General features: G+C 42.8%; 3 protein-coding genes across 7 annotated transcripts in view; 2 read left to right on the forward strand and 1 right to left on the reverse strand.

The window, feature by feature from the left end:
* Positions 1-6,394: 6,394 nt before the first annotated feature.
* acap1 (ArfGAP with coiled-coil, ankyrin repeat and PH domains 1) lies at positions 6,395-29,572 on the reverse strand. Its single transcript, XM_029753874.1, has 23 exons — positions 28,848-29,572; positions 25,171-25,228; positions 24,488-24,607; positions 23,770-23,823; positions 23,531-23,589; positions 23,205-23,388; positions 22,440-22,484; positions 22,167-22,262; positions 18,416-18,490; positions 17,094-17,206; positions 14,965-15,016; positions 14,738-14,838; positions 14,497-14,608; positions 13,095-13,297; positions 12,910-12,979; positions 12,346-12,440; positions 10,994-11,190; positions 10,311-10,361; positions 9,969-10,153; positions 9,742-9,851; positions 9,564-9,674; positions 9,398-9,459; positions 6,395-7,199 (listed from the first exon to the last, which is right to left on the reverse strand). The coding sequence occupies exons 1-23, from the start codon at positions 28,898-28,900 to the stop codon at positions 7,102-7,104; spliced, it is 2,304 nt and encodes a 767-aa protein (XP_029609734.1). The 5' UTR covers positions 28,901-29,572; the 3' UTR covers positions 6,395-7,101.
* A 9,851-nt stretch (positions 29,573-39,423) lies between these two features.
* Positions 39,424-48,700, forward strand: LOC115194271 (arf-GAP domain and FG repeat-containing protein 2). Of its 4 annotated transcripts, none has more exons than XM_029753878.1 (14): positions 39,424-39,442; positions 41,134-41,227; positions 42,293-42,408; positions 42,667-42,814; positions 43,225-43,357; positions 43,591-43,695; positions 43,852-43,884; positions 44,659-44,901; positions 45,659-45,731; positions 46,862-46,905; positions 47,040-47,132; positions 47,566-47,685; positions 48,238-48,308; positions 48,568-48,700. In XM_029753878.1, exons 2-14 carry the CDS (start codon positions 41,174-41,176, stop codon positions 48,613-48,615), a joined length of 1,281 nt encoding a protein of 426 aa, XP_029609738.1. In that variant the 5' UTR covers positions 39,424-39,442; positions 41,134-41,173; the 3' UTR covers positions 48,616-48,700. The 4 variants fall into 4 exon arrangements, with proteins under 4 accessions (XP_029609738.1, XP_029609735.1, XP_029609737.1 ...); XM_029753875.1 differs by lacking the exon at positions 39,424-39,442 and adding an exon at positions 39,621-40,273; XM_029753877.1 differs by lacking the exon at positions 39,424-39,442 and adding an exon at positions 39,622-39,906.
* Positions 48,701-53,970: 5,270 nt separating this feature from the next.
* LOC115194272 (insulin receptor substrate 1-B) overlaps positions 53,971-72,089 on the forward strand; it is a 56,549-nt gene continuing 38,430 nt past the window's right edge. Inside the window, exon 1 of one of the 2 annotated variants that reach the window (XM_029753879.1) lies at positions 53,971-54,697. In XM_029753879.1, the coding sequence (XP_029609739.1) occupies positions 54,349-54,697 (349 nt within the window). In that variant the 5' untranslated portion in view covers positions 53,971-54,348. The remainder of the gene's footprint in view (positions 54,698-72,089) is intronic. The other variant, XM_029753880.1, reaches the window with a different exon arrangement.

The raw sequence follows: 72,089 nt of genomic DNA on the forward strand, positions 1-72,089 counted from the left end.
ACTGTGAAATCTTCATCCCTAACTACAACGTTTTCAGACAAGATAGAACGACCAAAGGGGGCGGTGTTGCAATCTACTGCAGCGATAGCTTGCAGAGTTCTGTCCTGCTATCCAGGTCTGTACCCAAACAATTTGAACTTCTACTTTTAAAAATCCACCTCTCCAAAAACAAGTCTCTCACCATTGCCGCCTGCTATAGACCCCCCTCGGCCCCTAGCTGTGCTCTGGACACCATATGTGAACTGATTGCCCCCCATCTATCTTCAGAGCTCGTGCTACTAGGCGACCTAAACTGGGACATGTTTAACACCCCAGCCATTCTACAATCCAAGCTTGATGCCCTCAATCTCACACAAATTATTAATGAACCCACCAGGTACAACCCCAAAGCCGCAAACACTGGCACCCTCATAGATATCATCCTAACCAATGTGCCCTCTAATTACACCTCTGCTGTTTTCAACCAAGATCTCAGCGATCACTGCCTCATTGCCTGCACCCGTAATGGGTCAGCGGTCAAACGACCTCCACTCATCACTGTCAAACGCTCCCTGAAACATTTCAACGAGCAAGCCTTTCTAATCGACCTGTCCCTGGTATCCTGGAAGGATATTGACCTCATCCCGTCAGTAGAGGATGCCTGGTAATTTTTTTTAAATGCCTTCCTCTCCATCTTAAATAAGCATGCCCCTTTCAAGAAATTTAGAACCAGGAACAGATATAGCCCTTGGTTCTCCCCAGACCTGACTGCCCTTAACCAACACAAAAATATCCTGTGGCGTTCTGCATTAGCATCGAACTGCCCCCGCGATATGCAACTTTTTAGGGAAGTTAGAAACCAATACACACAGGCAGTTAGAAACGCCAAGGCTAGCTTTTTCAAACAGAAATTTGCTTCGTGCAACTCCAACTCTAAAAAGTTCTGGGACATTGTAAAGTCCATGGAGAATAAGAACACCTCCTCCCAACTGCCCACTGCACTGAGGATAGGAAACTCTGTCACCACCGATAAGCCCACTATAATTGAGAATTTCAATAAGCATTTTTCTACGGCTGGCCATGCTTTCCACCTAACTACCCCTACTGCATTCAACAGCACTGCACCCCCCACAGCTACTCGCCCAAGCCTCCCCCATTTCTCCTTCTCCCAAATCCATTCAGCTGATGTTCTGAAAGAGCTGCAAAATCTGGACCCCTACAAATCAGCTGGGCTTGACAATCTGGACCCTTTCTTTCTAAAATTATCTGCCGAAATTATTGCAACCCCTATTACTAGCCTGTTCAACCTCTCTTTCGTGTCGTCTGAGATTCCCATAGATTGGAAAGCAGCTGCTGTCATCCCCCTCTTCAAAGGAGGTGACACTCTTGACCCAAATTGCTACAGACCTATATCCATCCTACCCTGCCTTTCTAAGGTCTTCGAAAGCCAAGTCAACAAACAGATTACCGACTATTTCGAATCCCACCGCACCCTCTCCGCTATGCAATCTGGTTTCAGAGCTGGTCATGGGTGCACCTCAGCCACGCTCAAGATCCTAAACGACATCGTAACCGCCATCGATAAGAAACAATACTGTGCTGCCGTATTCATTGACCTGGCCAAAGCTTTTGACTCTGTTAATCACCACATCCTCTTTGGCAGACTTAGTAGCCTTGGTTTCTCAAACGATTGCGTCGCCTGGTTCACCAACTACTTCTCTGACAGAGTTCAGTGTGTCAAATCGGAGGGCCTACTGTCTGGACCTCTGGCAGTCTCTATGGGGGTACCACAGGGTTCAATTCTTGGGCCAACTCTTTTCTCTGTATACATAAATGATGTCGCTCTTGCTGCTGGTGAATCTCTGATCCACCTCTACGCAGACGACACCATTCTGTATACTTCTGGCCCTTCTTTGGACACTGTGTTAACAACCCTCCAGACGAGCTTCAATGCCATTCAACTCTCCTTCCGTGGTCTCCAACTGCTCCTAAACACAAGTAAAACTAAATGCATGCTCTTCAACCGATCGCTGCCTGCACCTGCCCACCCATCCAGCATAACTTCTCTGGACGGTTCTAACTTAGAATTTGTGGACAACTACAAATACCTAGGTGTCTGGTTAGACTGTAAACTCTCCTTCCAGACTCACATCAATCATCTCCAATCCAAAGTGAAATCTAGAATTGGCTTCCTATTTCGCAACAAAGCATCCTTCACTCATGCTGCCAAACATACCCTCGTAAAACTGACCATCCTACCAATCCTCGACTTCGGCGATGTCATTTACAAAATAGCCTCCAATACCTTACTCAACAAGCTGGATGCAGTCTATCACAGTGCCATCCGTTTTGTCACCAAAGCCCCATATACAACCCACCACTGCGACCTGTATGCTCTCGTTGGCTGGCCTTCACTTCATAATCGTCGCCAAACACATTGGCTCCAGGTCATCTACAAGACCCTGCTAGGTAAAGTCCCCCCTTATCTCCGCTCACTGGTCACCATAGCAGCACCCACCTGTAGCACGCGCTCCAGCAGGTATATCTCTCTGGTCACCCCCAAAGCCAATTCCTCCTTTGGCCGCCTCTCCTTCCAGTTCTCTGCTGCCAATGATTGGAACGAATTACAAAAATCTCTGAAACTGGAAACACTTATCTCCCTCACTAGCTTTAAGCACCAGCTGTCAGAGCAGCTCACAGATCACTGCACCTGTACATAGCCCATCTATAATTTAACCCAAACAACTACCTCTTCCCCTACTGTATTTATTTATTTTATTTATTTTGCTCCTTTGCATCATATTATTTATATTTTAACTTTTAACTTTCTTCAAACTACAAATCTACCATTCCAGTGTTTTTCTTGCCATACTTTATTTACTTTGCCACCATGGCATTTTTTTGCCTTCACCTCCCTTATCTCACATCATTTGCTCACATTGTATATAGTCTTTTTTTTTTTCTACTGCATCATTGATTGTATGTTGTTTTACTCCATGTGTAACTCTGTGTTTTTGTATGTTGTCGAACTGCTTTGCTTTATCTTGGCCAGGTCGCAATTGTAAATGAGAACTTGTTCTCAACTTGCCTACCTGGTTAAATAAAGGTGAAATAAAAAAAATAAAAAACATGTACAGTACACTCGTCCATCACATGTACAGCTGATTCTCAAGATCTTGCACACTAATGAGATGCTACTGAGCCCACACCACTACACTGTCTGAGCCAAGGACTACATGCTTTCTGGTAAGTTTTGATTTCAATACTGGGTGGGGTAAATATATTTTATGTCATACATCATCTTTTTGTTAACTAGCTAAAACCCACATGGTAGCAAAAACTAACTAGCATTAAAAACTAACTAGCACTAAATAGTAGTCTACATCAAAGTGTGTTTACATCATTTCTAACTTGTTAACAATCTCTGCTAGTTTTTGCTACCATGTGGGTTTTAGCTTGCTTGAGCCTGCTAACTGAGTGTTAATTCACCTGTTTCCATACATGTTTCATTTTCAAGCATTTATCTTACAAAGGAATTGTTTAATCTAACTGCCTAACTATTTATCTGTACATGGAATTGTATTTGTTGTTTTTGTACACATTTAAAAAATATATAGTGCCCGTGGCATTTTCCTATCTGATGTGTGGATACATTTCACTGCAGCTAATGTAAAAGGAAAAGCTGTGTAGATTTGCAAATACTGTGCCAAATCATATGTGAATAATGCAACAAAGATGCAAAATCATCTGGCCAAGTGCATAAAGTTCCCTCAGTGCTCACAACAAGCAACAAAACTCCCTCTACTTCTATTCGAGGTGAAAATGATGAATCAGACACCTCATTGATCGCAACAGCTCATGGTCCTCCTGGAATCAAAGTTTTTTTTGACTCAACGCAGGAACGTAGTCAGAAAAATGCTGATGAATGTCTTGCTTGAGCTGTGTATGCAACTGGTTCACCTCTGATGCTCACAGGCAATGTGTAATGGAAGAGATTTCTGAATGTTCTTCGCCCCATATACACCACTCCAACCAGACATGCTTTATCTACTCATTTGCTGGATGCAGAGTTCAACAGAGTTCAAGCAAATCATAGAGAAAGCAGACTGTATTGCGATCATCTCGGATGGGTGGTCAAATGTTACATGGGCAAGGAATAATTAACTACATCTCCACCCCTCAACCAGTATTCTACAAGAGCACAGACACAAGGGACAACATACACACCGGTCTCTACATTGCAGATGAGCTGAAGGCAGTCATCAATGACCTTGGACCACAGAAGGTATTTGCACTGGAGACAGAATGTTGCGAACATGAAGGCTGCTTGGTCTAAAGTGGAGGAGTCCTACCCTCATGTCACACCCATTGGCTGTGCTGCTCATGCATTGAATCTGCTCCTCAAGGACACCATGGCACTGAAAACAATGGATACACTCTACAAGAGAGCCAAGGAAATAGTTAGGTATGTGAAGGGTCATCAAGTTATAGCAGCAATCTACCTCACCAAGCAAAGTGAGAAGAATAAGAGCACCACATTGAAGCTGCCCAGCAACACCCATTGGGGTGGTGTTGTCATCATGTTTGACAGTCTCCTGGAGGGGAAGGACTCTCCAAGAAATGGCCATATCACAGTCTGCCGATATGGACAGCCTCATCAAGAGGATCCTCCTGGATGATGTATTTTGGGAGCGAGTGGTAAGCAGCCTGAATCCTATAGCAGTAGCCATTGCACGGATTGAAGGAGACAATGCCATCCTGTCTGATGTTCAGACTCTGCTTGCAGATGTAAGAGAAGAAATCCCTACTGCCCTGTCCACTTCACTGCTGCTCCAAGCAGAGGAAACTGCCGTTCTGAAATACATCAAAAAGTGTGAAGACTTCTGCCTGAAGCCCATACTCACCGCAGCGTACATGTTGAACCACAAGTATGCTGGCAAGAACATCCTGTCTGGTGCAGAGATCAACAAGGCCTATGGTGTCATCACTACTGTCTCGCCACCTTGGCCTGGATGAGGGCAAGGTTCTTGGTAGTCTGGCGACGTACACTTCCAAGCAAGGGCTTTGGGCTGGAGATGCAATATGGCAGTCGTGCCAACATATCTCATCAGCCACCTGGTGGAAGGGACTTTGTGGATCTGAGGCTCTTTCCCCTGTTGCCTCCATCATCCTCCAAATCCCACCAACATCAGCCGCCTCAGAGCGCAACTCGTCCTTGTTTTGGAACACACACATCAAAGCACACAACAGGCTGACAAATACAAGGGTTGAAAAATGTGTGGCCATCCGGGGAAATTTGAGGCTTTTTGAGCCTGACAATGAGCCATCCTCAACAAGGTTGGAAAGTGACAGTGAAGATGAGGCCTCCGTCTGATGTTCAAGAGGTGGACATTGAGGAGGTCCAGGGAGAAGACATGGAAGCCTGAGAGGAAGACAACCAAAGCTTTAGTTTCTAGACTATCATTTTACAGATGTATGTTGAAAACATTTTTAGGAGATGCGATGGATCATTGGGGATCATTCAATATTCCCTTTCTTTTGTTGTTCAGTGAAATCATCCCATGTGAAGAGTCGTTTTTAATTAAAGTTGAATTGATAACTACATTTTATTTTTCTGTTGGAAGGATTTAATCATTTGTAATTATGTCTACTTATGATAAGGTAAAAGGTTTGTTTGTCTTCTTATATGGTAAATATTTCCAATGCAAAAAACATCTACATTTAAATGGTATTAATATTAATTCCCATATTTTCCCATTAATTCCCACGGGAAAGTTTCCACTTCTGAATATTCCCCAAAATGTGCAACCCTAGTTCAGACTATGGCAATGGGGTTAGTAGAGCAAAATTAAGTGTTTTTTTCCCAGGCGTAATGCAAGGCACGAGGTAACAACAGGCATGTTTGGTAAATGGATAAGGATCCCAGTGTTAGTTTGTACTCTCTACAGTATTGCTCCGCGGCTGCTGTCTCAGTAATGCTTCATAGACAGTTGACATTGGTGACTTGCCAATAGGTCAAAGGTAGACCTGTTGACATTCCGCAAGTCACCTAATATATTCTCTTCGGCCATTTTGAAAGAGAACTGTTTCAGGTAAGGCAAGCAGGACTATGTGCCTACAGGTTCCTCTTCTTCAATCAACAGTACCCACCTACCCAGTAGGCGTATGTGTATGGCACATCTACATTGGTGTTATTTTAGGAATATTCTGTTTTTTTATGCTGATTTAATAAAAAGTGTTTATTTTCTCCTCAATATTGTTAACTGTTGTTCAGAGGTTACTGCAATGACATGGTGTTGCCACCTAGTGGACATAGATGGTCAATAGCCCTGTGGTTAGGAACCATATGGTCGAGAAGACCAATAATCCAACTATTGGCACCAATGCGTGTCTGGATGAGGGATGAATCATTGAATTGAACACAATACATTTTAATGATATATGAGTGGTTGCTACACATTTCTGGAGGATGCAGTGAATTAAGTGTTTTACTGCTTGATAATTGAGTATATTAAATGAACTCTGGTATTTTAATCGTCCGTACGAAATACAGCTCTGGTACCTCAGGCAGCCAATACAAAAAAAAAAAATATTAACACAAAGACAATACATCACATCAGAAATGAAGTACAAGAGCATATACAACAATTTGACCCTTTGTGTGCTCATTTTGTTTTGTCACATTGAGCCTTCTCAATGTTCTGTACAATCAAAAACCATACAAATCAACAACAAAGGCAACTTTTTTTGTTCTAGTTTTGGGAAACCTAGTTGTAGCCGAGTCAACAAGACGAGATTAGGACGGATGGCCCCAAAGGCTACAGGAAAGCAAATGAAATTATGAAATCAATCCTATAAAATGGGAAGTTTTTACTGTGTTAGCTGTCATTATTAGGCTGTACATCTTGTTCTCTCTCCTACAGCCACTTAGCCTGAGTGTTTGCCTCTGGCAGCCAAACACAAAGACATTACTGTTGGGACTGGAGGCTCTACTAGGAGTAATGACCAGCTGAGCTACGACCTAACGCAGAGCAGGTGGCCAGCGTGTGTGTGTGTGTGTGTGTGTAAGACAAGGAAAACAGCATAACAACAGTATGTAAAAGAAACAGCAGTTGGGGTAGGTCAAGTCTTAAAATCTGTGCTGCGCCGTTTGAGCTTCTCTGGGTTGTTAGAGGCCATGTGAGAGAAGTCCCTGAAGATGTCCTGGTACGTTTCATCACCTGAGGAAAACAAGACATGACAAGAACATTAAGGAAGAGAGTGACTTTTTTTTTTACGTTCATAAAAATGGCTGTACATTTCTGTCCTCATACACCCCCTTTTCTCTCCCTCAAATGTATCCACATTACTACTACAAGCAGACACGCACGCACACGCCGTTTACCTGTGGCACTGTTAAGCAGGGGCATCAGGGGACACACTGTGCAAGCAGTGCAGAACAGGCGGTCGCCTCATTGGACAAACACAAAAGGCTCACACGACAACAATGAAAAAGCAGTGCACATCAGAGACTGACAGACAAGTTGAGCATCTCAGAGCACATGACATGGGAATCACAGCACTAGTCCTCCAGAGCCAGACAGATTATTTGAGTTGGGATATTTCAAACCAGGAAATAGGCCTATTTGAAATGGTGAAATATTGTGTCAATACTGGAGTAAATAACGTTGACTTGGCTGACAGTTTGGCCATGGGGGAATGGATGGTACACTTTCTTTCTCATACAACACAGCACAGTAAGGTTGAAGCTCTCCACCTTGAGTCCACCGTTCCCTTTCCAGCCCAAATCTGTTGCACCGGCTAGGCCCACTGGCTAGGCCCACTGGCTAGGCCCACCGGCTAGGCCCACCGGCTAGGCCCACTGGCTAGGCCCACCGGCTAGGCCCACCGGCTAGGGTTTAGACCAGTGGTTCCCAAATGTTTAAGCATTGTTCATTGTGGATTGTCCTAATAGCAGCCTAAGACCGGCGACAACACAACCCACTAGTGGACCAGGAGCCGTGTGGAAAACACTCAACTTCAAAATGGACAGAGTGGCTCATTCCTTTCTACACAGCTTCATGTTCTCAGTAACATTGGTGTTATGGTCGAGCAAAAGCAATGCTAAACAGTGGGCAGCGTGTATACACATTGAAACAGGTTGAACACAACAATAACCGCTTAGGTGCGACAAAAGAGGAACTGGTTTGAAAAGGTTCAAATAAGCCTGGGGATAGGGCAAACATAATGGGAAAACCCTCAAGTGAAAAAAAACATTTGGTGCTGGACTGAACTTATGACAATGACAAACAGCAGACTACATTAGACTACGCAAGGTGCATAAAATGTACATGGAGAGACATACATCAACTGCACCCAAACAATCTGATTCCTGCTTCTTTCAGGCAGCATACTGTGTAATCATACAATACATGCATACATAGGACCACATAGAGCTGTACACTGTAATACATATAAGTATAAATCAGTGGAGGCTGGTGAGAGAAGCTAGAGGAGGACGGGCTCATTGTAATGGCTGGAATGGAATTTTGGAACGGTATCAAACATACGTAAACTCCGTTCCACTGATTCCATTCCAGCCATTACAATGAGCCCGTCCTCCTATAGCTCCTCTCACCAGCCTCCACTGGTATAAATAGATGTTAAACATGGCCATTGCTCAGTGTTATCATACGGTGATCTACATAGAGCCAACATGGGCTGTAAAGTGCAGGACGGCTGACCGTGCGTTCATTCACTGTACATCGAAGTGCAACGTGGACATGCATGTCATTACACAAACACTCTTTAAAACATCCTCTTCTTCTACAGTATGTCCTCTCTTTTCCCTGTAGTATTATATATCCAAAATGGCCACCTCTTCCCACAGAAAGACTACAGTATAGAAGCTGCTTGTTCATACATTTACCCTGTATTCTAGTTATCCTTCTAGTCAAACTTCATTTACTCTACTCCCTCTACTGGAGGTACAGCAAATCGTCCATAGCCAGTAACAATTCTCCGTTTCAAGAACCGTCCCCATATACGTTCCCCTAACCTCTTTGTCAAAATTGTATTCCGAGAATGTTCTTTCTGAAAACACTCTTAGAAGGGCCTAGCAACGATTCCAGAAAATCTATCAAAACATATCATGCTCGACTGTAAACGTTCTAACAATGTTTCAGAGAACTGTCTCGTCCCAATTTATTGGGGGTTCTGGGAACATGTCTAGTTAGCCGAGTAGCCTATGCACCTCAGCAGTACCCCTTTTCCTCCCTCGGTTCTCTCCATCAATTACGATGCAAGGCCCCCTCTCTCTACTCATTCTGCCCTCCCCCCAGTGCCCATCCACTCAGTTGGTTCTTCAAGGCCTGAAGTCCCTTCCTGGTTTGGCCTATCCCACTCCCTGTCCCGCCCACTCCCTGTCCCATTGAGTGACCTGGTTGGCCAAAGGCTCCGTCCATCTCCCGCATCTCCTTGTTCATCTTGGCGATTCGCAGCCTGTTATGGGGATAGTAGAAGGATGGTGAGGAAATTCTGCTGTATCAATCAATCAATCAATCAATCGTTCTAGTGTCAACAAATCAACTAATACTTATACTCACAGGGTGACGATGTCAGCGTTGGCGGTCTCCACGGCAATGGTGATGGGGTCTTTCTGGGTGTGGTCTCTGGCGTTGTAGTCCGCCCCTCTCTTCAGGAACAGACACACCAGCCTGGGAGATAGAGACGAGGTTAGTGTGTGCGTGTGTGTGTGTGTGTGTGTACACGTGTCTGTCCTACCCAGTGTGTCCCAGTATAGTGGCATGGTGTAGGGGTCCTCTCCCGTTGCTGTCTGCTGTGTTGACATTGGCCCCGTTCTGTAGCAGGAACTCACACGCTGCCAGCGAGTTCTGGAGAGACAGGGGCCAGAGTGGAGGTAAGAATTCACACAAACCAGCGTCTCTCTCTTCTGAACGTAGACACACACCCACTCACGTCCTCGCCACAGTGATCTCTCACTCACTCACCGCGGTGACGGCTTGTATGAGTGGGGTGCTGGACTCCTCGGCTGTGTTGACCCAGTTGACGTCGGCTCCGTGGGCCAGGGCGTCGGCCATGACAGGGAAATGCTGCAGCGCTGCAGACCGATATAACAACGCCCCGGGATGAAGACCAGACAGGTCCTCCTCTTCATCATCATCATCTTCACCATCTGTGTATGGAGGGATGACGAGGGGGTTTAATGTGCTGTTTAGTTTGTTTTGGTGTGTGTGAAAAAAAGTATGAAAATGTATGCACTCACTAGTGTAAGTCGCTCTGGATAAGAGCATCTGCTAAATGACTCAAATGTAAATGTGTGTGTGTGTCACCTTTGTGAATGCCGGTGTTGTTCTTTTGAAAAATATCACTCTGGTTGAGCCCTGAGGGGAAGAGACAGAGAGAGAGAGACAGAGACAGAGACAGAGACAGAGACAGAGACAGAGAGAGAGAGAGAGAGAGGAGACAGAGAGAGAAGAGACAGAGAGAGAAGAGACAGAGAAGAGACAGAGAGAGAAGAGACAGAGAAGAGACAGAGAGAGAAGAGACAGAGAGAGAAGAGACAGAGAAGAGAGACAGAGAGGGATAGAGGAGACAGAGAGATATTCAGCATAGCAGCAGGCCACCATATTACAGGTTTGTGCTGATTATAACAATAGACACAGGGTGTGTACCACAGCTTACTGCTTAGTCACCAAGGTCACAGATGATTTCTGTGTGTATGTAGGTACTAGCGTGCATGCAGCCAGGTTGAACAATGTGGAAATATTTCATTCACTCCTAACCCACAGCACATGCACTGTTTACATTCCTGACCTGTACACACAGGTGTACGGTTTTAGGACTTCAAAAACTTCAACACCTACCAGTCCATCAGTAGACTGTCGACAGAAACATATCTGTACACCATGATTTGCATACCTGATCTGCTAAAAGAACTCTGTTGGCCAGCCCGGTACAGCTCGGCTCGGCCCTATAGTGTAAATCAGACAAGCGTGTATGTCCCGTCCAGTACCTGGGAGTCGTGGCAGGGTGGCCCGGTTGGGTTTGGGTTTGAGTGGTGGTCGTGAGCCGGCTGGCCTCTCCTGGGTGTTTGCTCTGGTCCTCCGGGCGCTGGAGCGCCGCAGTGGAATGTTACGGCCCGTCTCCGGGAGCTTCTGGATAAACTTCTTCTCCACAAACTTAGAACGAATCCACGACTCCTTATCACCCCTGAGAGAGACAGAGACAGAGAGAAAGAGAAAGAGAGAAAGAGAGAGAGCGGGAGAGAGAGAGAGAAAGAGAGAGCGAGAGAGAGAGAGCGGGAGAGAAAGAGAAAAAGAGAGCAAGAGAAAAAAAGAGAAAAAAAGAGAAAAAAAGAGAGAGAATATGAAAGAGAAAAATTCTGTAAAAAAGTGTCATGACCTTCTGCTTAAAAGCATTTTTATTTATAGGAAAAAAAAATTGAATCAAAATGCACTTCATACACAGTAATGCACATTCTAAAACCACATTCTAAAATTTCACACAGCAGGTAAATTCAGTTCAATTCAAACTTGACAAACCAGGCCTCACTGTACTACTATTTGACAACACACTTGACTGCATGCATACTACTGTACATCCTGAACACACACACAGACAAAACCATGCAACTGCACAGCACATTTCCGGGGGACAGTTTAGTTTACAACACAAACCACAGCCGTCGTCGTCGTGTACCTGTGTAACTTCCTGTCTGGGGTGCAGCAAAGGAGAGGAAAAGAGGAAGCTAGATCATTTAACCGATGAAAGCGTTTGAATAAAGATTTGAGCAGAACTAATATCGTCAAATTGAGTAAAGAAAAAAGGTTAGCCTGCATTTAGCTGTATGTATAGTGCAATACGAAAAAAAGTTACAATCTCCCTGTAGTTTCAAATTATGACACCAGAGGGGGATGAAGAGTGATGTTCTTATACCAGGTGCTTGTACCAGTCAAAAGTTTGGACACCTACTCATTCCGGGGTCTAACTTAATTTTTTACATTGTAGAATAACAGTGAAGACATCAACACTATGAAATAGCACATATGGAATCATGTAGTAACCAAAAAAGTGTTAAACAAATCAAAATATATTTTATATTTGAGATTCTTCAAAGTCTCAACCCTTTGCCATGATGACAGCTTTGCCCACTCAAAACGTTTGACTGATACTGTATATAACTACTCTATATACAATAGAATCATGTCCGTTCTGTATTTATATCTGAACGTTCTGTTCCACTATACTTAATAAACATTTAAATCAAACTGTAACACTGGGAAATCTGTAATGTCTGGGTGAGAGTTAACGTGTCATTGAAGGGTGACGACTCAGGACCCGAGGAACGAAGACGAGAGTTCATACCTTGGACTGGACGGGTGGGGTTTCTTGATGGTGATCTCATCAATCCGCGCCTCGTAGATCCTGTTGATGGCTGTGTTTCCCAACTCACACATCAACTACATCAGAAAGAGACAGAGAGAGACAGAGAGACAGAGAGACAGAGAGGGCACAATTACTTACTTTAAAAAGGTGCAATACGCAGAAATGTCCTGGTTGCAAAAATGTGAATAGTTCGCCTAATTACAGTTTATGTGACAAAACAAGCACGTGTAGTGACTCATTCATTGTACCATCTGTTTGAAGCTGTTGTATAAAACTGAAAGTAAAAGACGCAAAAATGAAACTTAAGACTGGGAAGCATAGAAATAGCGCACATAGAACATATCTACTGCTTCTTAGACTTGCTTTCAATGAGAATGACATATCTATTACTCACCTTTCTATGTGCTTTTGGTCAGGTCGCCAAAAAAGTGCATATTGCAGCTTTAAGAATTGTCTTTACATTGTATGAAAAAAAAGCTATGAATTAAGATAATATTTTCTTCAAGAAAGCCATATCTGCTTAGAGCATGTACATAGTCTTACCCTGACCAGCTCTGGTTCCCAGGAGTCCAGGGTGAGGGAGCGTACTTTAGAGAAGTGGACACCCAGACTCCTGTCAGAAGGACACCGAGAAGAAGGGAGTTATGTTAAATATTAATGTGTGTGTGTGTGTGTGTGTGTGTGTGTGTGTGTGTGTGTGTGTGTGTGTGTGTGTGTGTGTATCCTACCTGTGTATCCCAGAACAGACGATACAGAGGGTGATCCCCAGGTTGATAGAGGCCCAGTCCGGACCAGGCTCTCCACAGTCGCAGCACTGCCTGTTCCCCGGGATGGCCTGGACCTGATCCAGAGCCTCGCGGCCCCCCGTCTTCTCCTGATCCCCAAACACCCCTCCTCCTGGGCTGCCCGACACGGAGCTGCAACGCTCCCTCTGTGTGTGTGTGTGTGTGTGTGTGTGTGTGTGTGTGTGTGTGTGTGTGTGTGTGTGAGAGAGACAGAGAGAGAGTGGGGGAGAACGAGACAGAGCGAAAGAGAGAGAGTGGGGGAGAACGAGAGAGAGAGAAAGAGAGAGAGTGGGGGAGAACGAGAGAGAGAGAGAAAGAGAGAGAGTGGGGGAGAACGAGAGAGAGAGAGAGAGTGGGGGAGAACGAGAGAGAGCGAAAGAGAGAGAGTGGGGGAGAACGAGAGAGAGCGAAAGAGAGAGAGTGGGGGAGAACGAGAGAGAGCGAAAGAGAGAGAGAGGGGGAGAACAAGAGAGCGAAAGAGAGAGAGAGTGAGGGAGAATGAGACAGCGAAAGAGAGAGAGAGTGGGTGAGAACGAGACAGAGAGAGTGGGGGAGAACGAGACAGAGCAAAAGAGAGAGAGAGAGTGGGGGAGAACGAGAGAGAGAGAGAGTGGGGGAGAACGAGACACAGAGAAAGAGAGAGAACGAGACAGAGAGACAGAGAGACAGAGAGACAGAGAGACAGAGAGACAGAGAGACAGAGAGACAGAGAGACAGAGAGAGATAAGCACAAACATATGGAATGAGTGTTGATCACTGCACTTTCTTTAGACAATGAGTTACAACTCTGCTTCTGAAAATACAAGTGTCGTGTGTTGGGGAAGCTAAATAATCTACCAAGCTACCAATTACTTCACACTGGAACAAGTTAAGCTCCACTATAGCTACACTAAGAGTATAGTTTACTTAACTAAAGTTACTTTGGAAAAATAGTTCAATGCATCCAAACTACTTCGTGAAAATGATCACATGTAAATCTGAAATGTCATAGACTACAAATTGCAAGAAGAGATCCCTTTGCGGTCATATGTTAACCGAATGTGTAATTTAGCCTATTAAACACACAAAAAATGTGTTTAAATGACAATTAGGCAGGGCTGCTGCCAAATATTTTATTTAGCAATAAAAGTAGTTCCAGTCGTTAGCTACACCGCTACATAGGAAAAAAGTGATTAACTACTGAAACCACTACCTAGATTTAAATTTAGTTCAACTACAACCAAGCTACTGCAAAATGTAGTTACATTACTAGTTGAACTACATGTAGTTACATTACTAGTTGAACTACATGTAGTTACATTACTCCCCAACACAGAGTGAATAAATAAGGTGTGTGTGTTCTCACTGGGCTGTGTGGGTCTTCTCTGCGTTCCTGGAAGGCTGAGGCAATGCTGTTCTGGACAGCACTGATCCAGCCCTGCTGCTGACGCTCTGAGTCCGCCTGCAACAGACAGCTCCTACACACACACACACACACACACACACACACACACGATTACTATGTAAATACCACACGCCCAAAACTAACATCAATGGCAACATCAGCACACACAGACAAACTGCATGTACACAGACAGTACACTCACTTGGACGGTGAGACCACCTCAAAGCAGAATCGTCTCTCGTTGTCAGCGCAGACCTTCACTGTGCACAGACGCAGGTCCTCCATCACCACGGTGGGCTGCTCCTGAGAGAGGGAATAGGACACGGTCAGCCTATGAAAGTGTGTGTGTGTTTTTTGTTCTCTTTGTGTCTGCATGGATTGCTATTAAAAATGCATTGAAAAGTAAAGCAGGGGCTTTCAGAAATTCACCTTGAATTTCTTCTGGTAGACCAGTTGATTTTTCTGGATAGAGAACCAGCGCCTACAGCCGTCAGACAGGAGATCAAAAGGAGATGACAATGAATAATGCAATCACCTTCCTAGGCTGAACCATTAAAAACCTCTCTGGGCACAAACTACTACAGCTTAAGAGGGCCAAATAATGGGTGGAAAGAAAAAGCTGTGAAATATAAAGAAGAAAAGAAAGACACACAGAGAGAGCGAGAGAGAGAGACAGACAGACACACAGAGAGAGAGCGAGACAGAGACACAGAGAGAGACACACAGAGAGAGAGAGACAGAGAGACACACAGAGAGAGAGAGACAGAGAGACACAGAGAGAGAGAGACAGAGAGACACACAGAGAGAAACAGAGAGACAGACATTAAGCCCCACCCTCTTCAACGTATATAGAACAGTCTGCAGCATCTGAAGTCAAATGTCTACTGTTTGCTGATGATCTGGTGCTTCTGTCACCAACCAAGGAGGGCCTACAGCAGCACCTAGATCTTCTGCACAGATTCTGCCAGACCTGGGCCCTGACAGTAAATCTCAGTAAGACAAAAATAATGGTGTTCCAAAAAAGGTCCAGTCGCCAGGACCACAAATACAAATTCCATCTAGACACCGTTGCCATAGAGAACACAAAAAACAATATACCTTGGCCTAAACATCAGTGCCACAGGTAACTTCCACAAAGCTGTGAATGAGCTGAGAGACAAGGCAAGAAGGGCCTTCTACGCCATCAAAAGGAACATAAAATTCAACATACCAATTAGGATCTGGCTAAAAATACTTGAATCAGTTATAGAACCCATTGCCCTTTACGGTTGTGAGGTCTGGGGTCCGCTCACCAACCAAGAATTCACAAAATGGGACAAACACCAAATTGACTCTACATGCAGCATTCTGCAAAAATATCCTCTGTGTACAACGTAAAACACTAAATAATGCATGAGGAGCAGAATTAGTCCAATACCCACTAATTATCAAAATCCAGAAAAGAGACATTAAATTCTACAACCACCTAAAAGGAAGTGATTCTCAAACCTTCCATAACAAAGCCATCCCCTACAGAGAGATGAACCTGGAGAAGAGTCCCCTAAGCAAGCTGGCCCTGGGGCTCTGTTCACAAACACAAACAGACCCCACAGAGCTCCAGGAGAGCAACACAATTAGACCCAACCAAATCATGAGAAAACAAAAAGAGAATTACTTGACACATTGGAAAGAATTAACAAAAAAAACAGAGCAACATAGAATGCTATTTGGCCCTAAACAGAGAGTACACAGTGGCAGAATACCTGACTACTGTGACTGACCCAAACTTAAGAAAAGCTTTGACCATGTACAGACTCAGTGAACATAGCCTTGCTATTGAGAAAAGCCGCTGTAGGCAGAACTGACTCTCAAGAGAAGACAGGCAATGTGCACACTGCCCACAAAATGAGGTGGAAACTGAGCAGCACTTCCTAACCTCCTACCAAATGTATGACCATATTAGAGACACTTATTTCCCTCAGATTACACAGATCCACAAAGGTAAAATACCACAATGTGCCATCGCAGCTGTAAGATTTGTGACCTTTTGCCACAAGAAAAGGTCAACCAGTGAAGAACAAACACCATTGTAAATACAACCCATATTTATGTTTATTTATTTTCCCTTTTGTACTTGAACTACTTGCATATCGTTACAACACTGTATAAAGACATAATGACATTTGAAATGTCTTTATTCTTTTGGAACTTCTGTGAGTCTAATGTTCACAGTACATTTTTATTGTTTATTATCTACTTCACTTACTTTGGCAATGTAAACATGTTTCCCATGCAAATAATGCCCTTGAATTGAATTGAGAGAGCGAGAAAGAGAGAGAGAGAGAGTCTGCGTTCAAAACACGAGATCAAATCATGACCATGAGGTCAGTGATCTTCAGGTTGGAAAGTCAGAGCTCTAGAAAGAGGCCCGAGTCCCCGAATTGGAATTCCAAGTCCGACTTCCCAGCTGTTTTGAACGTGGCAAGTGAGTGATGGAGAGAAAGAGAGAGAGAACAACATACAGCACAGAAACAGAGAAAGAGAGAGGGAAAGAGAAATCGAAAGGTAAAGTAACATACCTGCTCCAGGTCTTGAAGGCATTGCTAGCTCTCTTATACAAGTAGCCTTCCATGGCGATACCGTTGGGTGCATCAGCACAGAAATCCATTAAGGAGTTATCATACGAGACATCCTACCAACACAACATAAACACAATACAAACATATACATGACTGTAGGGAAGGGATGTTAGTATCAGGACGTATAATTTTAATGCAGTGATACCAGTTGATCCCCAAGCTATGTTTGAAAGAAAATGATGTCATAAGGTCTTCCTGTCTACAGTGCATTCGGAAAGTATTCAGACCCCTTGATTTTTTCCACATTTTGTTACATTACAGCTTTATTCTAAAAATGATTACATTTTTTTCCCCTCAATCTACACACAATTCCCCGTAATGACTAAGTGAAAACAGGTTGTAAGAAATGTTTTATTTACATAAGTATTCACACCCTTTGCTATGAGACTCGAAATTAAGCTCAGGTGCATCCTGTTTCCATTGATCATCCTTGAGATGCTTCTACAACTTGGAGTCCAAATGTTGCAAATTCAATTGATTGGACATGATTTGGAAAGGCACACACCTGTCTATATAAAGGTCCCACAGTTGGCAGTGCATGTCAGAGAAAAGCCAAGCCATGCGCTCGAAGGAATTGTCTGTAGAGCGCTGAGACAGGATTATGTTGAGGCACAGATCTGGGGAAGGGTACCAAAACAATTATGCAGCATTGAAGGTCCCCAAGAACACAGGGGCCTCCATTATTCTTAAATGTAAGAAGTTTGGAACCACCAAGACTCTTCCTAGAGCTGGCCACCCGGTCAAACTGAGCAATCGGGAGAAGGGCCTTGGTCAGGGAGGTGACCAAGAACCTGATGGTCACTCTGACAGAGCTCCAGAGTTCTTCTGTGGAAATGGGAGAACATTCCAGAAGGACAACCATCTCTGCAGCACTCCACCAATCAGGCCTTTATGGTAGAGTGGCCAGATGGAAGCCACATGACAGGCCGCTTGGAGTTTGCCAAAAGTACTGAGTAAAGGGTCTAAATACTTAACTAAACGTCATGTATTTCCATTAAAAAAAAATATCTGAAAAACGGTTTTTGTTTTGTCATGATGGGGGTATTGTGTGTTGCTTGATGAGGGGAAAAAATGATTTAATACATTTTAGAATAAGGCTGTAACGTAACAAAATGTGGAAAAAGTCAAGGGGTCTGAATACTTCCCGAATGCACTGTATATCCTCAGAGGATGGAGAGCTAGCGTAATCACATGGAAGCCTTCCTGGTGGTCTGTGATTAGCTTCTTTCTTTACTGTAGTGTTTGGTTCCAGCCGTGTTTACCTTTTTCTTAATGGCAGCGTGTCTCTGTTCCATGTCTCTCTTCTCCCTGGCGGAATTCAACACTAGTTGAGTGTGCTGTGTGTGTGTGAGAGAGAGAGAGAAAAAGTCAGGCACAATCAATTTGATTTAAAACCCAAAAAAAATCCAATAGGGCCAGTATCGAGATACTCGTTAGTGTTTTGTTTCTTCGCCACGATACTTCAGGAAAAAACAGCCCTAACGTTGGAAACAAGCATCATTATGTCGTCATCCAGAGTCACATTTATTTATTTTCCAAGACATAGCAACCAAAATGTTTACATACAACAGGTTTCTAAAAGACCAAAGAGTTGTCTACTTTGAGTTCTCGTTTTAGCCATTGAAACAAATATTGCGATACTGGTATGACCACAGCCCTAGAATCCAATATCTCAAATGATGCACATTATCCTAAATAACACACAGCAGTTCAGCATGATAGGTCCGTTCAGTCAGGCCACTAAATAAAAGACAAGAGAATAATGTACACAGTATACTGGACAGTATGTTTGTGGATATAGAGTTGTAAAGATTAATGTAGAAACTGTTGAGGAAAATCAGGCGAGGAAATAAATGGCTTCAGGCTTGTACAGCGCTCAGGTGGAGGTCAGGGAGTCCTTCACTCCAGACTTCCTCCTCTGGGGGAAAACAGGAAGGAGGAAGTGCTGAACCTCTCCCAACTTCTGGCCGATGGATCGAGGAAAACTCTCCAGCAGCTTCGTATAGCCGTTTTACTTTCGCTCTCTCTCCCCTCTTTCTCAGAACGATTTCAGATGATCCAGCAGTCTTTAAGCAACTTCGCTCTCATTCTTTCTCTCTCATTCTGCCTCGCAATCCTTCACCATTTCCGGTAACAGCTAAAATCAGTCTTTGTGGCTTTAAAATGGTCCTGTGAAAGGTGACTTGCTTTCCGGTTTCAAGCTGCTCTCGGATGTGCAGACTAATTAACGCACCGGCTAGTTGTAGTCTACTGTTGACTGCAGTCCTAGAGCTCCTTGTATGACAGCACGTCCAATTATGCTACAGTGGCCATCCAAGCGTAGCACTAACATTACTGTATGACTAGATGAAAACATGCAAGTACATGGACACACACACACACACATTCGCTCACACAGGTGCACACACACACTTTCTAAGTCATGTGAAATACTTCCTGTTGATGGTGCCCACACTGTTTCCTGTCACGATGAGAGGGACTTCACCTTGTGACTTCCTCGTCCCTCCTGGTGACATTGTTAGGACTCGTGTACCAATTCATCCATGGAATCAACTGCTAGAATAAACCTTCCATCTAAGACAGGGGTTCCCAACCTAGGGGTCACGCCCCCACATATTGGGTGTGCCAACGTTGTGTGGGGGTGCAGCACCTTCCTTGATTTTTTTTGTACAATTCATGATTGTTTATACTGATCTAAAACTACGCATAAATCTGCGATGATTTAGGATAGAAACAAGCGGAAGAGGAAGACGCGATATCTTTGGTTTGTCTCTATGACATTCAGAAGCTGAGCTTCGACCTTCAAAAGTAGAGGAGTCAAAGAAATTGGATTTTGCTTGGGAAGTCACCTTGTACAATGTGGGACTCTGTCGCAATCAACTGATCTATTAACTTTCTGTAAAAGAGAATATGTATAATTAAATTGAAAAACAGAAATCAGATATTTGGTAGCAGAATACCATTTGAGGAAATCAGGCCTAGCCTTTATTTTCCTTATCCATTAAATAGCCTATGGAAAATAGCAGGAAATCTGCTTCAAAACAAACTAATTCCTAGGTCCCTCAAATTAAATTAAATCAAGCTGGTGGTGTTTTTATTAGAGGCTATCTCAATAAACAAGAATACAATTAAAAAAAAGGGGAGGGGGTTGCGGGTTGCCATTTCTCTAATGTAAAAAAAGAGAGCCCTGGGGGGAAAAGGAACGCTGATCTAAGAGAAGAAGTTGTCCCCCTCCTCTTCCACTCACTTTCATTAATCTATTTTACTTCACTCTCTCTGATCGCTAATGTCAACATCTGAACAACATACACTACCATTCAAAAGCTTGGGGTCACTTAGAAATGTCCTTGTTTTTGAAAGAAAATAACATTTGTTGTCCATTAAAATAACATCAGATTGATCAGCAATACATCGTAGACATTGTTAATGTTGTAAATGACTATTGTAGCTGGAAACGGCAGATTTTTTGGGGAAAATCTACATGGGCGTACAGAGGCCCATTATCAGCAACCATCACTCCTGTGTTCCAATGGCACGTTGTGTTAGCTAATCCAAGTTCATCATTTTAAAAGGCTAATTGATCATTAGAAAACCCTTTTGCAATTATGTTAGCACAGCTGAAAACTGTTGTCTGATTAAAGAAGCAATACAACTGGCCTTCTTTAGACTAGTTGAGTATCTGGAGCATCAGCATTTGTGGGTTTGATTACAGGCTCAAAATGGCCAGAAACAAAGGCATTTCTTCTGAAACTCGTCAGTCTATTATTGTTCTGAGAAATGAAGGCTATTCCATGCGAGAAATTGCCAAGAAACTGAAGATCTCGTACAACGCTGTGTACTACTCCCTTCACAGAACAGCGCAAATTGTCTCTAACCAAAATAGAAAGAGTGGGAGGCCCTGGTGCACAACTGAGCAAGAGGACAAGTAAATTAGTGTCTCTAGTTTGAGAAACAGACGCCTCACAAGTCCTCAACTGGCAGCTTCATTAAATAGTACCCGCAAAACACCAGTCTCAATGTCAACAGTGAAGAGGTGACTCCGGAATGCTGGCCTTCTAGGCAGAGTTGCAAAGTAAAAGCCATATCTCAGACTGGCCAATAAAAAGAAAAGATGGGCAAAAGAACACAGACACTGGACAGAGGAAGATTGGAAAAAAGTGTTATGGTCTGACAAATCTAAGTTTGAGGTGTTCGGATCACAAAGCATGGTGGAGGCAATGTGATGGTCTGGGGGTGCTTTGGTGGTGGTAAAGTGGGAGATTTGTACAGGGTAAAAGGGATCTTGAAGAAGGAAGGCTATCAATCCATTTTGCAACGCCATGCATTACCCTGTGGACAGCGCTTAATTGGAGCCAATTGCCTCCTACAACAGGACAATGACCCAAAGCACAGCTCCAAACTATGCAAGAACTATTTAGGGAAGAAGCAGTCAGCTGGTATTCTGTCTATAATGGAGTGGCCAGCACAGTCACCGGATCTCAACCCTATTGAGCTGTTGTGGGAGCAGCTTGACCGTAAGAAGTGTCCATCAAGCCAATCCAACTTGTGGGAGGTGCTTCAGGAAGCATGGGGTGAAATCTCTTCAGATTATTAACTAGAATGCCTGGCTGTAATTGCTGCAAATGGAGGATTCTTTGATGAAAGCAAAGTTTGCAATAATAATTGTGTCCTTCAATTAAAAATCATTATTTATAACCTTGTCAACATCTTGACTATATTTTCTACTCATTTTGCAACTCATTTCATGTATGTTTTCATGGAAAACAAGGACGTTTCTAAGTGACCCCAAACTTTTGAACGGTAGTGTACTTGAACAGATCGCTTCCTTCTTCATGAATTTGGTTCATCCCACACACTTCTCCCTTTCCCTTTCATTCCTGTCCTTGAGCTGTTCTTGTCTATTGATGTTCTGTGTTATGTCATGTTTCATGTGGACCCCAGGAAGAGTAGCTGCTGCTTTTGCAACATCTAATGGGGATCCTAAAAAAAAAATCCCCCACTTGTCCTTGTTACCTCTTCACTCAGGGTGCGTCGATAGTTGGCCAGCTCAGAGAGGGACTGGTGACCTTGTTGGAAGAACTGGGACTGGGCCTCCATCATAGACACCATCTGACAGAAACCCAGAATAAAACATCATCGTACACTCAGACTAAACAATACATGCAGCCACAAAGACAAGTCAACAACTGCTCAAGTAAACAAATCATTCAACACCCACATGTGGACTCAACCATGCGACACTTGAAATATTTCCGACGATAAACGTTCCCACGCAATGAAACTCACCGCCATCAGGATGTCTGTCTTCTTCTTGGCCTCGATGACATTGATCTTGGAAAGAGGACGAGTGAGTGAACAAGAGAGGACAGAACATGTGTGTTGGTATGACTGCAGCTAGTACTAACCACTGGGTATTAATAGTTACCAGCCTGCTACAGGGAAATCCTTAGGCAATGCTGTTAGCATTCTCCACAGCAAAACACATGTCACTAAGCAGAGGTGCTGTTAGCATTCCCCACAGCAAAACACATGTCACTAAGCAGAGGTGATGTTAGCATTCCCCACAGCAAAACACATGTCACTAAGCAGAGGTGCTGTTAGCATTCCCCACAGCAAAACACATGTCACTAAGCAGAGGTGCTGTTAGCATTCCCCACAGCAAAACACATGTCACTAAGCAGGGGTGCTGTTGCATATTTCATCAATGCCATTTGTTAGAAACATGTCCTGGTCCCCCTGACAAATCTCTTGTGTAAAAGTTCTCTCTGGTATTTGGTTTGAGGCATTGCATGTCATCAAACAGAAAGCAAGCAGTGTAATGAACAAGATTCCAACATGAGCTGGAGACTACAACTGATAGTTTCAACACTAGTCGTCTGTAACTCAATTCCAGGCAAACCACTTCAAACCAAACTCAAACCAGGCCCAATGTGTGTGAGAGCGTGCATGCGAGTGTGTAAGTGAATATTTCGTCTGTAGCATCCTTAACGTCAATTAACCAAGTTTGGTCCTTCCCCAAAATACACTCTCATCCAGCTTTGATGACCTCACCTGCAGTACGTAGTCGAGGGCCCCGGAACGGAAGGTCTTGCGGGCGTTGAGGAGGGCATGGCTGGCTTCCTCCACCTCGTGCTGCTTCCCCCGGGGGGCCTGAGCGTTCCTGCCCAACGCCGCCTCCAGACTCTCACTGCCCCGCTCAAACTCCTTACGCACATCCTTGAACCGACGCACGTCCCTGGGAGAAGGGGAGGGGGAGAGAGGGATGAATGAACGTGGCCCATAAAGATGTGGCTGGGACTGGGGGATACTGTGGCAGCAGTCTATGGTAGGGGTTTGAAACAATACTACAATTATGAAGGAGTGCCAGACTCACTCACTCTTTCACAAAACTCTGCAGTTTCAACTTCACCGACTTCTGTGTGGTCTCAATCACTTCCTAGGACAAAAAGAGAGTGAGAGAGATAGAGGGAAAAAAGGGGGGGTGGGGTAGATGGAGAGAGAGAGAGAGAAGGAGAGGAAGAAAGAGAGAGATACTCAGATACCTGACATTTAAAAGTGGTTGCTACAGTAACTAATGTTGTTGGCAAGCGATGCACAGTAGAGGAGTCCAACTCACCCCCTGAGCTTCCAGAATCACTTCCAGCTTCTGGGAGAATTTCTCCAAACACTCCTATGAGAAAAGAACACGGAATGATTTTTAACTTATTTATCAATGGTTGAATACAATACAACTTGCACTTACATTTGAGTCATTTAGCAGATGTTCAATTAGGGTTAAGTGCCTTAAAGGCACATTGGCAGATTTTTCACCTAGTCGGCTCGGGGATTCCAACCAGCAACCTTTTGGTTACCGGCCTAATGCGCTTAACCGGCAGGCTACCTGCCACCCTTCCCTTCATAAGAATGTACTATGATAAAGACATAATTATAAACTGGGTGGTTAGAACCCTGAATGCTGATTGGCTGACTGCTGTGGTATATCAGACCGTATACCACGGGTATAACAAAACATTTATTTTTACTGCTCTAATTACGTTGGAAACCAGTTTATAATAGAAATCAGGCACAAGGGGGTGTGGTATATGGCCAATATACCACAGCTGAGGGTTGTATCCAGGCACAACGCGATGCGTCGTGCCTAAGAACAGCACTTAGCCGTGGTATATTGGCCATATACCACACCCCCTCGTGCCTTATTGCTTAAGCATATAACACTAACCATAACTTAACACAACACTATTAAGAAATAATAGCCCTATATACAAATCGGCCCCTCCTACACTGATCCCAAATCAGTGGTTCGAGTGTAGTTCCCAGCATCTCTATAGACTCACCCCCATCATGTTGTCCCCAGAACAGTGGTGGCCCAGCTCTTTGAGCCCTGTGACAAAGCTCTTGCTGGTCTGACAGTAGGCCCTGCCAGCCTCCAGCATGGAGTGACACTGCTTCACCAGCTACACAATAACACAATGTGTCAGGATTCAACACAACACAATTCCACGTTGCAAAAGACGTCAGAACACACTACAACGCATACAGCATGACACAACATTTCACTATGACATGGGGTAACACGACATGAGATCACCGACAAATATGATCACTGTCCAGAAGCACAATAGGTTGAGACTCACAGGAATCGGAACATTGATGACCAGAGTACGCATCTGAAAATGTTACGCGCGCCAATCCCTTCAGGGAATTAGGAAGATCAAGCGATTGTACTTTCAATGTGTGGTCAGTTACTTTATCTCTGGTAACAATAGGGTGGGGAAGCAGTACTGGAGTTAGTTCCCTTCAACTCAGGTGAATCACCATGTCTATCACAGTTCATAGTCACTACTAAGAGGAAGAAACTGACCCTGTCCAACTACTTCCTCCACGGCATGGATGGCCGGGGTATGTTTATAGAAAGAGTGGTTAGATACTGGGAGCATAACGGAAAAGTGGGGAGGTTTGAAGAGAACTTTGTGTGTGTGTGTGTGTGTGTGTGTGTGTGTGTGAGAGACTCTCTCACCTTTTCTAATCGCGTCTCCAATTCACTGACATCTCCTTCCACCACTTCAATGTCAGCCCTGGATGAAACACAGACACACGTCGCCACATTACTCATTTACATTTTAGTCATTTAGCAGACGCTCTTATCCAGAGCGACTTACAGTAGTGAATGCATACATTTCATACATTCTTTTTTTTTTCTCCATACTGGTCCCCCGTGGGAATCGAACCCACAACCCTGGCGTTGCAAACACCATGCTCTACCAACTGAGCCACCCGGGACTTTACTCGGCACATTAAGCCACACCACCACAGACAGAGGGTCTTGACCAACGCATCCACACCATCCTGGTCTGAATCTTGAGCTGCTTGCACAGTGCTATCCGATCTACAGTAGAAATGTCTGTGGCTGTGATATCGGACATCATGAGAGTTCAATCACCAACAGTACACATGATGCTTCCACATGATATCTGGTACGGTTTATAAAAATGGGCCTGTCAGAAGGGCAGTGGAAGGAGATTGTGACTGTCTGTGAGTCAGTATCTCCTCTGTTCTTTCTCACATCGACGACCCAACAGTGTGGTTTCCGCTGCCTTCCACCCAAGACACTGAGAAAGCACAAAGACAAAAAGAGAGAGAGACAAAAAAAGAGAGAGAGAGACAAAAAAAAGAGAGAGAGAGAGAGAGAGAAGGAGCACAGCAGATGGAGAGAGAGAGTGAAAGAGAGAGATAGTGACAGGGAGAGCTGAGAGAGAGCACAGACTCAGTGAGCATAGCCTTGCTATTGAGAAAGACCGCCGAAGGCACACCTGGCTCTGAAGAGAAGACAGGCTATGTGCACACTGCCCACAAAATCAGGTGGAAACTGAGCTGCACTTCCTAACTTCCTGCCAAATGTATGACCATATTAGAGACACATATTTCCCTCAGATTATACAGACCCACAAAGAATTCGAAAACAAATCCAATTTTGATAAACTGTCATTCATATACATACATATGTATTTGGTTAAATACCACAGTGTGCCATCAGAGCAGCAAGATTTGTGACCTGTTGCCACAAGAAAAGGGCAACCAGTGTAGAACAAACACCATTGTAAATCCAACCGATATTTATGTTTATTTATTTTCCCTTTTGTACACTACTACAACACTGTATATATACATAATATGACATTTGAAATGTCTTTATTCTTTTGGAACTGTAATGTTTACTGTTAATATTTTATTGTTTATTTCACTTTTGTTTATTATCCATTTCACTTGCTTTGGCAACGTAAACATATGTTTCCCATGCCAATAAAAAACCCTAAATTGAATTGAGAGCCATGAGAGAGAGAGAGAGAGAGAGAGAGAGAGAGAGAGAGAGAGAGAGAGAGAGAGAGAGAGAGAGAGATAGGAGAGGAGAGAGACAGAGAGAGACAGAGAGAGACAGAGAGAGACAGAGAGAGAGACAGAGAGAGACAGAGAGAGACAGAGAGAGAGAGCCATGAGAGAGAGAGAGAGAGAGAGCGAGGAGTGAGGGAGAGAGAGAGCGAGGAGTGAGGGAGAGAGAGACAGAGAGACAGAGAGCGTGTGTTTGTCTGCTGGTAGTGTAGTAGAGACAGTGGCTGCAGTTTATTTAGCTCAGTACGGTTGACATTGAAATGGGACTAGCATGACAGGGGCACCAATACAAGACTGACAAAGGTTTGGTGGGGGGACAAAAGACAGTAAATAAGAAAAAATAACACTTTGAATAAGGGCAAAGATAGAATTGATGAGGACGGAACAAAGCCTGTGTCATTAGACACACATCATATTCATTAACCTCTGAAAGAGTGTGTGTGTGTGTGTGTGTGTGTGTGTGTGTGTGTGTGTGTGTGTGTGTGTGTGTGTGTGTGTGTGTGTGTGTGTGTGTGTGTGTGTGTAAGATGAGACCAAGGTGATTAAACTGTCTATGCATTTGTATGAGTAAGTGTGCCTGAGAGAGAGACCTCAAGTTTCCATAGCGATCCACTTCCTGTCTCTTGTTTATCACGTCAGTATCTCTCGCTTCACTTCCTGTTCCACTCCACAACCCCAGGCCGCCCCCGGTTACCTAGCAACGGGAGGCAGACGTTTGTATACTGCGGTAGCCTCTCTTCTCCACTTTCATACATCTTTCCCGAGATGTACCTCTCTCTTCTATCCTTCTTTCACTTCTCTCTTTTCTATTCTTTCAAAGCCTCTTTTCTCCAAATGTCACCCTCTCCTCCCTCTCCAGTCCTTCACGCTAGCTGTGTGTGAATATGAAGGCCTAACAGAGTTCGACCGTGGCCTACATCGAAAACCTTCTCCTCCCCCCTTTCTCTCCTCCTCCACCTCCTCCCTCTCTGTTCTCTGTCAAATATGAGACCTCACCGCTGCAGAATGCACCAATGACTGCCGCAAACATGTCAAACTTTCCGACACTGCGTGTTCCTCCCAGAGAGACCGTGAGCCAAGAATGAAGAAGGGAGCGAGAGAGAGAGAGAAGAGAAAGAGAGAAAGAAAGAGACAGAGAGAATGAAAGAGAAAGAAAGAGTGAGAAAAAAGATAAAAGGTCTTTAAAAAAAAAAAAAACTTGCAGGGTTAATCAAACAAGAATTACGAAAAGATAAAACGGCAAAGGCCGAGAGACAAAGAAAGGGCAAGAGAGTAAGAGTCTAACCACTGTCACGTCTTCTGATCTGCCAGCTAAAAGAAAAGGGAGGCACACCCACTGGAACAAACCTCTTATTAGCTACAGTCAAAACCCCAAAATACACTTCCCTTTCGGTCTTAGGCTGTGTTTCTTTTAGAGTCGAAATAAATACAGTTTTGACTCTCTGAAAGAGAATAGGCCAAGCAGAGGTTGGCGTGCTGCATTCCTACGTTGACTTACAACCATCTTGGTGGCATACGCTCCTGAATACTGTGCTGTGTGACCTAGAATTTTGATTAGCACCAATGCACCTAATACATGAATAGCAAAATTCAACGTTTGTGTTTCGCGTCCGGTACGGCTGATGTTACATTTGTATCATATTTGTTTTAACTAACGTTTTAAAGTTGGGAGCACCAGTGCTACAAATGAAAAAGTCATTTTAGTTGTATAAAATTGTAGAAATACTCTTTCATTCCAGCACACAAAGCCAGTCCCATCCCAGGCAGTGTCTCGCCCCAGTGTCAATGGCCAAAGAAACTCATTCGACTCATCACAGTGATCAACGTGACCCCAAGCAAGAGGCAAGACCCCAAACTATCTGCAGGGCTGACACTCGTTTGACAAGTTCATCATGTGGTTGTGCTGACTGAAGTACAATGGTGTAGCCTAACACACTATATGCCAACTCAAGATAATATTGTTCAGGTAGCTTTGACCTAAAAAAAAAAATGTCATCACTTCTCTATTTCCTCAGTTAGGGTGGATGCAAGCATCATTTGTCATAATTTTACCCTCTGTGGACATGTAACAGTTCTGAAACTATCTGAATAATGTATTGCAAAAACATAGAGTAGACCTACACAGGCCTTCCCTTTAATCAGGTAGTATAACTTATTGTAACTGTAATAAAATGGTAGTCACATACATTTATGCAGCGTTTACAAAATAGCTCTCACCTTACAATGTAACTGAATGAATAATGCATACATGTAGACTGGTGCCTAAGTCATAAAAAAAATGTTATTCAAGGGCTAATCTAGATTTACCTGAATCGGGGGGAGTCTTTGAGACACTCTTCAAAGTCCAGTTTGACAGTCATCCTTCAGTTGGTTTGATACAAATTACACCAACAACGCAAACGCAACTATTTCTATTGATATTGAATGACATGGGACAGTGGGTGCGAAAATATAATTAAGGTTATATAGCCATATGTAAGATATATATTAAAAGTATATTGCATTGTTTGTAGGTTTTTCCATAAATAACTTGTGTTCTCTTGAATTATATTCTTCTCCACATCAAATCATGACATTAGGTGTCAGTGAATCAATCGAATCGCGCCTCTCTCTTATTGGACTAATATGTTGTTACTGAATTGATTAGAACAATTTAAACAATCAAATAACTGCATTCGATTAGTTCATGATAGACACGTTTCTCCACTTCGCTCATGTTAGCTCCTTTTTCTCTGTACGTTGATGTGCCCGTGCGTCACGGAAATTACGGAAAAATGCCCAAAAAACTTCTCGCAAGGGTTGATCATTCCACGGTGAATAATCCAGCGTCAATAAAAACACATGTACCGCTGTTGCAAATAAGATTAAACAATCAATGGAATTTCCACTCGAGGGCCCCCGGGGTGGCGAGGGTGACACTGTAACGATACAATTCTATTATATCTCTCTCACCCGGCCGGTCCACCCACTCACACTATTTCCGGGTATGCAAGTGCATGCACCAACGCAAAAATTGTTTCATATATTGACAAGATATTCGAGTGACCGCTCTAACGATGGAAATACATGTCCTCAAACATGGAAGGCATGGGGGAGGAGGCCAGATCAGGTGGGACGATTCTAGCCAATTAGAGGGCAGATACACAAACAACAAACCATAGAGATAGATAGAGGACTGATCTTTGTATCTGTGCCATTATAGCGTCAGTGATAACATGGGCAGCTTTTCCTTCACTCTGCGGTCCAACTCATCTCAAACCTTCTCAGTTGGGTTGAGGTTGGGTGATTGGAGGCCAGGTCATCTGATGCAGCACTCCATAACTCTCCTTCTTGGTCAAATAGCCCTTACACAGCCTGGAAGTGTGTTGGGTCATTGTCCTGTTGAAAAACAAATGATAGTCCCACTAAGCGCAAACCAGATGGGATGGCATAAATCACCGACAGTGTCACCAGAAAAGCACCCCCACACCATCACACCTCCTCCTCCATGCTTCACGGTGGAAACCACACATGCAGAGATCATCCATTCACCTGCTCTGCATCTCACAAAGATACTGCGGTTGGAACCAAAAATCTCAAATTTGTAATCATCAGACCAAAGGACAGATTTCCACTGGTCTAATGTCCATTGTTCGTGTTTCTTGGCCCAAGGAAGTCTCTTCTTCTTATTGGTGTCCTTTAGTAGTGGTTTCTTTGCAGCAATTCGACCATGAAGGCCTGATTCACACAGTCTCCTCTGAACAGTTGATGTTGAGATGTATCTGCTACTTCAACTCTGTGAAGCATTTATTTGGGCTGAAATTTCTGAGGCTGGTAACTCTAATGAACTTATCCTTTGCAGCAGAGGTAACTCTGGGTCTTCCTTTCCTGTGGCGGTCCTCATGAGAGCCAGTTTCATCATAGCGCTTGATGGTTTTTGCGACTGCACTTTTGCGACTGCACTAGTTCTTGACATTTTTCTGATTGACTAACATTCATGTCTTAAAGTAATGATGGACTGGCGTTTCTCTTTTCTTATTTGAGCTGTTCTTGCCATAATATGGAGTTGGTCTTTTACCAAATAGGGCTATCTTCTGTAAGCCACCCCTACCTTGTCACAACACAACTGATTGGCTCAAACGCATTAAGAAGGAAAGAAATTGCACAAATTAACTTTTAACAAGGCACACCTGTTTATTGATATGCATTCCAGGTGACTACCTCATGAAGCTGGTTGAGAGAATGCCAAGAGTGTGCAAAGCTGTCATCAAGGCAAAGTGTGGCTACTTTGAAGATTCTCAAATATGAAATATATTTTTATTTGTTTAACACTTTTTTGGTTACTACATGATTACTACATTGTGTTATTTCATAGTGTTGATGTCTTCACTATTATTCTACAATGTATAAAATAGTAAAAATAAAGAAAAACCCTGGAATGAGTAGGTGTGTCCATACTTTTGACTGGTACTGTACATATTCCTCACTTCATGGGCTTCTTTTTCATGGACAGATTTTGGGCAGAGTAAAACCTCTCGCTTCGCCTCTTCCTCTCTGACTAACAGCAAAAAGCTGGTGAGTAGTGATGTGGTGGTAAGGAAATGGTTAACATGAAGGGGGTACAATTCTATGAGGGAGAAATTGCAGCTGGGATAAGTGGAATATTCAATTTATTCTAAGAGGTAGTTATTATAACAATGGTTGCATAAATGTGGATTTTTTGGAGGCGGGCTTGAAAAGTATGCCAAGCAAAACCATCTAATGCAAAGTGAAACAAACCATACAACTCTATGCATAAGGACTACTTTTAACAATTTCCACACAAAATTTTACAAAAAAAGATCTACCCCAAATTAAGATTCAAAGATGTCTGCAGAAAGAATGGGGTGTCAGCTAAAATATGACAACTTGAGTTAAAAAAATATATATCTATTTTGGTTATTGAACTACAGTAGGCCTAAGTAAAGTGGATTAACACTCGGTAACAGAATGATGGTAACAGAATGACATCATGGGTCCCTGATCTGTATTATAAAGAAATGCATAATTATGAACATCCTTCCCTTAATGGTGATGTATCCTGAATAAGTACACAAAGGTAGAAAAATGTACTATCCTCCTTTGTTTGTTTGGGTATTATTCTACACACTGGCTATTATTCTGCTGAGCTCCGCCCCAAACAAGACCAAATGTGGATGGCCCGGACCGGACCAGACCAAATTTGTATCAATCACAGTACAGCACAGAAGAGCACAGTACAGTACGGTAGAATATAGTACAGTACAGCACAGTAGAGTAGAGTTCAGTACAGTAGAGTATAGTTCAGTACTGTACTGTACAGTAGAGTATAGTTCAGTACTGTACTGAACAATACAGTAAATTATACTGCACTAAATTCTAGGCCTACTGTGCAGTACCTTATTGTATTTTACTGACCTATTCTCTCTACTCTACTTTACTGTGCTATACTGTCCAAACTTGTGAAACGGTCATCTATGATTGGTTCAGATTTGGACTGACCAAATGTCAATTACTTTTCAACATCCATGGACATTTACATTTTTAAAATGTATTTAACCTTTATTTAACTAGGTAAGTCAGTTAAGAACAAATTCTTATTTACAATGACGGCCTACCCAGGCCAAACCCGGACGACGCTGGGCCAATTGTACTCCGCCCTATGGGACTCCCAATCACAGCCGGATGTGATACAGCCTGGATTCAAACCAGGGACTGTAGTGATGCCACCTGCACTGTGAGGCAGTGCCTTAGACCATTGCACCACTCAGTCATTGCTCAGTTGGTGAGAGGGCTGATTACAGTAAATGGAATAGAGAGGAGACTTATGGGTAGGTGTTAGTAAGAGCCAGGAGAGGTGACATTAACTAGAGAGAGAGAGAGAGTTTATTATCTACTTCACTTGCTTTGGCAATGTTCACATATGTTTCCCATGTCAGTAAAGCCCTTGAATTGAATTGAATTGAGAGAGAGAAAGAGAAGAGAGAAGAGAGACAGAGAGAGAGAGAGAGAGACAGAGAGAGACAGAGAGAGAGGGAGGGGTTGTACAGATGGTTTTCACACTCTTGCTTCGACAAGGGCTCCTGAGTGGCGCAGCATCTCAGTGCTAGAGGTGTCACTACAGACACCCTGGTTTGAATCCAGGCTGTATCACAACAGGGTGTGATTGGGAGTCCCATAGGGCGGCGCACAATTGGCCCAGTGTCATCCGGGTTTGGCTGGGGTAGGCAGTCATTGTAAATAAGAATTAGTTTTTAACTGAATTGCCTGGTTAAACGAAGGTTAAATTAAATAAAAAGAAAAAACATGTGAAAGAGAAAGAAAACTGTAATGAGCTGAACATAACAGTATGCCAGTGGAAGGAAGGACTGTAGCAGGTGACCCAACGGTGGTTTGTGACTGCTATGAATTCCCATTGTAGGCAATTCTATTACAATTCTATTTGGTAATTCGGTTAATGGTTTGGTAACAGAATGACGCATTTTAATCATTTAATAAATCATAAACCAAATGATTTATCAGTAAAAACACCATAACTAATTGGTAGGTCTAACTTTACTCGTTACTCGTGTGAACTATTATTGTCCTCTCTCCTCATGAGGGAGCGACATTTGAAAATATCTTAAAGATTTGTGGGTTTTTGGAAACAGAATGACAAAACACTAGGCAATTTTTCTTAAACCTATAAAAGGCAAATCCTTTCTGCAAAACTAAATATAACTGCTGATGATAGTTGGATACCACGTCCTTTCAATGTGGACATTTGTGTAATATTTGGTAGAGACGTTGATCAATGAGATATCAACCTATATTAGCCCACTCAAAATGTCAGACAGAAGTTTGTTGAATTCCCAATGTGTTATCACTATGATTTCAACCATGTAAAAGCACAACCAAATTCCAATGGAAAAACAATGTCAGATTTTGGGTTTAGTTGTCATCCAAATGTCTATCACTGTGCGTTCAACCATTAAAAGCACAGCAAAGTTCCAATGGGAATACAATGTCAGATATGTTATTTATTTATACAACAGATGAATGTGTTATCAATGTGCTTCATCTAATAGCAGAACTAAATTGACAGTTTAATAATTTAGCACACACTCTTAGCCAGAGCAATTTACAGGAGATTGACCTGGATTGCAGTTGAGATCACAATAAAGTACAGGGTGCAAGTGATCAATGCCGTTCAAGATTCTGCACAGATTATTACAGCAATTGTGAAGATCTCCACAGACATATGATGACCTGTTCACGCTATCTTGAACATGCACACTTTATATGATTACATGAGAAGACATTTATAGTTACAGTAACCTCAAAATGTGGCCATAGATGTTTTACTAATTTTAATGTTTATTTTAATAAAAAAATGTATTTCACCTTTATTTAACCAGGTAGGACAGTTGAGAACAAGTTCACATTTACAAATGCGACCTGGCCAAGATAAAGCAAAGCAGTGCGACAAAAACAACAACACAGAGTTACACATGGGATAAACAAACATACAGTCAATAACACAATAGAAAAATCTATGTACAGTGTGTGCAAATGTAGTAAGATTAGGGAGGTAAGGCAATAAATAGGCCATAGAGGCGAAATAATTACAATTTAGCATTAACACTGGAGTGATAGATGTGCAGATGATGATGTGCATGTAGAGATACTGGGGTGCAAAAGAGCAAAAAATAAATAAACAACAATATGGGGATGAGGTAGGTAGATTGGGTGGGCTATTTACAGATGGGCTATGTACAGCTGCAGCGATCGGTTAGCTGCTCAGATAGCTGATGTTTAAAGTTAGTGAGGGAAATACAAGTCTCCAGCTTCAGTGATTTTTGCAATTCGTTCCAGTCATTGGCAGCAGAGAACTGGAAGTAAAGGCAGCCAATGGAGGTGTTGGCTTTGGGGATGACCAGTGAAATATACCTGCTGGAGCGCATGCTACGGGTGGGTGTTGCTATGGTGACCAGTGAGCTGAGATAAAGTGGGGCTTTACCTAGCAGAGACTTATAGATGACCTGGAGCCAGTGGGTTTGGCGACGAAAATATAGCGAGGGCCAGCCAACGAGAGCATACAGGTCGCAGTGATGGGTAGTATATGGGGCTTTGGTAACAAAACGGATGGCACTGTGATAGACTACATCCAATTTGCTGAGTAGAGTGTTGGAGTTTTTTTTGTAAATGACATCGCCGAAGTCAAGGATCGGTAGGATAGTCAGTTTTACGAGGGTATGTTTAGCAGCATGAGTGAAGGAGGCTGAGAATGTTACATTAGTTTGTAAGATAGCCTTAACTTTAGGCTATTTAGTGTATTACAAAAGTAATATTGACTTGTGTTTGGTTAACTACACAACCAATGATCTACATTTAAAGGAGATGTAGAATATCTACTGCTTGGATAGTTTCATCTGAGCCCCTGGCTTAACGTTAACTTTTATTTTTGGTTTAGTTCATCATTAACTTGAAGATTACATTTGAAATCAACCAAAGCTTGAAACCCTAGGCCCAAATGTATTGTGTATTGTTAGTTGCACCCTGGGTTGAATTGAAACAATAGCTGTTGATGACTTTGCAAATGCTTTATAGCATGGTTACATTTCATTTGCTCTATTAAACCTACCCTTTGGAATGATTTCGAATGCAACAGTGAACGTATTTAGTTATTAAGAGATCTCTCAATAATCATTCTCATGATAGCACATTGGTAGTAGCCAGTGACAAATATCAAAGCTAAGATTGGTTAAAGCTGTAGATAGATCAACTCTCCAGTAGGAGGTGCTGCCCAGCCTGTATTTTTTTTCTGATACTGGATATAACGCTGAAGATCTGACGTTGTTTCAAAGGTAGAAATTCAACATACTTTATACAAGGTTTGTCTATGTTGAAAATTCGCTCATATGATGACATAATCCTGTGGTTGAAATTACACCCTCAAAACAACAGTTGATTTGTTTTTATCAAATATATTTTACAGGTAGATTCCACATCACAAAATGTTGACAAATTATATTGAAACAACATTGATTCAACCAGTTTGTGCTCAGTGGGAGGGGTCATCACTTCAACATTATTGTGTTTTGAATGTATTTCTAATACATTTTAAGACCATTTTCTGCTAGATGTTTTCTAGGACATTTTTTCCATCTGTTTGACCAGAAATCAAAGCCTTTATTTATTCCATATTTTTATGATGGAAAATGGTTAAAAAATGTATATATGCCTTAAACCCCCTAAAGTCGACATCTGCTCCCCCGCGGAAATCGAATTTGCAAAATAAGAAAATCTCCATAAAAATATGTCAGTTGAAGCTAGTGATACCAGCTTTTTGCATTGTATGCTCTCAATCCACCGCATCTGCCTATGTTGAACTTCCGCATTTGCAATAAAAGGTGACAGAGCTAGAGCGGTGTTTGTTAGAGCATGTGACATCCCGAAAATCTGTTTTTTCACAAAATTGTCTGTAGCTTCCGAACGGTTTGGTCTACAATGATGACCCATCTGTGGAAAGAGGAGACTCTCACGAACACGATGGTGTTCTCCGTTTCTCTCTATGACCTCTACAAGTGTCGGGAGACTCGTCTGAAGTCAGTACAGCTAATCTGCCAACTTCTGTCTGTAGCATCTGAACTGTTTGGACTACACATTAATATGATATGTGGCAAAGGTCTGTGCGAATGTGAGACTCTCATGTTTTGCTCTAGAACGTACACAGGCCTAACAAGACTCATCTGAAGGTTCCCTATACACTTTGAAACAGTGAATGGAAGTATACAGTTCCAGTCAAATGTTTGGACACACCTACTCCTTCAAGGATTTTTCTATATTTTACTATTTTCTACATTGTAGAATAATAGTGAAGACATAAAAAATAACACATATGGAATCACTTAGTAACCAAAAAAAATGTTAAACAAATCAATGACAGCTTTGCATACTCTTGGCATTCTCTCAACCAGCTTCACCTGGAATGCTTTTCCAACCGTCTTGAAGGAGATCCCACATATGCTGAGCACTTGTTGATTGCTTTTCCTTCACTCTGCGGTCCAACTCATCCCAAACCATCTCAATTGGGTTGAGATCGGATGATTGTGGAGGCCAGGTCATCTGATGCAGCACTCCATCGCTCTCCTTCTTGGTCAAATAGCCCTTAAACAGCTTGGAGGTGTGTTGGGTCATTGTCCTGTTGAAAAACAAATGATAGTCCCGCTAAGAGCAAACCAGATGGGATGGAGTATCGCTGCAGAATGCTGTGGTAGCCATGCTGGTTAAGTGTGCCTTGAATTCTAAATAAATAATTGACAGTGTCACCAGCAAAGCACCCCCACACCATCACACCTCCTCCATGCTTCACGGTGGGAACTACACATGCGGAGATCATCCGTTCACCTACTCTGCGTCTCACAAAGACACGGCGGTTGGAACCAAAAATTTCAAATTTGGACTCATCAGACCAAAGGACAGATTTCCACCGGTCTAATGTCCATTGCTCGTGTTTCTTGGCCTAAGTCTCTTCTTCTTATTGGTGTCCTTTAGTAGTGGTTTCTTTGCAGAAATTCAACCATGAAGGCCTGATTCACGCAGTCTCCTCTGAACAGTTGATGTTGAGATGTGTCTGTTACTTGAATTCTGTGAAGCATTTATTTGGGCTGCAATTTCTGAGTCTGGTAACTCTAATGAACTTATCCTCTGCAGCAAAGGTAACGCTGGATCTTCCTTTCCAGTGGCGGTCCTCATGAGAGACAGTTTATTCATTGTGCTTGATGGTTTTTGCGACTGCACTTGAAGAAACTTTGAAGGTTCTTGACATTTTCTGGATTGACTGACCTTCATGGAGTGTCGTTTCTCTTTGCTTATTTGAGCTGTTCTTGCCATAATATGGACTTGGTCTTTTACAAAAAGCAGCCAACAAGTGCTCAGCATATGTGGGAACTCCTTCAAGACTGTTGGAAAAGCATTCCAGGTGAAGCTGGTTGAGAGAATGTCTTGAGTGTACAAAGCTGTCATCAAGGCAAAGGTTGGCGACTTTGAAGAATCGCAAATTTTAAATGTATTTTGATTTGTTTAACACTTTTTTGGTTACTACATGATTCCATATGTGTTATTTCATCATTTTGATGTCTTCACTATTATTCTACAATGTAGACAATAGTAAAAATAAAGAAAAACCCTTGAATGAGTAGGTGTGTCCAAACTTTTGACTGTTACTGTATATGGAGAATGTTTAATGCCAAAATTATGTGGTTAAATACATGGAGAAAAAAATAGATACATGTTTCCTAATCTTTCTTATATCTCTCAGATATAGGAGAGACACTTCAGAACAAACTTTATTTAGATCTTTGTGGGGGACTATCTGTTGTTCCATGTAATGAATCTGTTATTCGATGTGTTTGTATGGGCTAATAGCATTAAGGCCAAAACATTTTTTTCATCAAATAGTTTTTTAAAATATATTTTGGGGATACTTCAAGGGGTCTTGAAATTGAAAATAAAAAAGCTAAATGATCCTTGGTATGACCTTCTTAATAAAACAATTCCATATAGCTTAGACAGGGCTTAGAATCTGGTTGGTTTTAATAAAGCATAAAAAGATAGACTCATAGCTTTCATTTGACACCAAATTTGATGTACTCTTATGGACTTCACCTGTTAGTGCTCATGGGGCTTTTTGCATGGAAATGCCTGGGCTTATTCCTAGCAAGGGTACACATCTCAGAAAGGACCCCATATGCCCATATGCCTTTTATGTGGTGATCACATTTATATTTGCACCAAATCAACTTTAGGCTCTCACCAGGTCCCGGTTACATAAAAGCTCTCAATGATTCAGTCTTGGATGTGTATTCCCAATGACCAGTCAATTGTGTGATTCATTCTTTTAATGAGAGTGAATGTAGTTTGGATGTACAATAGGTTTTTATGTGAGATAATTATGCTTGGTAAATGCCAGCTACTCCCTCAATCCCATATAAATCCCATCCATATAAATCCCATATGAATCCCATATAAATTGGGACACACACACACACACACACATTTCAAAACAGAACATATTCTTGAGCAACACAAAAATAGCTCTACCTCAACATTATCACAACATACAGTGCTGTGCAACCAGAGAGGTCTGATCGCCACGGTAGCTAGTCTGTGGTTGACTAGCCTAGACAGATCATTACAGTGGCTGATGGTCTATTCTAGCCCCATCATTTGTGTCTCTCTTGCACAACACATGTATGTTTGTACATGTACACAGAGACAGTTAAATATGCACGTACACACACACACACACACACACATTAGGACACAATCTAACAGTTGTGCTCATTAGTAGAGTATAAGAGTATAATAGAACTGAAGAGATGTGTTGTTAAATGGCCTTACTCTGCTTGGTGGTATACACCCAGCCAGGACTACAATATACATTTATATATTTTTAACATTCGTTAGTAACTCCACAACTAATCTTCCAGCGCCATCAGAAATGCTTGGAGGATCAAATGACGAGTGACAAGTGCTGCAGGGACCCAGCCAGTCAGTCATCGCCTGACCTGACCACGCATGTCTCTCCCTTGTGACCAAAATATGTCCTTACGTTAGGCCTATTTACACTGGTTGATCTGCTCTGAGAGTCAAATCTGAACCCAGTCTAAAGTGTTTAAGAGAGATTTATTTTGCGTAGGTAATCTATCTTCAATCTGTTGACTACATGTGCGTAATGGCGCGAGGGCAAACCCGTTTGGACCTGTATGGCCTAGCCTATGTTTTTATTTATTTGCATGTTACTGTTCTCTATGGATGGGCTTTAGAGAGTGATGTGAAGGGTTAACAATTTCAAAACAGATGAAACAAACATTTTTCGTGTCGGACGTCATCATGCAATGGGCGTGATGTAGCCGTTAAAGGTCTGTTGCTGAGTTACTATGAAAATAAACTCACCCCAGAAAGCTCTGATCAAATAGTACTAATCAACATCTATTTGTTTCAGCGTATAGAATATCATTTCATAACTATAATTATTTTATTTAACCACTCTATGGTATGTGTGATCCTCTGGTCCTTGCCTTAGCTGGCAATCTGGGTTTCAAAAAATCTGTCATCATTCCAAAGCGCCGCGTCTTCATGGAACGACAGACACGAGCGCAATAATGCCAAAGGGGGGGTGTGCGTATGGCAAGCAGAGAGCCGAGCAGAGAGAGAGAGATTTAGAGCGAGAGGCAGATGTCTTTCCCCACTCCAGAAGAGAATACCGCAGCAATGGATAAAAAATAACGACGTAGTAAAACTCATTGACAGCTTGATAAGACCTCATTTCTGACTTCCGCTAAAGACACGAAATAGCCTGACGCGTGCATGTAGGAATATCCAGGTAATATCCAGGTCTCAAATCGCGTAAACGCGAGCCGCATAATAATCGTTTTCATAATGCGGGCGTGAGTAACATACAGTGAACGGAGGGAGAAATAAGGGAGGTTAGCGGAGGGCCAGTGGTAATCGGCTAACCACTATACGAGCTATAGTCCTCTCCGCCAGACCAAAAAGCGGGCGAGAGCGGGCCGAGACAGCAGTATGTCGAACCGAAAACATCGGGACAGCCAAGAGATATGCGCCCGCAAGGTCCGGGAGCTGGCCCAGGCTGGAGTAAACAAACATTGCTTCGAGTGCAGTCAACCCGGGGTGACTTACATCGATATCACCGTGGGCTGCTTCGTGTGCACGTCGTGCTCTGGAATGCTGTAAGTAGGTGGATACACAAGGGACATATATATTTGGATAGCTTCTATAACATGCATATTGCGCACATAAGGCTATTATATATGCCTATGAATAAAATAAGCCCTTTGCATGCAAATTATTAACCAATAATAATGTCCAGTATGCTGCATCTGCAGAGCATCTTTGAAGATGCTGTTATATTTGAGCATTGAGAAGGAACTGAAACGTCAAACTGTAGCCTAACGTGGCCTATGCGCCCTGTATTCATTTACGAGGTCCCCCTTGGGGTGTTAACTTCCTATGGCTACAGTTAATTGGACTACTACTACTTTAACATTTTCAGGCGTGCCCGTTTATCGCGCCGTGTTACGTTTCCTTTCGTCGTGGCCCAGGTTTGGTGTCTCTTTCTGGTTCATGTAACATTCTGCATGCAGACCGTCGCCAGCTCAGGTCCTCAACACGTTATAGACTATGGCTGTAGCATGTCGTAAGGTTCAGTCATTTGCAGTGGCCAGATTTCAGCACAGGCTTAGAGTCTTGTCACGAGCACAGCATAATAGCCTAAACTTTAAACCCTTTGCGCACTGAATGAGCAAACTATTATGTCATGTTTTGTATGCCTAACCTTCTCTACACTGGATACATTTGCAGTATGACAATTTTCACATTCTCTCACAGTCACCTGTCATGGCATCCATTTTTTTGAACACTTTAAATCCCCCTTACATCCCATTACTCTTCAATTCTCCATCATGAGTGTTCCTCTCCGGTGATTTATGTGATTATAGGCAGAACAAATGTGGAGTGCCCACTTTTACACATCTTCCATCTCTCTTTTATTGTTTTTTTTCTTTTCTTTTTTCCAATCTCTCTGCCTCAGGAGAGGACTCAACCCTCCCCACAGAGTCAAGTCTATCTCCATGACAACCTTCTCCCAACAGGAAGTGGAGTTTCTGCAAAACCATGGCAACGAGGTGAGTGACAAACGGGCCGCATGCATTATTGACAGTCAGGTGGGCTCGTGGGCGGGACCTAACAGTATTCCACCTATATTTCACCTTCCTCATTACAATTCTGGGGATAATGTTCAGTGCTCGGCTGGATACTTCAATATTTTAACGTCAGGAAAAGGTGAACAAAACACAATCGTGATGCATACTTGGACTCGTAACGTTCAGTATTCTATAAATTTTTGATGTTCCCGGGATAAATAGAGCAAGAATAGATTATATACCATAGGCATTATAAATAGATATCAGAAATGATATATGTATATCCTTTTACCGAGGCCACCAGGAGAGGGATTGAGGCGACGTGAGGTAGATTTATCCATCTCTCAGAATAGTTTTTTTTAATGTGAACTAGACAGTATGTTTTTTTTCTAATGTGAACTAGACTATTAGATCCTGACCCTCACCTCCCTAGACCAGTCTGTTGTAGAATCTCCTCTGTTTTCTTCTCCATCTTTGTGAGATAAAAGGGGAAGCTTGATGCCTCCCTCCTGTATCAGTCAGACCAGACCATGGCACTGTTTTGGTGGTTACAGACTGTTTCTGGAGGAATGTAGCTGCTCTGCCCAATTTGTGCAGTGAACGGAACGCAACATCACAGTGACACCCAAACCACCTCGTGTGTGTGTGTGTGTGTGTGTGTGTGTGTGTGTGTCTAATTCATTGCTTACAGTTATGCCCAATAATTGAATTTTAAACTTAGTTTGTGTGTGCATGTGTGAGTGTATGCACGAGTGTCTGATTCATTGCTCTAACGCGGATATCAGGTAGAAAATTCAGGATATTTCAGTCAGATTTAGTCATGATTAATCAATGTGTTGATCTTGGTGATTCATTTTCATGTCAGTGAGATGCAGTGCTGTGGCTCGAAAGCATGTAATTAATGTGTGGGGAGGCATGTGTATTGTTTATGTTCTGTATCTGTGTGTGTGTGTGTGTGTGTGTGTGTGTGTGTGTGTGTGTGTGTGTGTGTGTGTGTGTGTGTGTGTGTGTGTGTGTGTGTGTGTGTGTGTGTGTGTGTGTGTGTAGGTGGGGAGGAGGACCTGGCTGTGTGCCTTTGATCCAAAGACAGAAGGTTGTTTCGACACGAGGGACTCCCAGAAACTGAAGGAGTTCCTCCAGGACAAATACGAGAAGAAGAAATGGTGAGGAAATCAATAAAGATATCATCATATATTCAGAAAGATATCCATATGTCAGATGTACTACCTACTTTGAACTAATCTGATCAAAGCTCCATAGTAACTAAGTTGTAATTGAACATTGACTCGAATGTGTGGAATTTTTAGGACGGTGCATTTGCTTACTGTGAGAAAAGTTGTATTTTTTTTTGTTTAGTTTAGTTTCATTGAGATAGAATCTCTTCCTCAAATGTAGTCACAGAAACATGTAATTATTTCCAGGCATTTTTCAAAGAACAAGAACAGGAGGGAGGTAGAGGGACCCTGGAGCCCGCCTGGGGTACAGGCCTTACCCATCTCTCACGGCCCCACACCCTCCCAGGCCCAGTCCCACGCCATGCCCCCCTCGGCCAGACTGTTACGCACACTGGTGAGATACATAACACCTCCGAGAGATTGAGGAAATGAGAGAGAGAGGAAGAGCTGTATTTTCTGTCAGTGAAGCTGTATTGAATTGAATTAAATCCGAGTAAGTGAAGATAGAGAGAGAGCGTGAGAAAGAGAAGTGGAGGGAGAGTGATAGAGCGAGAGCAAGAGGAAAAGAGATAGGCAGAGAGAGGTGTTACTGTGGACAAGAGTAATAGAGGTAGAGAGAGGTGAATACTGTGCCCGAATACTGTAGCAGAGGTCCTACGTCACAGAGAGAACCCACTCCAGGTCGTCTCCACATCAAAGATAAAGGGATTAATAATAGATGAAGGGTTATATGAGGATATGTAACACAGAGGGGAAATACACCCACCCACTGTGTGGTGACTGTCTTGTTCCCTCCCTGTCTAGCCTCTCCTCCAGTCCCAGCTCTCGTCCTGGGGGGACAGAGTCCCCGCTATCTCCCCCGCGGACATGAGGGCTGACGTGTTCACTGCCCGTGCTCCCTCGCGCTCCCAGAGCTTCAGAGACCCCCCTATGAAAGGTAGAACTGTTCACCATCTTTCTTTGGTCCTATGGATAATGGCACCTGAGGCAACATTATTTGACCCTGTTTTTTCTTTCTCTTTCCACTTCTCTCTATTGTTATGTCTGTTTCTCTATCCTTCTCACTCTCTCTCTGTTATTCTCCTTGTCTCCTCTCTGTCTCTGTCCTCTCTTTCCTCTTCTCATCTCTCGCTCTCTCTCTCTCTCGCTCTCTCTCTCTCTCTCTCTCAGACTCTCTACTGAGTGGTATAGAAAGACAACGCCCAGGCTCTCTTTCCTCGGCGATGGGAACTCATAGCCATGCCCCCTCCTTCCCTGCCCTCCCTCGACCCTCAGGTACAGACCACACTGACCTCTTGTCTGATTGGATGTCTTATGAAATGTACTTCCTGGTGTCTTCTTCTACCTACATATCTCTCATTTTCTTCCCTGTCTCTGGTCCCTCTTTTACTTTCTCTTTTTCCTTCTCTCTCTTCACGTTTGCTTCCTTAGCCAGTAGCACTTTCAAAAACAACTTCACTTTAGGTAAGGCACTAACCTGTACAGTATTTGAAAGTGTGCTGAATGGTTATTCCGAGGAATAGAATAGAAAATAACAGAATAGAATAGATTTGGGGGTTGCGCACACTGCATAATTCCCTGTAAAACAGTAGTAATGTGTTCCCCTGCTAAGTGACTGTAAATTCCAATTGATCAGTCAGTTTCTTCCTTCGAAGTCCCCGATCTCAAGCCTGGCCAGGTCAAGGAGAGACACACTGTACCCTGAGAGAGAGAGAGAGAGAGAGAGAGTGAGAGAGAGAGAGTGGAAAATAACACATTTAAAACTATTTTTAGAGAGTAGCCAATGCTCCTTTCAACGGGGGCCCAATGGTATTCCACCATGCTGCGGTGCAGTAGTGTAGTGAGCTATATGGGTCACAGTTCTAATCATGCACATTAACATTCCAAATAAGTATGCTATGAAGAAGTGTATGATAAAGTAGGCTATGATTCAGTCCAAATCCTGCTGGCTGCTAATACATGTAGCATGCTAAATGTTTATGCAAAGCTAGTATTGCCCCAATAAGGAATTCTGAGGTTATATTTGCCATATTGGACTGTTGAGGCTATTGCCTGGTCAGGTCACATGGTCAGAAAACAAATACATGGGCTGTCTCTGAAATGGCACTCTATTACCTATATAGTTCACTACTTTGCAGGTCCTGGTCAAATGTAGTACACTATATAGGGAATAGGGTGCCATTTCGGACTCACCCCCAGCCTTCCTTATATTGGCCACCTTTTTGTTGGCTCTCCCAGGTCGTACAGTGGCCTCCTCGGGGGGCTCAGCCCCCTTCAGGGCCTTCCCTAAGTCTCTGAGTGTGGACTTTGGAGGGCTCAGCCAACCGCACAGTCGCAGTGCCGTCAGCGTCGCCCCCCCAGCCCCCGGCCCCAACACACACACAAACCACCAGGACCGCTACGCTGCCCTGTCCCAGCTGAACAGTGTATTCCCTGACACATCACCTGGACCTGGGACTGGAGCTGGACCAGGACTTACAGGCAAGGGTACAAGGAGTGAGGGGGGTGGTGGAAGTGTGTGTGTGTGTGTGTGTGTGTGTGTGTGTGTGTGTGTGTGTGTGTGTGTGTGTGTGTGTGTGTGTGTGTGTGTGTGTGTGTGAGAGAGAGAGGGAGAGAGGGAGAGAGGGAGAGAGGGAGAGAGGGAGAGAGAGAGAGAGAGAGAGGGAGGGAGGGAGGGAGGGAGAGAGAGAGAGAGAGAGAGGGAGGGAGGGAGAGAGAGAGAGATAAAAGGTTGTTGACAGCTACATTGCACAACGTTCTTAGTCTAAATGCCAAAGTTTATTATTCCCATTGTGCTTTCAGCTCTGAATGCTACGCCGTTGGGTTGGAAACTTGGGAAATATGTTCCAGTTTTGATTTAGCAATGCTACTAAATGCTAACATAACTAATGCTAATATAAATGTGCAGGAACAATGCTTTGGGCATGTTTAAACATATATTATTGTTTTATTCCCATGATTCAATACATACTACTTCTCTCCCAGGCAATCATATAGGTATTGTTTTCCTCTGTCATAGTTTAATTTGATTAATATAGCGTTGAACTCTTTTTTTTTACACTTTTACACTCAATACAGTTACACCTTGACGACTCAAGCTCTCAGAGTGGAAACTTTGCATCCTATGTCTAAGTGATTTAAAGTACTCTCAACAGCTAATTACACTTGATCTCTCGAATTAAGCTCCAGCTAAAGCCCTGTGCTTATGGTCTGTCTATTATTTTATGTCTGTTGTTAGTACCCCCCGGTGGACTCCGCCAGTATAACACGCACTTTGGGAAGCGCCTGTCCTCCAGTTCTACTCCTGCCAGGTAATGAATGCAATGTCAAGCAAATACACTTAACGTTCATATTAAGTTAACTGACTATGTGCCAACTCTGTACACGTGCATTGCAAATGCACCGGTCCCAATACAAAAATATGGTTTTATTAGCTCAGGATATCTGCACGCCCTTGGTTTAGTAATTCATGACAGTCCTACACCAGAGCTGGAGACAACTGCAATAGTAAATTGATTGTTTTCGTTTTTTAATGTTCATACATTTAGGAATACAGTAATACAATAATTCATACCCTTTGACTTAATCCACATTTTGTTACAGCCTGAATTTAAAATGGATAAAATATATATGTTTTCTCACCCATCTACACACAATACGCCACAATGAAAACTTTTTTTTTACACATTTTTGCAAATGTATTGAAAAGGAAATAGAGAAAAATCTCATTTACATAAGTATTCATCACCCCTGAGTCAATAAATGTTTGGCAGCGATTACAGCTGCGAGTCTTTCTAGATAAGACTTTAAGAGCTTTGCACACCTGGATTGTACAATATTTGCACGTTATTCTTTTTTAAATTCTTCAAGCTCTGTCAAGTTGGTTGTTGATCATTGCGAGACAGCCATTTTCAAGTCTTGCCATAGATTTTCAAGCCAGTTTAAGTCAAAACTGTAACAAACTCCGTAACCGTTTTAAAGTCACCATTGGCCTGGTGGTGAAATCCCTGAGCAGTTTCCTTCCTCTCCAACATCTGAGTTAGGAAGTACTCCTGTATCTTTGTAGTGACTGGGTGTATTGATGCACCATCTGAAGTATAATTAATAACTTCAACGTGCTCAAAGTGATATTCAGTGTCTGCTTCTGTGCAAGGCATTGGATAACCTTGAATACTTATTGACTCAAGACATTTCAGCTTTTCATTTGGAATTAATTTGTAAAAATGTCTAAAAACATAATTCCACTTTGACATTATGGGGTATTGTGTGCAGACCAGTGATAGAACATCTCAATTTAATCCATTTCAAATTCAGGCTGTAACACAGACAACATTTTGAAAAAGTCAAGGGATGTGAATACTTTCTGAAGGCACTGTATATAGTTGGTCCTCCCTCATCCTCACCTTCCTTCCTTCCTCTCTTCTTTTCCTTCTTTCCTCAGCTCTCCAGGCATGGATGCCGTGACGGGATCCCAAACATTTGCAAGTAGGCAGTGTTACAAAAATATGAATTAATCATGCGGGCGTATATTTTTCATGAAAGATATTCAAAGACATGACCAAATCCCTTTCTCTCTTTGTCTCTCTCTTTCTCTCTGTCTCTCTACCGCCATGCCTCAGATTTCCCCAACCCGTTCAGGTCCCGTTCCAGCTCTCAGCAGCAGCAGCCTGCCCTCTCTCCCAGTAACCCCTTCCACAGCTCCACCTCCGGAGGTAAGTTTCCCGCAGGGCTAGTGCAATCCAGCGTCCTTGGGACGTCTCTACCCTAAACCTTAACCTTAACCCTAACCCTAGTCTTAACCATACCCTAACCCTAATCTTAACCATAACCCTTACCTAACCCCAACAATTACCTTAACCTTTTTACATTTTAACTTCAATTGGGTAACGTCAGAGTTGGGACGTCCCAAGGGGAAAAGTTTAAGAATGCTCCAGTAACAGTTTACATTAAGGTACTCTTTAAAGCGTTCAACTGTATATAAGTGGTTTATAGACAGTGTTCATGAGTTAATACTGTAGTTTAGAAATCATTAACAAGCTGTTACAATGGAGAATTGAGAATAAAGTCTGATCCATATACAAGGCCCCTGGATTCGTGGTGTATTGGAGGACACAAGATGACACCCCGGTGTTGTGTTTCTTCCAGGTGACTCCAGTGGTTTTGTCACCTCTCCCACCTCAGTGTTTCCTCCGTCTGCCACCTTCCCAGCTCCCACTACCCAGAATGCATTTCCTCACGAGCATGCCAACAAACAGGAGACCAACGGCAAGTAGAAGTCAACAATCGTTCTATTCTATTATTCTAAGCTCTGCTCTTTCCTATTCTATTCTGCCAACAGAATGGCGAGAATGTTCTCCAACGACGCAGAACAGGACCACACGAAAATAGCACTTGCCGTTTTGCGTTCTGTTTATACAAAGTACAGTACATGCTTTGCCAAGAAACACAAAAGTTAGTCAGTGCTGTGGTGTTTGATGGCTGTGCTACCACAGCAGCAGGCCATCACCCCACAGCTAATGATGATTACCAGCATCTTACCTCCCCCGCTTACATAACACCAACTCAGTCCCTAAATATAGAGTTACAACCCAGAAATGTTGAATTAGTGAAATTGCCATGGTCTGTGGGGCGTTTCCCATTCTAGTAATTATATTTCTTTGTTTACACCCCCTTTCATGTTGGGTGCTGGTTGATTTCAATGTGTGTTGAATGGTAATTCCCATGTGGTTCTATATTTGTCAGACTAGTATAGTATTTGATGTATTAGTATTTGGTCTTAATGTATCTCTGGCTTTGGGGGTGTTGTTGTGTTTGTAGGTTTTGCCTCTTTCCCTGCGCCGGACTCTCAGCCCAAAGTTCCTTGTCCAATGTCAGTGAACCCATTCACTGTGAGTACCACACTACAGCAACACAACCACAATGAGCATTGAGTGCACTTCAATAGATTGCGCAGTGTTTGCTGGGGATTTGGATGGGAGCTGCTTAATTATTATGCTAAAGCTTAATTCAACAGGAATGAATGGTTCATTGGTGTTTGAGGGCTTTCCTGATGCAGTACATTTACAGTAGAAGCTCTCCCTCACCATCTCCTTCGCTCTCTCACTCTCCCTCCACCTCTTTCCCTCCTTCGCTCCCTCCCTAACTCAGGGGAATGTTTACCCGAGTAGAGGAATGTCGCGAAACCCTTTCATCTGATACCGGCGCCCCTGGCTACAACCGACATGGAGGGGTGGACTGAAGACCGGTGAACTTGAAGAGCTGCTGCCATTTCAATGCCCCATCAAAGAGAGAGAGAGAGGGGGGAAACATTCATGCAGGCCCCTCTCCCCTCTACGTGTGTGTGTCCGTGCGCGTGTGGAGTGTCTGTACTGTAACGTTTATCCATGGAAAGAATGTGTGCATGTGCGTGCCGGTGTGTGTGTGTGTGTGTGTGTGTGTGTGTGTGTGTGTGTGTGTGTGTGTGTGTGCGTGTGTGTGTGTGTGTGTGTGTGTGTGTGTGTGTGTGTGTGTGTGTGTGTGTGTGTGTGTGTGTGTGTGTGTGTACCATATACCAAGGGTGTTTAATATGGCAATAGAATCCACCTCAGGGATCTGTGCGTGTCATTACCAAGACACACACACACACACACTTACACACTTAAGCTGGGTGTACACTACACGATTTTGGCCCCGATTTAGCTGCCCCAGACAAGATCCAACGACAAAATGTCATTGCCTACTCGTTTAATGTGAGCGGGTCAGAGATGCAATCAGATGGCTACCGATCCCGTCCTTGAGCAGTCCCAGAAGTCCCGATATTTTCAAACGTTTGATTTTGTCGGCACAAAATCCGCAATGCTCTCGGAAGTGTGAGATGTGCATCGACAAGTTCTGAGGACGGTGGTCAGCAAGATCCAACGAGAGCTCGCCAGAGAAGAAGCCAGGGAGATGAGGTCGTTGTTTCGCATCACCCAGAATGTGTGGACTCTCCAGCAGGAGCCATGACTACTACTAGTATACGTTCGTACTTGCCTTTAACCAAAGCCAAAGTGTCAAATCGTTACATAGCTCTGAAGTTCACAAGCAACGTTATTCCATCCAAAATGTTGGCTAGATATTTCAACTCTGTATGGCATGCGTGAATGTCTGACTGAAAACGTTTACGAGGCTGCTTTTGAGCCACAGCTCGTTCTAGTGACATTAACAATCCAATCACATCATCACGTCAGTGTTTTGACGAGACAGCGTGGTGGTACCGAGAATCCTCACGACCAAGTGAAGAACCTTGGCGTGTGCGACATCCGTTTGTGCCAGATCGTTTAGTGTGGTGCACCACTACGTTGGCAAGACAAAAAAAAAAAAAACGACAGGAAAGAAGGTTGTTTAATGTGAGAGGCTCGGCGATGTTCGGATTTGAAAGTCGTGTAGTGTGCGCCCGACATTAGCTGTTTCTCCCATGTACTGCTTCTGTGCAACAGCAGCCCCATCAGCACGTCAAATCATCATATTTTGCTTACTTTTTGGATACACCTCTGAAAAGGGCATTCAAAAACTCCCCAAAGCTAGCCAGTCCAGTCAGTCAGTGTGTATCAAGTTACAGAATGGAGACATCCCTCTTCAAGGCTTTCAGAGCTGAACAATATGACAAGCGCAAACAATTATGACAAGCAAGCATTTCTTTTTTCTTAGTGACGGTTATGCCAGCCTTAACACAACGTCCTCTTAATGCATGTAGATTGGAGAACATTCAGACAAGCCTGTCTTTCCCCCCCCCCCCCCCCCATGTGCTGTGTGCGTACCAGAGGAGGCTGGTGAGAGGAGCTATAGAAGGACTGGCTCATTGTAATGGCTGGATTGGAATCGATGGAACCGAGTCAAACGTGAGGTTTCTGTCACAATGAGCCCGTCCTCCTACAGCTCCTCCCACCAGTTTCCTCTGTGGTGTACGTATGTGGAAAACACGTTTGTATTGGTTTTTTTTAATGTTTTTTTTTTTTTTTTTGTAAATCATTTGTGTTTCAGTCTCAGGCTGCATGCGCTGGGAGGGCTGCAAGAGGAGATGCTATTGAATGTAAAAGCTATTTTCAAAACAATAACAGTGTGTTTCATCTCTCCCTGTAATGGACCAAATGTTTCTTGTTCTTTTGGGTGACAACATGGAGGTGAAATTAATTTTCTTTCTTTCTCTTTTTTTCAAGAGTTCCATTGACGAAGTATTTGTAATGAAAAGTGTCCATGTTCATAAATTCAAATAATATTGGTTGCTTCTTTAAACAGTGCCTGGTTCTTTATTCGTTGTGTGTGTGTCTCTCTCTCAATTTTTCAATTCAATTCAATTTGCTTTATTGGCATGACATAACAATGTACATATTGCCAAAGCTTACTTTAGACATTTAAAATATGAACATAATTAATAATAATAATCAATATTGTCAACGGGACAACAGTAATAACAATAACAAAAGGTAAAAATAACCACACATTGAACAATAACAATAATCATACAGTAGAGGACATGTGCAGGTTGGTTGGTCTGTCAGACACTGTCCATCATTTTATGGCAGGCAGCAATGTAGTGCGCTGCCAACCCACAGCTCTCTGCATCCTCCCCCAACAGGACGGGTAGCCTATCCTCATCAGAGAGTTCTTTGAAACCTCGAATAAGGGTTTCAAATTTGGGGAAATGACACTCTCTAATTGTTTTATAGTTTTTACATTTTATCAGGAAATGCAGCTCCGTCTCGGGTTCTGCGGAGGTGCAGTGGTTGCACAGCCTTTCCTGTCTACAGTAACCTTGGTCAAATAGTTAGCCACGGTGTAGTCGATTTAGGGCCAGATAGCACTGCATTTTGTTTTGTGCTTGTGTTTCTCAATAAGTACTGTAGTTTTGTTTTGACTGTGTTGTGATTTGGGTTATTCTGATTGATTGGATGTTCTGGTCCTGAGGCTTCAGTGTGTTAGTAAAACAGGTTTGTGAATTCAGCCCCAGGACAGAAAGATGAATGAGGGGACTTTTCTTTGCTTAGCTCTTGGCATTGCAGGGCTTGGTAATGATTTGAGAGGGGGTCACTGTATTTTAGATGTTTCCAAAACTGAATTGCTATTTTTTTCGTTTTTATTAATACAAATGTATTTACTAATTCTGCCCTGCATGCATTGTTTGTAGTTTTCCTCTGGACAGAACTCTGCATGCAGGGTTTCAATGGGGTGTTTGTCCTATTGGGTGAAATCTTGTTTTGCATGTGGACTCCATACCTCGTTGCCATAAAGTTCAATTGGTTCAATGACACATTCAATTAGTTTTAGCCAAATTTTAATAGGTATTTCCATTTGAATTTGTTTTTTAATGGCTTAGAATGCCCTGTGTGCTTTCTCTCTCAGTTCATTCACTGCATCATTAAGGTGTCCAGTTGAGCTTATTTTTAAACCTAAGTAATTGTAGTGTGTACAGTACTCTATATATTTTGTACCAACTGAGAACTTTGGTTTAACTCCCTGAGATCTGGATCTTCTCTAGAAAATCATTTTGTTTTATATTTTGGGGGTTTACTGCCAGGGTTCAGGTTTGGCAGTGCTGCTCTAACATGTCCAGGCTCTGCTGTAGGCCATGTGCTGTGGGTGACAACAGGTACAGGTCATCTGTGAAGAGCAGGCATTAAACCTCTGAATTGTGGAGACACTATTTTTCTAGAATAGTGGCCAATTCGTTTATGTAAATATTGAAGAGTGCAGGGCTCAGATTGCAACCCAGGCGAAGGCCCCGCTCCTAGTTAAAGAATTAAAGTTATTTACTTGCCTTTTCTTTTCTCTCTCTGGTTGTGTGAAAATGTTTCATTTGTTTTACTAAACGTTTTGTAATACATAACTTGTAACAAACAATTTGGATCATCAAATATTTACCCAAGTAATTCCTTCCTTCTGGCTATCAGTCAATTATGAGTAGACTATTAAAACTTCCCCTGTGACAACTTTAAATAGGTAATGACAACATTTAACCACCAGGCGGCGTATGTTGCATAGTTTTCAAACCTTGTCCATTTATTTTTTATTTTATTTAACCTTTATTTAACTAGGCAAGTCAATTAAGAATACATTCTTATTTACAATGACGGTCTACCAAAAGGCAGAAGACCTCCTGTGGGGACTGGGGCTGGGATTTAAAAAAAAATATATATATATATATATAACATATAAATAAAGGACAAAACACACATCACGACAAGAGAGACAACACAACACTACATAAAGAGAGACATAAGACAACAACATAGCAAGGCAGCAACACATGACAACACAGCATGGTAGCAACACAACATGACAACAACATGGTAGCAAGACAACATGGTAGCAGCACAAAACATGGTACAAACATTATTGGGCAAAGACAACAGCACAAAGAGCAAGAAGGTAGAGACATATTGCATAATTCTACATCTACAATGTAATAATGAAAATAAAGATGAATCGCCTGGCTGCTTGTTATAATGATTAACTATGTGTAATTAAAATAATACAATAAACAATCTTCATAAATAATACATTCACATGACTTTGACTGAATCATGTAATTATGCCTATAAACATAATGTAAAATGTCCCCGTTACAGTTCAATCGAACGCACCAACAGCTGTAAAAAGATTAAACGGAAAAGTTCAATCAAGCCAAAGGTGCTCCGAGTTTCCATCATCGGGATGCAATTTGATGAGGGTTGCATTTTTGTGAGTCTTGAGTGTTGCATTTCTTGTTATAAAATGTCCCAATCGCTCAACCGTGCAGCACATGATGTGATCTTCAAAATAACTTTGCAAATTCCACAATATTTGCTGAAGAACACATAGGCATAGACATTCTTCTAAGAACCAAACGGGAATTAATTCGATTCCAGTTCGCACCCAAACTCAATGCTCTCTCTCTGTATACTCTGACTCTCTCTCTCCCTCTTAAGTTATCTCACATACTATGGACAAGTGTTGACTGACAGCTTTTCATAGTAGCTCCACGCCTAAACGAGGGGACAGGAGCGGAGGGGACAGCAGTTACAGCGAAGTAGTCCGTAAACTGCTGCAGCTACAGTCCATGGATTAAAGCATTCTGCCTACTAGCTAAATAGTAGCGATGTGCATTCCGGGTCTTTTCCGTGAGCCGCATCATTTGGCTCCGTTCAGCTAAAAGAGTCGCATAATTTGCCTCCAAACGGATCTTCATTGAAAATGCTGGATAATCAACCTAGAACCATGAACAAAATTGCAAATCTCTAATGCAAAGACAAAATAATAAGTTACCATTACCCTATGTGAGATCGTGATATGCACGTTCAACTACATTCTTACCTAGCCAAATTGTTAGATCGCCTGCAAAACATTTTTTTTTTAAATGCACTGCCAAAATTAGAGTGGACCGGAATGACTTGCTCTCCCCACTATTTATTGTTTCTGCATTAAGAAATCCTCCATCTTCAGATCATGATTTTGTAACTGAGTTGCAGATAATCGTTTGAAACTCCAAAGCAGTAGTGATAGTAGTAGTATGCAAATCAGGGAGCCAAATGAACGGCTCTTTCACGAGATGCGATTTGGTTCCCAACGTCTGCCAAAAAGAGCCGTTCATTCGCGAACGACTCACCACTACTACATAGTAGTAGCAGGAGCTTTTCGCGCAGTTGCCGAATGTGCTCGTCTGTGTGTTCGTGCAGAAAACTAAAGCTGAGACTGCTGAGTTGAAGAAGGTGGTTATTGCAACGAGAAAGGAAGGGAATATTTAGCGAATCTCCTAAAAGACTAAACTGGACCAGAGGACCTCTCTCCCTTGCATACATGTGTTAAAGGGAGGGAGGGGAACGGCACGGAATGATGTTTGAATTACCCTCTACAGTTAACTTGCGAGAGTATTTGTTCTGAGTTGAAAAGATTTAAGTTTAGGTTCTAGAAAAACAAGATAACTCGAGGGCAATGGAGAGCCAACCACCCGAGCCGCAAATCTACGAGGACGTTCGAAAGAGCGGCTATCTCCGCAAGCAGAAATCCATGCACCGGCGATACTTCGTGCTCCGGACGGCCTCGGAGAGGGGCCCGGCCCGGCTCGAATACTACGAGAGCGAGAAGAAATTCAGAGGAAAGACACCGGTCCCCAAGAAAGCCCTGGTGCTGGAGACGTGTTTCAACATCAATAAGCGGGCTGATGCGAAGAACAAGCACATGATAGTGCTGTACACTCGGGCGGAGAGCTTTGCCATCGCGGCAGAAAACGAGGCGGACCAGGACGAATGGTATCAGGCCATGGTGGAGCTGCAATGCAAAAGTAAGTAAGCATAGCAAGCAAACTACAACGAGCTCTGACTGCAACCCGACCTCTATATGGCTGCCTATCGTTATAACGAAGTGGTCATAGTATTACATCTGAACGTGGCAATGTAGCCCACTGCAGCAATTTGCTCAAATGCAGCTTCTAAAAACGACACGTGCTCGTTTAATATACCACGGCTCTCATTGTTATTAGGCTATTTGTTATTAGGTTATTGTTATTAGGCATTTTTTTTTAAATAAAATATGGTTATTGTTATTAGGCTATTTTTAGGACATCCAGAAATGTGCATAACGGGAGTAACTTAACATTGCTCGTCAGCAGCGAGGAACGTCCCACTGCTCACTACCAGCGATGTTTTAAAAATGTCGGCACACGATTTTAGCGTAATAGTTTGAGGCATGCTCTTTGCATTTTAAAAAAAAGTGATGTCAAAAGATATCCATACTACAGCGTGTGGTAGGTTACTGTACTTAATGTGTTTTGCTGCATATGGACCGTAATTTAAATATTATGTAAAATTACTGTGCATACTTTGCATAATAATTATATTTAGCTAAGGTCCCCCAGAAACTGCAAATCTTATGTTCCAAGTTGCCGTGTGTGCTTATCCTTGCCAACACCCAGAGAACGTTGTCTTACTTTTTTCCCCACACCCAAACAGATAGTCTACTTGCTCCAAAAGTTCACATATGGACCAAAAGCTTGTGGTTTGTACAGGGAAAAACAAGTAGTTTCCTTAAAACGTTGCCTGTATCAAGAGTATGTTATATTGGAGACAATGTTCTACAGCCAACCTTCCTCCTGCTTCTTCTTTTCCCGAGGCAACCCTGGCCATTGCGCAAACGCATCCCGATTTTTGTTATGAGCTTGATTCTCTGTTTACTTAGTATGTACGATAAAAGTATGAACATGTATGCACTCCCTACAGTAAGTCGCCAGAGCGTCTGTTAAATGACTAAAATGTAATTATAAACTGGGTGATTCGAGCCCTGAATGCTCATTGGCTGACAGCCGTGGTGTGTCTGACAGGTATGACAAAACATGTATTTTTACTGCTCTAGTTACACTTGTAACCAGTTTATAATAGCAATAAGGCACCAATGGGGTTTGTGGTATATGGCCAATATACCACAGCTAAGGGCTGTATCCAGGCACTCCACGTTGCTTCGTACATCAGAACAGCCCTTATGTGGTATATTGGCCATATACCACACCCCGTCGTTCCATATTGCTTAAATGTATGTTTTTATTTTCTGCTGACATGACAATATTTGCCAAGACAAGACATCGCAGTAGAGGATACACGCAAAACCAACAGCATGAACAAGTTTATACAAGATCCATATTGTTGGATGCCTGTGTAGTGTGCACGAGTATCGAACGGCATACTCATCTTCCATTCAGAGTTTTTTTGTATTATTTATTCATATTTGCAATTATGCACATGCAGTAACAAAAAGCATCGATTTTCAATGTACACGCGCTTTCAAATCCCTCCTGATATCAGCAGTTGAGCAAACCTTTTGTGCAAACAAAACTATCAAGCCAGTGGCTGACTGTGGCTGCAATCACCAGTTTTTTTCTGCAGTCTCATCATGGGAAAGAAAGCTCATAGACCAGTGACTGGGGTGGGGAGGACACATGATGCAATTTTAGCAAACGAAGGTTTGGGTTCAAGGTACTTACAGCTGACCTGCTGGCCTACGTTATGTAAAAGAGCTGATTACAATGAGGGAAAAGTAGGTGCCGCCGCAACAAACGAGAGAGAAAAGCAGAAGCCTCTTACTGTGTTGAACATGTCCTAAACATTCTCCACAGGTAACAATGATCAAGAGGTTGACATAGGATTGGACCTCTTTTGACTTGTTTAACCTGTGCCTTAAAGTAACTGTCCAGTGTTTCTATGAAATATGGCCTATAATTACTTACAATATGAGTGAAATAGTTTTCCTTCCAAAATAATTGTCATTAAGTATGTTAAAAAAGCAGCTTTTCTGTGTTGGAAGGGTGTGTGGGTACCCCGACAACAGAATGGTGTGGGCATATACCAGTCATTAAAATTATTAATGCGAGTAGACCGTTGATTGGCCAGCTCATTCTACTCTAGAATTGTGATTGGCCAGCTCATCCCCCCTCGGGAGTATGAGATCCTACTCGATTAGAAAATAGCGAGCATTTTTTAAACGGTCTGTTGGAGATACAAGTTTGAGGTGGGGTTTTTTAAGTATTTTTTTTCCCTCAAATGTATTATTTGGCCAAAGATAGTAGCGCAGGACAACATTATTTAGATATAAGTCAACAACATTATTTGGGTATAAGTCAACAACATTATTTGGGTATACGTCAACAACATTATTTGGGTATAAGTCAACAACATTATTTGGGTATAAGTCAACAACATTATTTGGGTATATGTCAACAACATTATTTGGGTATAAGTCAACAACATTATTTGGGTATAAGTCAACAACATTATTTGGGTATAAGTCAACAACATTATTTGGGTATACGTCAACAACATTATTTGGGTATACGTCAACAACATTATTTGGGTATAAGTCAACAACATTATTTGGGTATACGTCAACAACATTATTTGGGTATACGTCAACAACATTATTTGGGTATACGTCAACAACATTATTTGGATGAGTTAACAGAATATGAACTTTTAAAATGTGATTTTCACTGGACAGTTACTTTAACTAATGTCTTAGGCCTATGACCTGTGCAAAGGGGTCCAGGCTGTCTCGGGCTTTAGTTGGCCCTATGTACAGATCTAGGGTCAGTTTTCCCTACTCCAGTCCTAACTGTAACCAATTGGGCAGAAAAAACAGCAACAATATGTTATGCATATGTTTACATTTACATTTTAGTAATTTAGCAGATGCTCTTATCCAGAGCAATTAGGGTTACATGCCTTGCTCAAGGGCACACCGTCAGCTCAGGGATTCGAACCAGCAACCTTTCAGTTACTGGCCAACACTCTTAAACGCTAGGCTACCTGCTGTGCATATGTTATATGCAATAGGTTACATACAGTGCCTTCAGAATGTATTCATCCCTTGGACTTTTTCCACATTTTGTTGTGTTAGACCCTGAATTTTAAAGGGATTACTTTTAGATTTTTTCGTCACTGGCCTACACACATCACCCCGTAATGTTAAAGTGAAATTATGATTTTAGAATGTTTTACAAATTAATAAAAAATGAAAAGCTGAAATGTCTTGAGTCAGTAAGTATTCAATCCCTTTGTCATGGCAAGCCTAAATACATTCACGAGTAAAAATGTGCCGAACAAGTCACATAATAAGTTGCATGTACTCACTCTGTGTACAATAATAGTGTTTAACATGAAAAACGACCTCATCTCTGTGCCCCACATACAGTGCATTCAGAAAGTATTCAGACCCCTTGACTTTTTCCACATTTTGTTACATTACAGCCTTATTCTAAAATTGATTAAATTGTTTTTTCCCCTCATCAATCTACACACAATACCCCATAATGACAAAGCAAAAACAGGTTTAAAATGGAAATATCACATTTACATAAGTATTCAGACCCTTTACTCAGTACTTTGTTGAAGCACCTTTGGCAGCGATTACAGCCTTGAGACTTCTTGGGTATGACGTTACAAGCTTGGCACACCTGTATTTGGGGAGTTTCACCCATTCTTCTCTGCAGATCCTCTCTAGCTCTGTCAGGTTGGATGGGGAGCATCGCTGCACCGCTATTTTTAGGTCTCTCCAGAGATGTTCAAACGGGGCTCTGCCTGGGCCACTCAAGGACATTCAGAGGCTTGTCCCGAAGCCATTCCTGCGTTGTCTTGTTGGAAGGTGAACATTCGCCCCAGTTTGTGCTCTTGAGTGCTCTGGAGCAGGTTTTCATTAAGGATCTCTCTGTACTTCGTTCATCTTTCTCTCGATTCTGACTAGTCTCCCAGTCCCTGCCGCTGACCAACATCCCCACAGCATAATGCTACCACCACCATGCTTCACCTTAGGGATGGTGCCAGATTTCCTCCAGATGTGACGCTTGGCATTCAGGCCAAAGTGTTCAATCTTGGTTTCATCAGACCAGAGAATCTTGTTTCTCATGGTCTGAGAGTCTTTTAGGTGCTTTTTGGTGAACTCCAAGCAGACTGTCATGTGCCTTTTACTGAGGAGTGGCTTCTGTCTGCCCACTCTACCATAAAGACCTGATTGGTGGAGTGCTGCAGAGATGGTGCTCCTTCTGGAAGGTTCTTCCATCTCCACAGAGGAACTCTGGAGCTCTGTCAGAGTGACCATCGGATTCTTGGTCACCTCCATGACCAAGGTCTTTCAGGGACCTTCAATGCTGCAAAACATTTTTGGAATTATTCCCCAGATCTGTGCCTCGACACAATCCTGTCTCGGAAATCTACGGACAATTAGTTTGACCTCATGGCTTGATTTTTTTTCTCTGACATGCATTGTCAACTGTGTGACCTTATATAGACAGGTGAATGCCTTTCCAAATCATGTCCAATTAATTGAATTTACCACATGTTGACTCCAATCAAGTTGTAGAAACATCTCAGGGATGATCAATGGAAACAGGATGCACCAAAGCAAAAGTTCGAGTCTCATAGCAAAGGGTCTGAGTACTTACAGTTGAAGTCGGAAATGTACATACACCTTAGCCAAATACATTTAAACTCAGTTTTTCACAATTCCTGACATTTAATCCAAGTAAAAATTCCCTGTTTTAGGTCAGTTAGGGTCACCACTTTATTTTAAGAATGTGAAATGTCAGAATAATAGTAGAGAGAATGATTTATTTCAGCATTTATTTCTTTCATCACATTCCCAGTGGGTCATAGGTTTACATACACTCAATTAGTATTTGGTAGCATTGCCTTTAAATTGTTTATCTCGGGTCAAACGTGTCGGGTAGCCTTCCACAAGCTTCCCACAATAAGTTGGGTGAATTTTGGCCCATTCCTCCTGACAGAGCTGGTGTAACTGAGTCAGGTTTGTAGGCCTCCGATCTTTGTCCCCATGTGCAGTTGCAAACCGCAGTCTGTCTTTTATATGGCAGTTTTGGAGCAGTGGCTTCATCCTTGCTGAGTGGCCTTTCAGATTATGTCAGTATAGGACTCGTTTTACTGTGGATATAGATACTTTTGTACCTGTTTCCTCCAGCATCTTCACAAGGTCCTTTGCTGTTGTTCTGGGATTGTTTTGCACTTTACTTTTTCAAAGTACGTTCATCTCTAGGAGACAGAATGCGTCGCCTTTCTGAGTGGTATGACGGCTGCGTGGTCCCATGGTGTTTAAACTTGCGTACTATTGTTTGTACAGATGAACGTGGTACCTTCAGGCGTTTGGAAATTGCTCCCAAGGATGAACCAGACTTGTGGAGGTCTACCATTTTTTTCCTGAGGTCTTGGCTGATTTCTTTTGATTTTCCCATGATGTCAAGCAAAGAGGCACTGAGTTTGAAGGTTGGCCTTGAAATACATCCACAGGTAAACCTCCAATTGACTCAAATGATGTCAATTAGCCTATCATAAGCTTCTAAAGCCATGACATCATTTTCTGGAATTTTCCAAAACTGTTTAAAGCCACAGTCAACTTAGTGTATGTAAACTTCTGACCCACAATAATTGTGATAGAGTGAATTATAAGTGAAATAATCTGTCTGTAAACAATTGTTGGAAAAATGACTTGTGTCATGCACAAAGTAGATGTCCTAACCGACTTGCCAAAACTATAGTTTGTTAACAAGAAATTTGTGGAGTGGTTGAAAAACGAGTTTTAATGACTCCAACCTAAGTGTATGTAAACTTCCGACTTCCACTGTATATAAATAAAGTATTTAGGTTTTTTAGGTTTAATACATTTACAAACATTTCTATAAACCTGTTTTTGCTTTCTCGTTAAGGGGTATTGTGTGTAGATTGATGAGGAAAACAATACATTTAATCAATTTTAAAATAAGGCTGTAACGTAACAACATGTGGAAAAAATCAAGGGGTCTGAATATTTTCCAAATGCACTGTACAATTACCTGTAAGGTCAGTCAATCAAGCAGTGAATTTCAAACACAGATTCAATCACAAAGACCAGGGAGGTTTTCCAATGCCTCGCAAAGAAGGGCACCTATTGGTAGATGGATTAAAAAAAAAGCAGACATTGAATATCCCTATGATCATGATGAAGTTATTAATTACACTTTGGATGGTGTAACAATACACCCAGTCACTAGAAAGAAACAGGTGTCCTTCCTAATTCAGTTGCTGGAGAGGAAGGAAACTTCTCAGGGATTTCACCATGAGGCCAATTTTGACATAAAAACAGTTAGAGAGTTTAATGGCTGTGATAGGAGAGAACTGAGGATGGATCAACAATGTTGTAGTTACTCCTAAATACTAATCTAATTGACAGAGTGAAAAGGAAGCCTGTACAGAATAAAAATATAGTAAAACATGCATCCTGTTTGTAACAAGGCACTAAAGTAATACTGCAAAAAATGTGTCAAAGCAATTAACATGTTGTCCTGAATACAAAGTGTATGTTTGGGACAAATCCAATACAACACATTACTTAGTACCACTCTCCATATTTTCAAGTATAGTGGTGGCTGCATAATGTTATGGGTGTGCTTGTAATCGTTAAGTACTGGGAAGTTTTTTCTGGATAAAAATGACACGGAATGGAGCTAAGCACAGGCAAAATGTTAGAGGAAAACCTGGTTTAGTCTGCTTTCCACCAGACACTGGGAGATTAAGTCACCTTTCACCAGGACAATAACCTAAAACACAAGGCCAAATCTTAGCTGGAGTTGTTGACTCAAGAGGATGAATACTTATCAAGTCAAGATATATTCATGTTAGAATTTTTTTCTTCCACTTGACATCACAGAGTATTTCGTGTAGATCGTTGACCAAAAAAAATAAAAAAAATGTATCCCACTTTGTAACAGAAGAAAATGTGTAAAAAGTCAAGGGGTGTGAATACTTTCTGAAGGCCCTGTAGGCCTCACGGATCCTGGATCTATGTCAACAGTTTTCCCCCCACACACAGCACAACGCATGGAAGAAACAGAAGGAAACGGCAACAGCGGAGCACCCTCAGAGACCCCCAGAGTGGGTATGGGATGTGGTCGCCAGATTAGGGAGACCGGGAGCAGGGAGGGAGAAGAGAGGGAGGAGAGGGGGTGTTTCTCACTCTCTCTAGTTGTCAGCCAATAAACAATCGGCTGAGCAAACCAAATAAACGACCCTGTCAACTCTTCGTCTGGTCAAACATTTTGACATCTGTCTTTTGGCATGTCCTGCGTCAATTGTGTCACTGAATTCTCTGTTATTGAATGACAGCTTAACTCAACATTGCTCAGAATGCTGTCACCCTCTCCTCCCGTTTGTTTAGTGTTGTGTTATAAGCGTAAATCTATTTTCTCTGACTGGTCTGAAGTTTAGACATTTCTCAGTCAACCCCAGCTCCAGCCAGCTACGTCAATCTACACCCATACGGCTCATATTGCATATAGGGTCTAGCTCATGTGGTTTCAACATTTTCCATCTCTTTCATGCAGACGTTTGACAAAATCATTTTTGAGGTGAATGAGGCCAACTTGTGTGCGCACCCACTCACACACAACCCTTGGCATTCCAACCCATATAGAGTAAAACGGTATGTTATACAGTGCTTGGAAGAGTTGACCACAAGCTCCACCCGTTTTAAGTGATGCCATTGGGAAAATGGGCGGAGTCTCTGTGTCAGTGACCATCTAGTCTTCGGGGTTTCCGTCCAGTAAGCTGAAAGTGTATGGGGTAACGTGAACCCCCACTTGTACAATTGGGAGAGCAGAAGGATTCACACCCACCCAGCTACCTTTTCAGTCGAGCAAATACTGTGCCGCTGCCGCTTTCAAGCCATGTCAGTCTCCTTGATCCTATTGGTGTGGAGCAGTGCTTTGTGACATGCTATGGCTTGAACTGAGGTTTTGAGCCAAAGCTGACACATTGAGAGCTACAGTATTACGTCACAGTGCTATATTATTATTGGCAATGTATGTGGGAACAGGGGCTACAAAGGAGAGAAATGCATTCTCTCTCTCTCTCCACACACACACACACACACGGCATATGTTTTACTATCCTTGTGGGGACTTAAAATTAACCCCTAACCTTAACCCATAACCCTAATTGTAACCCTAACCCTTACCCATAAGCTTAAAATATCCTTTGTCCCACGAGGGATAATTTTCTTTGTTTAACTATCCTTGTGGGGACTTTGGGGGATTTCCTGTACCCATGAGGAGCCCACATACACACACACACACACACACACACACACACACACAAGGAAAAGCCAAAAAGACAGCACAGCAGTTAGTCTGTGCACCCGTAGCCCACTTTCAATAACTGCCCCAGTCTCAGACTCTATCCGTGCTGCGTTCTGGGAAACTCACCTGGAGCGACCTGGGACTGCCTTCATCAGGCAATCTCCCTCCCTCCGCTAACCCGTAACATTCACAAATACAGTCCAGCTGCCATGCAGAGACCGAGAGAGATATTGAGATCTTTATTTGTTCAGCTGGTTCCAAGGAGGCCATATGGCCAGTAAATACAGTATCAAGCTGTAAGAGAAGCTTATTTACCAAACTATTTATATTCACTGGAGTGTATCAAGGCCGAAGTAGGGTATTAGAAGTATGGGGCATCATTGTTTGCCAGGCAAATAAAGTCCTCTGGCTCACAAGCCACCTCAAGAACGGTTGTTGGACCTAGTAAGCAACGAAGCTGTGTAAACTGGAGATGAGAGATGAGATACACAGCACTGTTATGCCAGGCGGCAGGCAGGGGCACTGCACAGTCTCGCTAAAACACACACACACACACACACACACTAGGAGGTAAACCGCTCATTAAACTATAGTGTCAAACACAACCAGCAAGCCACAACCCAGAACAAAGGCCCTTCCAGGTCTGTCTCGATGATAAACAGCTACTAAGCTTTGATCTACAGTGAGTTGTCCCTTTTGGCCTCACATAAACCACAGATATATTCACTGGTGTATGATCCACTAACCCCATATTAGCTCTGATCTACAGTCAGTGTTCCCGTTTCACTTCATATAACAGACATGGCTGTTATCTGATACTCTGACTCTATATCAGTGCAAGCCAAGACACCACTTCACCCATGTGGATACACTTGTCTCAAGGCATGGCTGTAGTGTAGTATTTATACCCAGCCCTTGTCAGTCAGTCTCCCAGTCATCCAGGCAGGCGGTATGATCTGGATCCCACCGGTGGCCGCCTCGGCCGGGGAGACGATTAAACGTTAAACCCAGTTAAACTGCTGCTCATCTCCCTAATTAGACCGTAATTGTTGTCTATGAGTCGGCCCGACGCAGCGCTGCCTAACGGGGACAACAGGACGGTGGGTGTGAACCGGAGCTAGCTTAGCCTCGAGCTATTTTGGCCGCTAAGACACAGGGCTTGTGTCCCAAATGGCACCCTACTCCCTATATAGGGCACTACGTTTGACCAGAGCCCTGGTCAAAAGTAATGCACCACGTAGGAAATAGGGCGCCATTTGGGACACCGCCTGAGTAAGCACTGTGAGCTGGACCCTCCCTCCTCCTTCTCACGTTAGCCACAGGGCCACGGGGTCATTTCCTATGCGGAAAATTGTTTACACCCATTAACACCCTGTAATTTTATTCAACATGTTGGGCTAGCCCGTGTTTTGCTGGGCGAGTAGATCCCGTGTTGCGCAACAGACCCATGTTCACTCTCAACAGTTAGCTACTGTAAAAGGTCAGCCCGAAGGCTCGGCTCGACATTCAGGCTTGAGAGTGATCCATTTAAATCCCCTATATGCGCTTCATATGCATGTTATATGTGCAACAAGCGCGAATCTATCCCAAGGATAGTCGGTAAGTGGCCCATAATTTGATTGACATGAAGGAAAGGCTGAGAGAGGAACACAATCGATCACGTCGGTGAGTGTCCATATGGCGCGATGCAGCTGTGAGCAGAGGATAGTACATGATAATGGCTAAGCACCAGCTCACCGCACTGTGGTGCAGGACCGGGTCAATGGGTTCATCTCAGTGGTGAATGAATTGGACTTCTGCAGCTGCGCTGACATGAAGAAAACTGGACAGGTTCCAGTATATTCCATTTGCAGGCCTCTTCTGCTATATTACTTTGGCTTATCGTGTACTTTTGGCTGAGTGATGAAGAATAGGAGACGAGAATAGACAGCCTCTTCTGGTATGCACCTTCTGTGTTCTCCTCCTGCGCAGTCTTCACCCGTCAGTGGTTCTGTGACCACACAAAAGCCTTGACGTGGCGCTCTTTAATGATGGCTGCCAGGTTGACGAGGTTGTTGTGAAGACCAACCAGCACGCTCGCTAACCTTCACGCTCACTTTCATGTGGTGCTTTAGCGATGACAAATCTGGATGCCTCGCTGATAATTGGGTGCGTGTGTGTGTGTGTGTCTTCATAACACATACCATATGTGCGAACTGAGCCTTAGGGAGGTGGTGGTGTTGTGTACGTGTTGTGTTTCTTCCTCCGGGGGCCAGGAGAGAGGGGGATGGATAATGAGGGAGTGGGAACGAGAGAGAGTGAGGGAAGGAGAGGTGGGGGAGTAGAGGAGACAGACTGGGACAGTCGGCAGTAAGGGAGATCCTTTTTGGGGGGGGACCCACGGTTTTATTGACACACAGACACACACACACACTGGACACAGCTGTCCTGTGTCTCTCCACACTGGTAACTCAGGGTGATGGCGAGAGATGAGGGGGAGAGATAGCCGAGCAGGCGAGATGGGAAATAAAGGGACTTCAGGCCTTGGATGTCCAGCTCGTTGGCTTCTTTGGTGACGTATTTGAGAGCGTTGTGGCATGCTAGGGCACTGGGGTCAGCAGCATGAAACAAGGCCACGTGGGAAAATGATCTTTCCATCTCAGCTCTAGCTTTCAGTGATTTACTGAGTGCATTAGCGAAACTAAGAGAGATAACGTTTTTACGCCTAGCACTCACAGATATCGATCCCTTCCATGAATCTGATGAGATTGGAATGAAATCCACAAAAAGCGAAGGGGGGGGGGGGGGGCACTGCCTTACTTCATAAAATGATCATATGTACAGTAGGCTACTTCACACCAAAAAAATAGGTTCTAAATGTAACCTAAAGAGACTTTTTGGTCAAATGGAAGTTGAGAAACTATACCCTCAACTTCACTACAGCGCCTCACTAATAAAATAGACTATACATTATGCAACACTACTGAATCCTACCATTCTTCACACATGCAGGCTACCTGACAACTGAGGGCTACTCCAAGGAACCATGTCCATACTGAACCTACATGTCAGAGTTGAGGGCATTTCCATGGAAAAGGATCCATGAGCATCAACATGTGAAGTTTATAGGAGTATATCAAGTTGGGGTCAAATGAAATCTAAGCGTCTATCTTTTTAGAAACTGGAATAAGCAAAGGCTTTGATTTCTTGTCAAACAGGTGGTGAACGAGTCTTAGAAAACATCCAGCTGAAAAAGTCTTAAAAGGTATTAGAATTACATCGAAACACAATAATGTAAAACTAAAAGACTTCTGGCAACTAATATCAACACTTGTATTTAGTTTAGGATATATTTTTTTCCTTCTGTAAGTTTAAAGGGACACTTCAGGATTTTGTAAATTAAGCCCTTTATCTACTCCCTTGAGTCAGATGAACTTGTGGATAAAAATCGTATGTCTCTGCGTGCAGTTTGATGGAAGTCGCTAACTAGCATTAGCGCATTTGCTAACTAGTGTTAGCACAAAGACTGGAAGTCTATGGTAACTGCTAGCATGCTAGTAGATACCATAGCCTTCCAGACATTGGCCTAACACTAGTTAGCATTGGCTCGCGAAACTACCTCTTAACTTCCTTCATACTGGATCTATTGCCAAAATCCCGAAGTATACCTTTATGAAACATTGCCTTGTGCCTCGAAATTCAGTAACCAAAAACCCACATATATTTAAGATATTTTCAAATTTCGCTCCCTCTTGAGGAGGGAGGATAATGAAAGTTCACAGAAGTAATGAGTTAAGGTAGACCTATCAATTAGTTACAGTGTTTTTATGTTAATTAAGTGATAAAAGTGAAATTCTGTTACCGATTATTCCGAAATTCTATGAATGATTTGGTAACGGAATTTCTGCAATTTAATTGGCTACAAGGAGAAATTGTAGCAGTCACAAACCACAGTTGGGTCACCTGCTACAGTCCTACCTTCCACTGGCATACTGTTATGTTCAGCTCATTACAGTTTTCTTTCTCTTCTGTGGTCATTCCGCCCTGGCCTTGATTTCAATGTCCACAGATGTCATTTTTTGGTCCAGTCCCGACGAGCCTTGATTTCAACATCTACAGACCTTTGGATCGGTCTTCATTTGGACCAAACATAGACATCCATGACTGGACCAAATCTGAACCAATCATGGACGTCTATGTTTCACAAGTTTGGACAGCACAATACAGTACGTTACAGTAAAGTAGAGCACAGTAGAGAAAAGTAGAGTAGATTATAGCTCAGTACAGTAAAGAAAAGTAAAGTACAGTACAGTACAGTCTTGGACTGCACAATAGAGTAGAACAAAGTGGAATAGAGTTCACTACAGTACACAGTAGACCACACGAGTTGAGTCCACTATAATGTACTGTACTGAACTATACTGTATTGAACTATACTCTACTTGACTGTACTGTACTGAACTATGGTGTACTGTACTGAACTGCACTGAACTGTACTGCACAGAACTGCACTGAACTATACTCTACTTGACTGTACTGTACTGAACTATACTGTACTGCACTGAACTGTACTGCACTGAACTATACTCTACTTGACTATACTGTACTGAACTATACTGTACTGATCTGTACTGTACTGCACTGAACTATACTCTACTTGACTGTACTGCGCTGAACTATACTCTACTTGACTATACTGTACTGAACTATGCTGTACTGAACTATACTGTACTGAACTATACTCTACTTGACTATACTGTACTGAACTATACTCTACTTGACTATACTGTACTGAACTATACTCTACTTGACTATACTCTACTTGACTATACTGTACTGAACTATACTGTACTGAACTATACTCTACTTGACTATACTGTACTGAACTATGCTGTACTGAACTATACTCTACTTGAATATACTGTGCTGAACTTTACTGTACTGAACTATACGGTACTGAACTATACTCTACTGTACTCTAATGTGCTTTACTTTGATGTCCAAACTTGTGAAACATAGACATCTATGATTGGTTCAGATTTGGTCCGATCCAACCAAATTTGGTCTTGTTTGCTGGCGGAGATCATTAAAATAATAGCCAGTGTGTAGAATAATACCCAAATATGCAAAGGATATTGTATATTTCTACCTTTGTGAAACCTATTTAGGATGCATCACCATTCATATCTATGAGTCCTTTACTTCTGTGTAGATCAGGCACCCATGATGAAATTCCGTTACCACAGTTCTGTTACCGGTTGTAAATCCACTTCACTTACTGTAGTTCCGTAAGTTTTTTCCAATGTGCGGTATCATGTCATAGCTGAAACCCCATTCTTTCTGCAGAGATCTTTGAATCTTAATTCTGAGCCGATATTTAAGAGTTTTTGGAAAACGTGGTCACATAAAAAACTGAGCGAGATTTTACGGAAGTTCTGTTACCAAACTTTGCATCTGTACTGTTCTTCCAGTAAATGTGTTTTTGTAAAATGTTCTGTGAAATTGTTAACAGTAGTCCTTGTGCATAGAGTTGTATTGTTTGTTAAACTTTGAAATCAATGTTTTTTGTTTGGCATGCATTTTAATTCCGTTACATGTGGAATTGCCCTTGACCTACATTGAACAGGGTCGCCTTGCCAGTGTGTGATAACAGCTATCACTATGTCACACTCAGTTCGTCGCTAATGGAAAGTGCTTATCAATATCCCAGCAGCCAGCTAACATGCACACACACACATATACAGTTGAAGTTGGAAGTTTACATACACTTAGGTTGGAGTCATTGAAACTCGTTTTTCAACCAATCCATACATTTCTTGTTAACAAACTATAGTTTTGGCAAGTCGGTTAGGACACCTACTGTGTGCATGACACAAGTAGTTCTTCCAACAATTGTTTACAGACAGATTATTTCACTTATAATTCACTGTATCACAATTCCAGTGGGTCAGAAGTTTACATACACTAAGTTGACTGTGCCTTTAAACAGCTTGGAACATTCCAGAAAATGATGTCATGGCTTTAGAAGCTTCTGATAGGCTAATTGACATAATTTGAGTCAATTGGAGGTGTGCCTGTGGATGTATTTCAAGGCCTACCTTCAAACTCAGTGCCTCTTTGCTTGACACTTCAGAAAAAATTGTAGACCTCCACAAGTCTGGTTCATCCTTGGGAGCAATTTCCAAATGCCTGAAGGTACCATGTTCATCTGTACAAACAATAGTACGCAAGTATAAACACCATGGGACCACGCAGCCGTCATACCGCTCAGGAAGGAGACGCGTTCTGTCTCCTAGAGATGAACGTACTTTGGTGTGAAAAGTGCAAATCAATCCCAGAACAACTGCAAAGGACCTTGTGAAGATGCTGGAGGAAACAGGTACAAAAGTATCTATATCCACAGTAAAACGAGTCCTATATCGACATAACCTGAAAGGCCGCTCAGCAAAGATGAAGCCACTGCTCCAAAACCGCCATAAACAATACAGACAGCGGTTTGCAACTGCACATGGGGACAAAGATCGTCCTTTTTGGAGAAATGTCCTCTGGTCTGATGAAACAATAATAGAACTGTTTAGCCATAATGACCATCGTTATGGTTGGAGGAAAAAGGGGGAGGCTTGCAAGCCGAAGAACACCATCCCAACCGTGAAGCACGGGGGTGGCAGCATCATGTTTTGGGGGGGCTTTGCTGCAGGAGGGACTGGTGCACTTCACAAAATAGATGGCAGCATGAGGGAGGAATATTATGTATATATATTGAAGCAACATCAGTCAGGAAGTTAAAGCTTGGTCGCAAATGAGTCTTCCAATTAGACAATGACCCCAAGCATATTTCCAAAGTTGTGGCAAAATGGCTTAAGGACAACAAAGTCAAGGTATTGGAGTGGCCATCACAAAGCCCTGACCTCAATCCTATAGACAATTTGTGGGCAGAACTGAAAAAGTGTGTGTGAGCAAGGAGGCCAACAAATCTGACTCAGTTACACCAGCTCTGTCAGGAGGAATAGGCCAAAATTCACCCAACTTATTGTGGGAAGCTTGTGGAAGGCTACCCGAAACGTTTGACCCAAGTTAAACAATTTAAAGGAAATGCTACCAAATACTAATTGAGTGTATGTAAACTTCTGACCCACTGGGAATGTGATGAAAGAAATAAAAGCTGAATAAATCATTCTCTCTGCTATTATTCTGACATTTCACATTCTTAAAATAAAGTGGTGATCCTAACTGACCTAAGACGGAATGTTTACTTGGATTAAATGTCAGGAATTGTGAAAAACTGAGTTCAAATGTATTTGGCTAAGGTGTATGTAAACTTCCGACTTCAACTGTACACACACACACACACACACACACACACACACACACACACACACACACACACACACACACACACACACACACACGGCTAGCAGCCCCACAGGTTCATGTGCAAAGGACAAACAGCTGTTATGACCCCCAATAAAGGCTGACCTGGATCAGGTGGAAGCAGGGGGAATACCGTAGTGCCTTGGAGCCAACAAGTCATAATCACACCTTAAGTCATATAATGGCCTGTGGCGAGATGCCCAGCAAGACATATTAGTCTACAGTACATGCTTATACTCGTCTTGAGGGGAGAGAGAAGGGTGCAGTTAATAAAGTATGTATGAATAGTGCGGTGTGTGTGTGTGTTCTGGACTTCACACTGCAGTTGGTGGTAGCCATACGTGAAGCTGAACGTTGTGATAAGGTTGCAGTGAGGTTATAATACATGACCTATCTTGTATGAAGAGTAGTGTGTCAGAGTGTGTTCAAACTGCCCTTGGTTACATCCATTAATCACATGTTGAACTGATTGTTTCAGTAAGGTTGTCGCATGGTTGAAGTACAGTAACGATGGGCTAGATGAATAGAGTAGAAAGTGTTCTACTTATCCTGTAGTTGGCTGTAGCCACAGACTAGCCACGTGGAAAAGCCATCTGAAGCTGAACGTTGCGATAAGGTTGCCTTACAGTTGTCATGCAAACAGGAACCGGCTACTGTTCACCCAGAGAGGTGGTCCATGTAGCCCAGGAGCACAGTGTCACTTTGACTCCATCTTCGCTGTCCTGTAGTCTTATGAATCATCAAGACCGCTGCTAAGGGCTTCGGAAATGACCGCTGTGTGTGTGTGTGTGTGAGAGCTAAGCTCGTTTGCAGTGTTATGTACCCCCCCGTCTGTCCGTCCGTCCGTCTGTCCCTCTGTCCTTGTGCTGGACCTGACTGCACGGTCACCCCTCTGGGTTTTCATTGCGTGAGCTAAAAAAACCCTTGCTCTTTCTCCCCCGCTGGCTCTGTTAGTAACACTCTGCCAGGGAGAGGTCCCGTAGGGGACTGCCAGTCACATCTAGAATTCACACACTTCTGTACACCTCCTACTTCTGTAACGTTTGAAAGAGGTTGTCACGATGGCGGGTCGGGTAGCTTAGATGGATATCATGGCCACTTTAAGGCGACGAGATGTGCAGCTGTGTAACCATGTACGCAGAGGGTCAGGAAGCAAGTTCAGGGAGCGAATACATTTAAATAAATAAATGAGCAAAACAAGAAACACAAACAGCGCACCGACATGAAAAACAGGAACAATGACGACCGGGGAAGAAACCAAAGGGAGTGCCATATAAAGGGCAGGTAATCAAGGAGGTGATGGGAGTCCAGGTGAGTGTCATTACGCGCGTAAGGCTGGTGACAGGTGTGCGCCCTAACGAGCAGCCTGGTGACCTAGACGCCGGAGAGGGAGCACACGTGTCAAGCTGATGCGTTTAACTGAGCTAGCGAGGTCTTGAGCTGCTCTGACTGCCGCAGACGGTGCGTGTGGCTGTGTGTGCACGTGCATTCCGTGCGTGCGTATCACTAGCAGGTGGAGGAGGGAAAACGGTGGCCTTGCGAGACCCGAGATCAAAGAAGCCTCTTGTAGGGCTGTTGGGGGTTGAAGTGGGAAACTTGACGCTCGGCTGATTTCTAAGGATGTATTCATAACAAGCAAAACAGGGCTGCTTGGCGGATAGCTGAGGACTTCTTCAGGATAAAAGAAACACACGATCGAGCGGTATTTGGCATGGGGATC

Source organism: Salmo trutta, chromosome 5, assembly GCF_901001165.1.
Source record: "Salmo trutta chromosome 5, fSalTru1.1, whole genome shotgun sequence".
Classification (NCBI taxonomy): Eukaryota; Metazoa; Chordata; class Actinopteri; order Salmoniformes; family Salmonidae; genus Salmo; species Salmo trutta.

What these genes read in the sequence shown, in the direction of transcription:
- acap1 (XM_029753874.1), bottom strand. Translation starts at nt 28,900, where the DNA reads ATGACTGTCAAACTGGACTTTGAAGAGTGTCTCAAAGACTCCCCCCGA. An exon ending in GAGAAGACCCACACAGCCCA is followed by an intron (nt 13,298 to 14,496) that starts GTGAGAACACAC and finishes ACACACACACAG; the next exon opens with AGGGAGCGTTGCAGCTCCGT. An exon ending in CAACACCGGCATTCACAAAG is followed by an intron (nt 10,154 to 10,310) that starts GTGACACACACA and finishes CTCCATACACAG; the next exon opens with ATGGTGAAGATGATGATGAT.
- LOC115194271 (XM_029753875.1), top strand. Translation starts at nt 40,107, where the DNA reads ATGTCGAACCGAAAACATCGGGACAGCCAAGAGATATGCGCCCGCAAG. An exon ending in ACGTCGTGCTCTGGAATGCT is followed by an intron (nt 40,274 to 41,133) that starts GTAAGTAGGTGG and finishes TCTCTGCCTCAG; the next exon opens with GAGAGGACTCAACCCTCCCC. An exon ending in CCACAGCTCCACCTCCGGAG is followed by an intron (nt 47,133 to 47,565) that starts GTAAGTTTCCCG and finishes TGTTTCTTCCAG; the next exon opens with GTGACTCCAGTGGTTTTGTC.